At 40.3% G+C, this 60,948-nt stretch overlaps 3 protein-coding genes across 4 annotated transcripts in view; 2 read left to right on the top strand and 1 right to left on the bottom strand.

The window, feature by feature from the left end:
• The first annotated feature begins 404 nt into the window (after window positions 1-404).
• On the top strand, window positions 405-28,004 carry mbtps1 (membrane-bound transcription factor peptidase, site 1). Its single transcript, XM_006797409.3, has 23 exons — window positions 405-586; window positions 3,313-3,851; window positions 6,308-6,571; window positions 10,081-10,296; window positions 10,458-10,568; window positions 10,965-11,074; window positions 11,180-11,296; window positions 12,458-12,525; window positions 12,883-12,985; window positions 13,869-14,020; window positions 15,788-15,949; window positions 17,063-17,207; window positions 17,375-17,563; window positions 17,802-17,974; window positions 18,059-18,174; window positions 18,336-18,492; window positions 19,866-19,990; window positions 20,115-20,192; window positions 20,322-20,462; window positions 20,544-20,675; window positions 24,234-24,360; window positions 24,838-24,968; window positions 27,065-28,004. The coding sequence occupies exons 2-23, from the start codon at window positions 3,623-3,625 to the stop codon at window positions 27,274-27,276; spliced, it is 3,258 nt and encodes a 1,085-aa protein (XP_006797472.2). The 5' UTR covers window positions 405-586; window positions 3,313-3,622; the 3' UTR covers window positions 27,277-28,004.
• A 4,125-nt stretch (window positions 28,005-32,129) lies between these two features.
• slc38a8a (solute carrier family 38 member 8a) lies at window positions 32,130-51,417 on the top strand. Its single transcript, XM_087844525.1, has 10 exons — window positions 32,130-32,327; window positions 34,891-35,089; window positions 36,289-36,445; window positions 37,286-37,390; window positions 40,648-40,705; window positions 45,481-45,595; window positions 47,211-47,358; window positions 47,588-47,790; window positions 47,871-47,922; window positions 49,649-51,417. Exons 1-10 carry the CDS (start codon window positions 32,130-32,132, stop codon window positions 49,749-49,751), a joined length of 1,338 nt encoding a protein of 445 aa, XP_087700651.1. The 3' UTR covers window positions 49,752-51,417.
• A 1,781-nt stretch (window positions 51,418-53,198) lies between these two features.
• necab2 (N-terminal EF-hand calcium binding protein 2) overlaps window positions 53,199-60,948 on the bottom strand; it is a 136,412-nt gene continuing 128,662 nt past the window's right edge. For both annotated transcript variants that reach the window (XM_006797408.3, XM_006797407.3), the window contains 2 exons: window positions 60,604-60,695; window positions 53,199-58,638 (listed from right to left, as the gene is read on the bottom strand). In XM_006797408.3, coding sequence (XP_006797471.1) covers window positions 58,610-58,638; window positions 60,604-60,695 — 121 coding nt within the window. In that variant the 3' untranslated portion in view covers window positions 53,199-58,609. The remainder of the gene's footprint in view (window positions 58,639-60,603; window positions 60,696-60,948) is intronic.

Below are 60,948 nucleotides of genomic sequence, written 5' to 3'. Positions count from 1 at the left end.
AACATAGCCCACTAAATAAAATCCTAACTTAAGAATAAATACAACAGTTTATTCACAGAAAGGTGCGGGAAATAAGCGTATTAGAGCATGTACTGATACAGCACCATGCTGCTACCTTATCTTCCCTATTTACTGTTGTTTTTCGATGGTGAACAACTCCCACTGCTGGCAAAAACGCAGCATGACCGGGAAGAATGGACTAAAGCGAGGCCCTTTGGGTTGCCAGGTTTGATATTAAAAAGTGCCGCATATCATGATACAGGATGCAGGAAAGAATGCACTTTCGATGGCAGTATAATTATTTGAGTTCCATATCGACGCAAAATATGTGGCAGTACAGCGTTTTAGCCATCTTAAATGTATAAAAGGGCTAAATGTGACCGGAGGTTAAGCAGGATAAGAATAACAGTCTGGCATCCCGTGAAAGCCAGACGTCAGTGGTCTGCGGCTGTAGTGAGTTTGCAGCTAGCTTTTGTTCGAGGGGACGTAAAATTAGCAAGCGAGTAGACGTCGAGACATCAGCACAAGGACATCAAACAATACGGACCGCCAGATAAATGTGAAGCCTGGGATTTAACTGTGTTGTGTGAGTATATTTATCAGACAAGCTAGCAGCTGGCGCTGCATAATAACACCAAGCTAGCTAGCTAGCGATTTACATGTGATAGACCGCTTGGTCTGAAAAAAATCTATTAGCATGTTTTCTTGTTTACAGAAAACAGTTTCAGATAGCGGAATGTAGCTTTAGGAATGTTTACCCGTTCCTTTACGGTAAATTACTGCCCGTAAAATGATTGTCCTTCTTGGAGATATTCCGCCTACAGCATATGTCTGCTGATGCTTGCTGTATTTATTATGATACAGTCGTGGGATACAGCTTTACTTTGTTTATGGCCTAGTTAACAAAATTGCTTGTGTTTTAAGTTTTACTAATGTTACAGTAATGTATTAATGTAAATGTAGTGTCGCGATAGAAAAAATAGAGTAAAATGCTATTTAACGTAAGGTGGAGAAATTATAGCTTGATCCCGCAGACACTGCAGCTATTGTGTACTGTCTACTGTCTACTCTGGATTTTCGAGCGTGTGTGTTTGTAGTGTGCTTTGTAGAGTGTTTGGTTAGTTCATGGATCTCTACATATTGCAAAATGAATCTTTACCTCAACGTTGGGATCTCAAGGTATTTACATTCCTATCCAAACAACTGCTGCAGGTAACCTCCAAAACTCCCACAACTGTTTTCAGTATCTTGCCTGGTTTACACTAAATTTCACTAACTGATAACTCTGCTGTGTATCTCATATCTTTACACTAATTGGGGTGGGGGTGCGCTCTACCTACTAATCTGTGCCTGGAGGCTCGATGCCATTTTTTGTGGCTTGATGTCATGTTGACACAAGTGGTCCCAGCTTGGCTTTTACAGCCCAACCCTAACCAGTGGTGGGACTATTTTTACAGCCCTGCATCTAAACCAGTAGTCGTTTAGGGCAGTATTGTTGTCTCCTACATGTAGAGTTCCTGCCCTGAGCCGGAACTAGTGACTGGCCCTCCTCCTGTGAGAGTAGATCAGCCGCAGACTTTTATTTAGACCCCCAACACATGTGTACAACCATATCAGAAGTACTTGTATGGTTTTGTGTAACTGCACACAGATGATGAAAGTAAAGATAACAGTGGGATGCGTTTATCTCTTTTACAATATAAATCATAGGAAACTAAATGTGGGTTGACTGTAATTAGAATTTTGCATCCTCCTGGGATCACATAGGAATGTCTAGGTTAAAAATAACCATATTTATTGTATGCTTGAATGAGTATAACAGTTCACTCCTGCACTCCGATCATTGACCAACTTCATAGATATTATGAGCAAGATGGTACTTCAAGTGAACTTTAAAAAAAAAGTTGCAGGCTTCTTGTACAAGTTTGCATGTTGTCACACAGTGAACAAATTCCCTTATATCTTTAATGTCACTATAATCACAGCTTTATTTGTTGTTTTAAAATCATTCCTGAGCATTTTCTGAGGGTTTTAGGGAAACATTGTCCTATTTGGGGTGACAGCTGCTGCTGCTGAGCAGTGGATGTGTTTAGGTGGATTATTTGTCAAAATAACATTCATATGAATTCAAATTACAGCAGTGCATTGACAGTCTATGAGCTGTGTTCATTCACCAGTGAGACAGAGTAATGCTTAAAGTGGTCTTTATAGAGAAGTGTGTGTCGCCAGGAGAAGCAGATGGTTTAAGTTATGCTTAAGTGATTTGATACTTAAAGTTAAGGATAATTGGGTATCGCCACCACAAGTGCACCATGAATGTGAATATAATCCACACTTGTTTACACTACACACTCGTGCAAATCTACTTTTGTCAACTTTCTTTTTCTTAGAAAGTCCAACCAACTTGTGGTATGCAAGCTGACAGCTTCATAAATTTTTTAGAAATGTGGTTTGGAGGTTTTAACATGTCTTTCTCCTGTGATAGGAGTATTTAATATTAATTACAGTCTGACAATAGAATCATCCCTGATAGGCTCACCACATATTGTTCTCTGCATAGCTGCACATTTGCCTCAAACTCTTCACGAGTGGCTAAATAATGAACAAGCGTTTATGCCCCCATTGTAGTTACATAGAACACCTCCCTTCCTTCCCCTTTGCACACAGCAGGTTAAACACTCCTTTCTCTGAACACCGCATGATGTGTTTGTTTTATTAAACGCTGGTATTGTAGAAGTAGAAAAATAAATGATTAAAAAAAACACAGGATTTGCATTGAATATATAAATTTATACACAGAAAAAGACCAAGAGCAACTGAATAGATTCAGCACATGTAGCTATTGTCATATCTGCATTGCATATTTGTTGGCAGACATTGCTGCACTGCTTTAAACTTTTTTTCTGTTTAAAGGCTGTGTTTCCAGGTATAACTAACACATCACCACATGTAAATTAAGATAAGATAATTAGGTGACAATCTTAAATTCTAAGGTTTCTAGTGTTGTTGTTGTTAGTATGTTGGCAGTGTTCATGTGCACAGTTTTAAGTCTTGGATTTCTGCCATCAAATGCAGATTGTTAAACAGCCACAGCTGTGAAAGTAATAGGCATATGATTACATATGTCTGCAGGGCCACAAAATCAATTCACTATTAATCTCAGCAGCTGGTATTATTACTGCTGGTCTAATGGGAAGTTTTCAAGTTGTTCTGAGTACCTTCTAGTTGTTTTGTGTTGTAATTTTATTTAAATGTGACAATCTCTTGTCTGACCTACTGCTTGTTTTTTCCCCTCCTCCTTGTCTTACACAGAAAAACAAGAGATTGTAGAAGAAATCCAGCAGCACTTTCCGTTTCACTGCTCCAGCTCTCCTCCCAAACATCCACAGCTCTGGATAATTGTCCACTTCTCCCAGTTATCAACATGGCATCTTTGTTCCTACTCGGACAGTGCTGCTGAACCGCCACCCTGGACCGCCACCATGGAGAGAAAACGCAGAAAGAAATTAATCTAGCTGCTCAGGTCACTTGCATTATGGACTCATTTGTGGAACTGTGGACCTGAAATGCTCTGTTCCAACACCTGCTGACTCTTAACCAGCCGGTTGGCTCAGTCAAACTAATGGTTAACACTACTTCACAACTCAAAATGCTCCTCCTTTCTGCATGGGTGTCCATGCTTTTGGGGCTGATTGCAGGCTTCCTGCCTGTGGTGGGGATGGATGGGGAGGGAGGAGCCGAATCTACTTCAGACCACACCCCCAAAATGGATGCCCTGTCCTCACAGTCTGTCACAAACTGTTCCCAGTTAACCCTCAAACTGGAGTTCTCCACCAAAGTGGTGGAACATGGTAAGAAATTATTCTTGATGATGTGGTTTCAATGTAATTTTATCAGATGGGGAATACAGTGTTTAAAACAAGTATGGTGTGTGTTTCCAAAGCCTATTAAAATGACATCTCTAAGTCACTCCATTGCACTCAGTGACAAGTTTCTTCATTATTTTCATACATTTTGCTTTAAGGGATGTGAAAACAATAGCTATTATTAGTCTCTGCAGCTGTTCCTAGAAATAAGATAAGTGAATGTGCAGTGTTTTTCGTAATGAAGACGCATGTCAGTGAAATGATGTGGCTCAGTGATGGATGCGAAGAACTCTGTTTTAAGATGTGCTTGTTAGTTGGATGAAGTCTTTGATATATGTGGAAAATCACAGAACTGTCTCTTACACAGTAGAGTCAAGTGGAATAGTTTGTACTCATTAATGAAATGGGCTTTTTTACCCTTCTTCTTGAGTATTAGAGAGAAGATTTATATCTCCTGAAGTCTTCGTAGCGCAAGACTAGGGCTGTGAGATATGACCAAAATCTCATCCTGATAACGATATGTATCACAAATGGTGCATTTTCTGTAATTCAGTGAACTTCGGGCAACTCGACTTGTGTGAAGTGTTTTAAGCTGGGCGTCCGTGTACCTGGAGACGAGTGTTTTGAACGATGCATGAAACAATATATTTTTAGATATAAGCTGTAACGGCCGCCATTTTCTTTGCGAGTATTTATTGCATGGTGTGCTGCGGGGAAAAGCCCGTTGTAACGTTTGAGTCTAAGGCAGGGGTGGGCAATCTCAGTCCACGAGGGCTGGTGTCCTGCAGGTTTTAGATGTGTCCTCGAACCAACACAGCTGATTTAAATGGCTAAATTAGCTCCTCGACATGTCCTGAAGTTCTCCAGAGGCCTGGTAACGAACTAATCATGTGATTCAGGTGTGTTGACCCAAGGTGAGATCTAAAACCTGCACGGACACCGGCCCTCGTGGACTGAGATTGCCCACCCCTGGTCTAAGGTTTATTTTGAGCAGCTGACGGCTCTCCTTAGGAGTCACATCATATCTTCTTTCATCTGTAAACTCTCTTCATACACTTTCACCTGACTCTTGCATAGGTGGTAGAAGAGGTTTGTTGTGTTTAAGTCTGTGGTTGCGGCATAATTTGCATAGTACAGTTTTCTGGTCCGTGTCAGACTTTTCATAACCAAACCATATCCATGCTACAGAGGTCGCCCCTCGTTTAGGTCCTCGATTTGATTTGACTGGTCCTTTTGTTTGGAGCTACCTGGTTCTGCCTCATCTTCACTGGCCATGCTGGTATTCTCTGTGCTTGCATGGTGGCCATCCAGACACTGTTGCCTTAAACAGTGTATTTTGCATGGACAAACGATAGCTAAATGAAACAATAGTTGTTTTGATTTCGTCATCCGATATATTTTGTCATATTGCACAGCCCTACACAAGACTTCAGAAGACGTTATTCATTTGGCAAAGAAGGAGCAAAGCACAGCTGTGACTCCTGTAAAACAAAGATCTGCTGTCTTTAACATGCTGTATTTGTCCCATTTAATCAAACTACTTATAACAAATTTATTGGTGTGCTTTAGATTTACTTTTGGGTTGATTTCTTTACTTTTGGTGAAGCCAAACTAGCTACCCACTTCTGATAGTGTGGCTTCATATTTGGGATTGCAAGTGATATTATCTGTTTTTTGGGGAAAGTAATGAAGTGTAAAGTAATCTATACGGACAGAACTTTCATGCTTACTTTTAATTACTCACTTGAGTCCATCGGGAAGCTGGCTAGAGAAAACACTACAACTTTATTTTGCAGCCATTGCAAACATTTCAATCTAACCGTTTCAATTCAATTTCTTATTCAGTAGTGGACCAGCCCTTGTTTTTTGTAATAAGACTAATAATAGACTAGAGAAAACACAACAAGGGCGATATCGCACACCTTTTTCACAATAATTTCAAAAGTCAGTTTGTGGCATGTATGAGCATGAATTGCATCCATTCATGTCCTTCATTCCTTTGTTGCAACCTCATCCATTCAATTTTCCTAAAGCATAAATGGATCAGTAACTGTGTAGTTACATAATCCAGATATTGTATTTTGTGCCACTTGATATCCAGGCTTTGTTCTTCTAAAATTGTGGTCCACATAAACATAGAAATTTAAAACCATTTTTTGTCAGTCCAGCTTAGAAAGCAGAGAGTGCTTTTAATGTATTTCTTAATCAACTATTCATTTCTGACAAAATTATTCATACTAACTAACAAGATACATGTTTGCTTTGCCACTAATGTCTTAATGTAGCGTTTGGTCACAGTGGAAAGGTTGTATTTGTATTGGTTTTCACACCGCTCCATGGATAGGTGGTCTAAAAAGGTGTCTCTCTCCTGAATGTACGCTTCCTAGTTGTGGATCTCGTATTCTATCTGTTCTTTACAGTATTGTCTTCTCTCTCTACAGAGTACATAGTAGCATTTACAGGGTATTTCTCAGCTAAAGCTCGCAGCCTGTACATCAGCAGAGCCTTGCAAGGTGCTGGGGATGGCGCACTGGAGTGGCACATTGTTCCAAGAGAAAACCCAGCTTCGGACTTCCCGAGCGACTTTGAACTGCTCCACATCCGGCAAGCTTCCCCCAGGAGCCTGCTGACCTTGGAGGACCACCCTTACATCAAGAGGGTGACGCCGCAGCGAAAAGTATTCCGCACGCTCAAATACATTCCCTGTAAGTCTGCCAATATGGTGTTATTGTGTGGGAAAAGGGATCACAGTGTTTCTAAGGTTGGCACGTCTGTCCAAGAAATATAAAACTCTGTAATGATACAGAAAGCTGTTTAGCTGCTGAATTTCACAGAATGTCTCTTTGTTTGTTCAGTCATGGGATGCTTTTCTACCTCCACTGTTTTAGTGGTGCTAAACAGGATTTGATATCTTTATTTGAAGTGCAGGCCAATTTCAGGGTGTAGAAACTGGACTCTGTGTGTGTGTGTGTGTGTGCGTGCGTGTGCATGAGGTGTTGGGGGATGGGAGGAAGAACAGAGAAAGTCTGTTTGTTCACCATTTGAGGCAGTAGGTGAATCAGTGTGGTGAGGCTTGCCTGTACGGGGGGCACGCCCTGAGCCTGGCACTGGATGAAAGACTTGAGTGTGCCCCCAGGCTGCATAAACAGACGCTTCAGTATGGAGCCCACATGTAGTGCAACTTCTTATTATTGAAAATGGTCAACTAGTTGCGATTACAGTTTTAGATATCAAGGAAACTAGAAACTAGGGCAAGGCGATATGACCAAAAATATTTATCACGATATACATTTGAAAATTTGCGATAACGATAGAACTGACGATATAATTGACACTAGACAAAATACTTTACCACAACTTAATTAGTGCAAAAAAACCCGATCAATGTATTTATACTTGAACACGCAGCTTTTTAAAGTGCATTAAAGTTATATAAAAATTTAACAGTGCAAATGCAAATTCCTCGCTGACAGTTTAACCAAAAGGCATTTCCAGTGGAAATTGGCCGACATATCCTCAGCATAACCATGTATAATATCCACTGAAGTTAAAAAGAGGTTATACACACACACAATACGGTAATATTATGTTGAAGCACAGCACGTATCACTCCGCGAGGCTCCTGCCTACGATAGCCGTAATGCTCCGACAATCCATCAAGCGGTGCGGCTTTTCGAGATTTTCGAGCGCTGTGTACCACATAAAATCGTTTCGAAGTCAGTAAACACAACCAGAATTCATACATAAGGCACACGGGATTATAAGGGGCACTGTCGATTTTGAGAAAAATCAAAGGATTGATTTTAAGTGTGCCGTATTTTCCAAAAACCACGGTAATAACGACGGCCCGCTAGCATGCGCTACCAAAAATAGTGCTTTGTTGCGTATCTGACAGACGAAAGCTAAACCAGTTCCACACTGAAGTTGCAGCATTTTTACAAACCAATTCTGGTTCATCTGTTTCATTCTACGATCCACTTTCACCCTTCTCATTCTGCGTCGCCGCCATGCTTTTTCCGCCATGTGCATATGTAAACAAAGGCCCTGCACATGCGCGTTTTACCCATATTCTATTGCGATATTTCATTTTCTTATCGTTGCCCAACATTATATCGGTATTACCGTGAACGGTATGATGTGGCCCAGCACTAATAGAAACCCGAATTCAGTTATCTTTGCCATCTTTTTCAGTCATCTGTGAAGAACAAACATATGTGAAAGATGAAAGGTACTTTCAGCTACAAATAAAGTTTGATAAACTAAAAAGGCATGCAGCTGTTTGAGGAATATGTTAATCAAAATTAAAACTGAGTCATCTGGGAAGCAGTAAAGCGTCGTTATCACATGTTAAAACTGATCAGGAGCTTGATGGGACATGCAAAAAATTAACTAAATACAATCTATAACTGTATGCCATATGCAAGCCTCAAAATTCAAGACTGTTAAATGAGATAATTATTGGAAAGTATTTGCCTCAAATTAAAAAGAAAAACCAAAAAAGGTTTTGCAGTTGCTGGTGCATGTGAAGTTAACTGGTGATTCTAAATTGAATGAGACAAATAAAGTGCTTAAAATGTATAGAATACAGCTTCTGTGGTTAAATGTGGCTTGTAACTGAATGGGCTGTAGGAATTGATAAATCCTAATCTATTTTCATAATATCGATACAGTTTGATGACGTGAAACATAAAACATTTCTCGGTGTAATCGTGCTAAAGTTTGCAGCACCTCTCTCACTGTCTCTCCATATGTACTCCCTCGCTCTCACAGTGCTCCTGCACAATAGACTAAGGCAAAGTCATTGTTAAAAAATAAATAAATAAAAATTGATTGTGTCAAAAACACTGGACAAAGTTAAAGGCTGTTTGGATGTGGGTTGGTGGAGAGATCACTTCCTTGAAAGGAGATGAGAATTGTTGGACTACACTGTGTGATTTTTGCATTGTAATGTTAGTCTGTATTAAAAGCACCCGTTAAACCAGAAAAATGACATAGTAACACAAACTGCCTGAGGGGTATGCTTTCGTCTTCGACACAGCCAGGCTTTCCTTGCCTAAGCTCGTTCAACAAAACCTAAAACCCCAGTTGGAGTTGACGGGTATTGTTGGGTATGATTATCAACTTTCTGCAGAAAACCGCCTTGATCTTGATGCTGCTGTTAATTTATAAACTAACTATAAACTGGAAACATAGCCTAAGTTATTACTGTGATTTAGCCAAACCACCTTCAGGACACAGAAAAACTGTGACTATCAGGTCAGCATAGCTCACAAAGCCAATTATTTTGCTTCATGGTGCACCCCTCAGATCATCACTGGTTGTTTTTAGGTGGAGGATAACAGCTTTTAATATAATTACTGTCTGATAGCAGATAAAGATGTAAAAAACGTTCTAAATAAGGCATACACCAAAATCGATGTTGTTTTGTTGAAAATAACTCAAACCCAAATACAGCAGTACGCATCTTTAGCCTATGTGCTGTTTGGTGGGGTGCACGTCTTCTAGACGACACAATGACTATGTAGCAGTCTTTCTAGCCTTTTGGAAGTGGGACAGCCTTTAACAGCCCCACTTCCAAGAACTGATTGAGGCTACCCAGTAAAACTGTAATAATTTTAAACATTTATTTCAGAAAAGTGGTTTTGTGTAGTTTAATGAAAATTTAGCAGCTCCTGACTGAGACAACAACTCTTTAAAAAGAAAAAAAAAAGCCTGGTCTTATTAAATAAAAGTGCTTTTGACATCTTGGTTATTCCTTTTGCACATTACTCTCACAGTTTGAATCCGTGAAATCGACTGAAATAATTCATTAAAAAGAAAAGATAAGAAAAAAAAGTAATCAACTCTGTACTCTCCTACTTCACAGGGATAAAAAGCCCTGCAGGGCACTGGTCATGCATCCTGATGACCCACTGATAATTGGTTTTGTCCATGTGATTCACATTGCGAAAAGATTGGCTTAAATTAGGCTGCTGTGATCAGCCTCTCAGCTAATAGATGTAAGAAGAAAGGGGGATTGAAGCCAGATGTAAAGAAATTACTTCCAAAGAAGCATCAGAACATGATAAGCCTGACTGTGCTGTCTGCAGCGGGGGGGCTGAAGGCGATGGCACTGACGGGGTGTTTTAATGAAGGAAGGCCTCAATTCTTGTCCTAATGTGGCTTTACAGCAGAGTGAATGATAGTTTGTCTCAATTGTGTTCTGTCCCAACAGCACCTGAACCTGCTGCACCCTGCAATGCCACCCGTGGGACCCAAAAATGGCAGTCGTGGCAATCATCCCGCCCTTTCAGACGAACCAGCCTCTCACTCGGCTCGGGCTTCTGGCATGCTACCGGACGGCACTCCAGCAGACGTCTGCTGCGGGCCATTCCCCGCCACGTCGCCCAGATCCTGCAGGCAGATGTACTCTGGCAGATGGGACACACCGGTAAGAAAGGGACCACTGACTGAGTCTCTGCTTTTACACGCATCTGCTACAAAATACCATAAAATGAAGGATCTTTTAAGTATTGCTTTTAAACTTTATTTCAGAAATCATATAGGTCAACAAAGCAATTAAAGTTGTTTAAATCTCTTTTGTGTGTGCAGGTTCTGGTGTTAAGGTGGCAGTGTTTGATACAGGCCTGAGTGAGAAGCATCCACATTTTAAGAATGTTAAAGAAAGGACCAACTGGACTAATGAGAAGACACTGGATGATGGTGAGGATCAATAAATATTATGGTGAATTTCACATAACAGCGAAGCAAAGGTGGTTGTAAAAGTGTAATTTCCAGGGGGAAAAAAACAACCTTTTAGGCCTTTTTAATGGTGCGAAGTCAAAAATGTTGTACATAATTTTTAACAAGTCATTAAGTGCCTGGAGGTGTTTAAAGAATGCTGCCAGACTTGCTTCTAGAGTGGCTTTAGGAGAGCTTGGTGATTAATAATGGCAATGATTCATCCATCTGTGCTAATGGTTAATAGTAATGTCACTGCATTTACAATAACTAATGGACTGCATTTTATTTTTTCAAATAATGTAATATTAAAAGTCACAAGCTTTCTGTCTGTGGAAGAGACAAAGATTATTATAAACTGCTTATCCTGTTTTTCAGGTCTGGGCCATGGTACATTCGTAGCAGGAGTAATAGCTAGTATGAGGGAGTGTCAGGGTTTTGCTCCCGACTCAGAGCTGCACATTTTCAGAGTTTTTACCAACAACCAGGTACATACAATATACTACAATATACAATGCACTGCTGGTGTTGGAGTGCATAGCTGTAAAATTCATTTATACTGTAAAATGTATTTGTCCCTCCCCACGTCCTAGGTTTCGTACACCTCGTGGTTCCTTGATGCTTTTAACTACGCCATCCTAAAGAAGATCGATGTTCTGAACCTCAGCATTGGAGGACCTGACTTCATGGACCACCCCTTTGTTGATAAGGTGATGCACACTTCGGGATATAACTTAGAAACATAGTTGCTTAATTAAATAAGAATGCAAAGCACAGGAAAGTTATCTCTAAAATAACCAGGTTGATCAAAAATGCGACCACATGGTTTAAAATTTGTCTAAATATAAAAATAGTCCCTAGTCTTTCTTCCTTTATGTTACACCTGTTTGACAATGCTCTAATGAGCCAATGAGCGATAGCCAGGTCAACTGTAAGCTCAAACGGGTCAAACCAGACACATAAACGCATGCATGACAACATTCGGACTGCTCTTTCAAGTTTTCAGTGCTCACTGATTATTACAAAAACAATATGTCAACCTTCACAATAAGTGCTGAATAGACTAACATCTGTTTTGTTGTTACAAGATCAAACGCTCTTTCTTGATTAAAGGGCAAGATGTGAATTATGTACTGAATATAATGGGAAACAGCTCTGTCTCTGAAACCTTTTTAAACAATCAGTCATCCTCTACTGTGCATTCATGTTGACTAATTAAAGCCCCTTTTAGACATGCACCCCTGAACTTGTCAGCTTCATGTCTGAGTATGAACCCTGGTCACTGCTCTCTAAAAGTTGTTTTAGTAATCTGGGTAGCTCAGACTTAATAACAAATCACTTGCAACATGCCAAAAGTCTGAGTTTATGATGGCAAATTAACTTGCACGATTATGTGTTGTCCTGCATTTTGAGTTGCTTTGAAAAAGATGATTGTTTTTGAGAAGGTGCTAAACTCTTTTCCCATATTTCAGTAGCAACACTTGTCCAAAAAATTGCTCCTCAATTTCACATGTTTTACACTTAAATATCTTGACTTGATGGTAGGAACAGTCTGTGACAAGTCACAATAACAAGTTACTTACTATGCACATGGCACAACACGGTAATTTAATTAGTCATTCATAAGAATTTGCCCCGATGAGGAGATATGAATGATCAGCATGTAACTTTACTTCACAGGTTAGCTGCCACACACAATAAGAGTTTATAAGCTACAGTTTAATAGTGCACATAAATATGTTCCCATAAACACGTGTAGGATGAGGCTTCCCAAATTTTCAAAGCAGCTATCAAAATACAATCTGACCTTATACATTATGTGCTGTTAAACCTCACACACTCCATTTTTCTCTTTGCATGTTTGACTGCAGGTTTGGGAGCTGACTGCCAACAGAGTGATCATGGTTTCTGCCATTGGCAACGATGGACCTTTGTATGGGTATGCTAATATTGCTATAACAGCAGCACGCATGCTTACAGGGTTCATCGTGTGCATTAACAGGGATGAGCAGAAGAGTCTTAGTTTAGTTTCACTTCTACTCCAGTGTTGTGGTTAAAAGTGCACATGGTTCCACTGAAATCCAGCATTTTCCACATCATAGCACCATTAGTGTAAATAGATACTTGCCTCACGTTGGAGTATAGTCACTATAAAAGATTCCTTTGATTCTTTTGTCACCACATAAAAATCACTAAACAAGCAAAGCAAGTCTTAATATTCCATTTTGTAAACTGTCAGTTAAAGTTTTTTTTTTATTTTTTCTATTTTACACTAAATTAAACTGATCTTTCTCAGCACCCTGAATAACCCAGCAGACCAGATGGATGTGATCGGGGTTGGGGGGATTGACTTTGAGGACAACATTGCCAGGTTTTCTTCGAGAGGCATGACCACCTGGGTGAGTTGCTGCAAGAAAATATACCTAGAATACACACTCTGACACACACCGTCATCTTGGCAGACATCTACTTCTGAGAGATCTGCCCTCTGCTTTTTGAGCTAGAGTCTCTGTCTCTCTCTCTCTCACTCACTCACACACTCACTCACACACACATACAGCGTTTTATTTTATCAGCCATAGGCCAAAGCAGATATCTGCTTTAGGATCTGATTAAGACTTCATTCACCGATTCAGTGATGTTCTGTGCTCCTTCTATCAGCGCCAGCCGAGCATAAAGAGGCTCTCACTCCCACATGAATCAAAAAACACCCAAAATAACAGGCTTTCCCCCCCTACTTTCTGTCTCTGCTTCAGTGTTTGTTTTTTGCCGTTGTTTGACTTTCATAAAAGTAATTGCATGTAAAATCTAAGCGGACGCTCATATTTTAAACAGTAGTTGAGCTTTGAGAGATTGGCTTTAAATTGCCTTGCTGCTTCAACGAGTAGGCGTAATGACATAAACTGAAACACAAGTTTAAGCTCGTGAAAAACAGCCCTTTCAAATTTAGAATTACAGCTTTAGGCCTCGCTCTCTAGCAAACAGGTGGTGTGTGAGTGAGATGTATACAGTAAGTGAGCAGAGAAGAGCACTTCATATCTCTCTAAAGGCACAGTGGAAACTAGCTATGCTTAGGTTGCTGTCCTCAAAACTGTGTTGATACAGCATGAGCAGATTGTCTCAATATTTGTACCTTTTTGTACTCTCTGATACTGGCCTCTATTGTTAAGTGGAAAGATCAAAATATTTGAATTGGCTGACCATTGAGAATCTTTTCTTCTGTGTCTTTCCCCCTGCTTTTCATCCCACCATGTTCTGCATCTGTTTCCCATTTGTGTTCAGGAGCTGCCCGGGGGTTATGGCAGAGTGAAGCCTGATATCGTCACCTACGGTTCTGGTGTTAGGGGCTCAGGGATGAAGGAGGGATGCCGCTCTCTGTCTGGCACCAGTGTAGCTTCTCCTGTGGTGGCTGGTGCTGTCACACTCCTGGCCAGGTGAGTTTGATAAACTCATTATGTTATACTGTATGAACCCAAGGTATTTTACTGGCTTTCTTAATCTGACTGTCTTAGTTCTATTAGCCTTAATAACAGCCCCTAAGTTAAAGACAACATGTTAAAGATAACAGAGAAAACTTGCCCAAAACAACTTGTACTGGGATGAAGAGTGCTAAAAAAAAACTTTTACAATAAAATGATTCAGATTAAAGTTTTTTATAGTCTGGTTATTCCAGATGGCTACTCTTATTTTGCTAACTGCATTAGGGATCTATATCAGGCACAGTGTGCCAGCTGAACTAACCACCTGCATATCCATCTGTGCACAGAGTCTGCACAGTTAACATGATATATAGAGACATAATAGGCAGCATGCAGCACAGCAGGTTAAATTAAAACAAAATTGTCCGATAATATAAGCTTCACCTTCAATCTCAAAGGGTTGATTCTGTTCATCTGGACGTAGTGTAATAGAATCAACCTTTTGGTATTTACTTTCCTGGATGATTGAGCGTGCATCAAGACATTCACCTTCAATCTTGTAACTCTTTGAAGATCACTGTAAAGTACCTTTGGCTTGGTTTTTGAAAGCATTTCGAGGTCTTGTGGTTAATGCTAGTTGCTGCCATGCCATAAAAATGTAAGATTATGTGTATGAGACTGAAGTGCTGAATTATCAGCTAAGCTGGCAAGCTTGGTCACATTACATTCATAAACTGTATGGGAGTAATGCACAGATATGGTTACCTGTTAATTTGCGCTAGATAAGAGGCTAATAAATACTAGAATTAGACTCACCAGCACAGAAGCACTTCTGAGATGGGCCATCCCACATATTATATCAATTAAAATAGCACAAACATGGTGGCAAGGGTCACTTTGGAGGCCTAGGAGACAGGTCACTGTCAGTTATATCAGCCACTTTAACCCTCACTTGTAACTAAATGGATGATATTTAAAAACTTCCCCTTTTTTGTACTCAAGGTTTAAATGAGATTCTTATTAGCGTAGGATGACACCAGAAGTTACTAGTAGTGTAAGACTAAAGTTCAATGAGGTTTAATTACCTCCAGTGTCATAATGCCATATGAGCAGACAGTGGTATGTGTAATGAAAGTGTTTTGCAATAGCAAAAGTCAGCGTGCACAGAGCAGGTACAGATGCAGAGTATTCTCATCAAGAACAGATCAAGCTGGCTAGTTAATGAGGAGGCCATTCGGTTCTTTACAGTATGTGGAAAAAACAAAAAATATGGAGTAATGTTCTCAGGTAATCGAGTCATGAATGCATGCCTTCTGGTGCCAGGACAGTTATTAGACGCTGTGATTACTCTTAGATGATGTGTGGAGCTCTCTGAGGCTCTTCTGTTGTAGCTGAAGTGATGATACTGAGAAGCAAATGTGCCATTAGAGATGGTTGACATCAGAGGTTACAGGGACATAATACTGAAGTGAAATCTGGTTTAATAACCATGGCTTTGTAATCCTGCATGAGCCAGCAGTGAAATGTGTCCCCGTTTCACTGTGTCCTCGTGTTGTTGAGCTGTAACTAAACCCATTTGTGAGCTCATATTGCTGAAATCAAACATCATCCTCCCCTTGTTGACAGCAGTCATCCCTCCCTTTCTCCCAGACAAGACAGACGCACTGCCACACACACCAACCCATCCCTCATCTCTCCTCCAGCAGTGTCCTGAATTTGAAGCTTAGGAATGTGACACCAGCAGATTCACAGAAACACAGCCTGTCCTCTTCTGTCCTGCAGCACTGTCCTCAACCGGGAGTTGGTGAACCCAGCCTCCATGAAGCAGGCTTTGATTGCCTCAGCTCGTAGACTGCCTGGGGTCAACATGTTTGAACAAGGCCACGGGAAACTAGACCTGATCAGAGCCTACCAGATCCTCAACAGCTACAGACCTCAGGCCAGGTAAATGTAAAAATGAGCACAGACGAAGACGAGTTAATGGATTCACAGCCCGTTCACACACAACAACAAGGAGTCTGTTCAGCTTCATTTTAGTGTACATAAATATTTTCCCACGCTTGTAGGCGTATGAAAAACAATTACATAACACTAAAGGAGGCCAACCCAGTGTTGTCACAGCCTTCACTCTTGGGAGGAAAAGGACTGGCTCACACTGGCAGAATTTGAGTCGCTTTTTGAAGAACTGCATGACTGACATTCAGTCTACAGAGTATCAAATACTGGCAGGTGGCTTGCAGTGAGGCTCCTGAAAGTTTGGAGCTTGCTTGACAGAGGTAGACTTGGTCTGCTAGTTCAGTTTTCATAGTCAAAGGTGGGTCAATATTTGGCTGAGCCTTCCTTTAAAATCTGTCTCAAACTTCACTTCTGCAGACCGAAGTTGACCCCGTACATTGATCCGTTATTAAATATCAGACTGCGTCAGGTCCATTCCACTAATATGATCATTTGGGCTGCCGCCATCTGGGTTTTGAAATAGTAGAATTTCATTCAACAAAACCGGAGCAGAGATTTCTTGGATAGGCTCAACCACACAAAAAAACATATTAGTTCACTGTTGATGTGTTTTTAAAAAAATGTTCTATATTAAATGTATATTGAACTGTTTTTTTGGTTGGTTGGTTTTTTTTGTACCACTAATTTCATTGTTGAAGTTGTTCATTTTAACTTTAGAGTCTGTGGGGATTTATTCTCTTTTATAACTGAAGCATCTTTATTTATTTTTTTTTACATTGGCTTAATTTTTGAGCAGCAGAATTTCCAGCATGCCTCAAATTGATCTGAGATGCTTTATATATTATTTAGCTTTTACACCATGATTGGAACCCAATATCCAAATTAGTCTGCTGGAGTCGAGCTAACATGGCATGACCCCGGTACTTTCTCTAGAAAAGTACTGGGACACAGTGACATTAAACATACAGTCTTTGGGAATGTGCTTTTTAAATTTATTCTTTTATAATATTTTGTTTTAGTAACTAGTTCTTGTATACCCTTGTTTTTGCATCTCTACCTTCCTGTTGAGTGTCATTAGAATTTGTGCTTTTCTCCTCCCAGTCTTTCTCCCAGCTACATCGACTTGACAGAGTGCCCATACATGTGGCCTTATTGCTCTCAGCCCATCTACTATGGAGGAATGCCCACCATTGTCAATGTGACTATTCTCAACGGCATGGGTGTCACCGGCAGAGTTGTGGACAAAGTAAGCAAAGAATCCCCACACAGGCTTGCATTTCCTGTAAATAAATGGCACTGAAGTGCTTTAGAATAATAAGTGAAGGAAAGTTGTATGACAACTCACCGGGATTTGACATCACGATGATCTAATGGTTTTCTAAGCCGACTTAAAAGTTTCTCCCTTCTGTTTAGCCCATCTGGCAGCCTTACCTTCCTCAGAACGGCGACAACATCGATGTGGCAATCTCATATTCACCGGTATTGTGGCCGTGGGCCGGATACTTGGCTGTGTCCATCTCTGTGGCCAAGAAAGCAGCGTCATGGGAAGGGATTGCACAAGGTCATGTGATGGTCACAGTGGCATCGCCTGCAGAGAACGACGTGAGTCACTGTGCTGTCTTCTAAGTAGCTTTAGAGCAGCGGTTGCCAACCTCTGTCTGTTTTCTTAAACTAATATGAGCTCAGGTGTCTTTTACCAGATGTGTTAACTTCAAGTGATTATTTAGTAACTACATAGAGGTTATTTACATGATCTCAGATTAGTTTGTTTTTTCTATAACTAATCACTGCTCTACAGACATTACTCATCTGCCTTCCTGATCTTTTTCACTCTTTGCAGTCAGAGGTTGGAGGGGAATTGACCTCCACAGTCAAACTGCCCATCAAGGTAAAGATCGTGCCGACGCCTCCACGCAGTAAGAGGGTGCTTTGGGATCAGTACCACAACCTGCGCTACCCTCCTGGCTACTTTCCTCGCGACAACCTCCGCATGAAAAACGACCCATTAGACTGGTTCGTGTGTTCAAATAAAGCCTTTTCACTGAATCTTTTTAGCTTTCATTTTCTGTGCTTTTGATTAGTATTCTGTGTTTTCAGGAATGGGGACCACATCCACACTAACTTCAGGGACATGTACCAGCACCTCAGAAGTATGGGGTACTTTGTTGAGGTGCTGGGAGCTCCCATCACGTGCTTTGATGCCAGTCAGTATGGTACGAACACCGAGACTAAAAATCGCACTACAAAATGAGAATGTTTCTATGGAGCTCCTGGCAGTCGTTAGAGGCTTTTCTCCCCGAGTGTTCATTGTTTATGGTTTAGAAAAAGATGACTTTTGATGACTAAAGGATTATTTGCTCATGTGTCCCTTCAGGCACACTCTTGATGGTAGACAGCGAGGAGGAGTATTTTCCTGAGGAGATCACCAAACTGAGGAGAGACATCGACAACGGTCTGTCGCTCATTATCTTCAGCGACTGGTACAACACTTCTGTCATGAGGAAGGTCAAGTTCTACGACGAAAACACCAGGTATTAAACTCAGTGGTATGACAGTGATGATTGAGATAAGAGAATAAATACAGGCTTATGTTTTGTAAATCAATTTATGCGCGGCTTTTACTTTTGTTGCTCAGCTGTGGATTTAACAGAATCCCTGACACGTGAATTTTGTTGGATTTTTCTGGCAGTGAACACGATTTTGTACATGACAAAAATGATTGTTAGTCATTGCTGGTAGTTTTAAATTTCATTCTTTTGATGTAGTGTTTTGTTTTATGTCTTGTTCTGTGCAAAAACTGTGGGAGCTTTTGAATGCTGGAGAATATAGTTAATGTACTTCACCAGGATGGTGCCAGTTCACAGCAGCGAGGAAAAATCATCAGTTGTAGAAAGTGGTAGAGTCCTCTGTAAACATCAAATGTTTTAATACATTTGACATAAACTGCTGTCAACTTTTTGAAAACAATTAATGGAAAAACATTTGTAAGGGGATGCAGTGCATCAGTCTAGAGAAGCTCTACACCCTTAATAATTGCAGAAAAGGTTGATAATTGGTGCAGAGTGGTTTGGGTTAATTTTGCTCTTAATAGAATGACTTGTGCGGAAAAAATATTTTGCATCAGTCAGTTACACTCTGACTGATTTCTCTCATTTGAGAATCTCTATGCATGTTTTTTCTATTTCTGTTCCACCTGCACACTTCACTGATTAAACAGCTGCTTCATGTCATATAATGACTGCATGGTAAATTCTGTTGGGTACTGTAATGTATCACAGTTTCTTTTCATCTGCATCTATGCATCCTCAGTCTGTACATCATACGACCTCTTGAGTCGTCATGCAGAGATTACAATTACTCACCAGTGATTTCTACTTCCGTTATATCCTACCCAAGCTGTCACTCAGTATCCGCAGGATTAAACGTCTTTAACTCCGTTAAATATAGGCTTTGCGGCTTCCAAATATTATGTTGAGTAATTCAGTTTTAATTGAATGGCATTGGTTCATGTGAGAGCTTCATTCACAGCTGCCTTTTCTGGGCAAAACAACCCAGAAGACTGTACAGGGAACCTAAAAAGCAATTCTTGTTTTTATGAAATAATCTGCCAATGTAAAGTTTTGTCTGTATTGATATTTAAAGTGTTTTTTTAGCATTACTATTATTTTATGAAAGATATTCACAACTTGGAGAAGATTTTAGTTAAACTGTTTTTTGATTAATTGTTCTCAAAGTTGTTGTTTGTTTTTTTTCATGTGGCTTCTTATTTTCTTAGATTAGTCCTCTGCTTGTCAAGTTGAAAATATAGTTTGTTTAACCTTCTCATAACCATGGGGGATTTTTTTTTAATTTATTTTTTTTCTTGCCTTAATATAATGATTGTGGTGTGATTTTCTGCCTCTAGGCAGTGGTGGATGCCGGACACAGGGGGCGCTAACATACCAGCTCTGAACGACTTGATCTCAGTGTGGGGGATGGCTTTCAGTGACGGCCTGTACGAGGGGGACTTCACCTTAGCTGATCATGACAGTAAGACATAAAAGCATACTTTTAATTTTCACACATGTGTCTGTTTAAATTTAATTTTATTTCATGTATTTATTACATTTTTTATTGAAGATAAAGCTTCTTTTGTCTTTTTTCTTTCACTCAGTGTACTACGCCTCTGGCTGCAGTATTGCTCGTTTCCCAGAAGATGGAATAGTGATTGCCAAGAACCTAAAGGACCAAGGTGCCAGCACCCCTTTTTAAGAGTGTTTAACCTGGTTTAATGTTGGCCAGCAGCCATGCTAGCTGACAGGCCACTTTTTGATCTGTGTGTCTTTAGTTCAGATGTAACACTCTGTGTGTGTTTTCACAGGTCTGGAAGTGTTGAAGCAAGAGACTGCAGTGGTGGAGGGTGTTCCCATCCTCGGACTGTACCAAACGCCTTCTGATGGGGGAGGTCGTATCGCTCTGTACGGAGATTCAAACTGTATAGATGACAGTCACAGGCAGAAAGGTAGCTCCTCTGCGTGTTTTTGCACAGGTACAGAGAGAAAAATTTACTTACTTGCTAATTATTTAAATGTATATTTCACAGACTGCTTCTGGCTGCTAGATGCTCTGCTTCAGTATACTTCCTACAGTATGACCCCTCCAAGCCTCAGCCATTCACACAGCAGAGTGGCACCTCCCACAGGTGCCGAGCACCCACTGCCACAGAGACTGGAAGGTGAGGAGGGACAAGGCCTGCATACTATACTAAGATGGTTTCTACTCTGTTAAATTTTTCTTGTCTTGAGCATTAGCCATATGTGTTGTAGATTCTGGGTTTACCTCTACCATGGGCGTAGATTTGGCATGGACGGAGGGGACATGTCCCCACCAATATCCTGCGATTATTGAATTGTCCCCACCAATAATTTGATCTCTTCGAGTAAAGAAAAACAAACCCGATAGTAAGAAAAAAACGATCTGTCAGCGTCTCATTCAGCGAGCGGTGCAGAAAGAGTTAAATTACGTTCTCTACTGGAGTCCTACGTCATGTGACAAATATGGCCAATATGATTGGCTGTGCCTTTCAGGGAGCTCTGTTTAGTTTCAGCAGCGGCAAACCTGCACTGCGAGGAGGATGGCAGCAAAGAGGAAGAACCTGGATATAAGAAAGTATTTTTCAAAGAAACCTGTAAGTCACTTAAGGTCAAGTTCACTCACAAAATGTGTCCGTCACAATAACGTTACAGGCTATGCTAGGCCATACATGCCAACCCTCCCGATTTTTCCGGGGAATCCCGAATTTCAGTGCCCTTCCCAAAAATCTCCCGGGGCAACCATTCTCCCCAATTTCTCCCGATTTTCCACCCGGACAACAACGTCAAATAACTTAAACATGTTATTGTTTGGCCTTTTTTTGTGTTTTATTTGTTGGTGAGTAAATCGGTTTGGCTGAGATTAAAGTTATTAGATTAAATTAGAATAAATAAAACTTTATTAATCCCTCGGGAGGATTCCTCTGGGGTTCGGCCTGTTTCCGGTCGGACAATAATAACGGTGACATTTAACTTATTTTATCCGATAAATAAACACTGTAAGATTCAAGTTTTTTGTATATATATGTACATGTATACATGCCACAACCAAATCTACGCCCTTGACCTCTACATTGTCTTGACAGATAGCTACGTCACATAAGTAGAAGAACCATACAGTTTATTTTAATTACGTCACTTAAGCCATTTAAAATCACTTAATTTAGATTTCTAGTGCCTTAATACCGTACTGCATGTTAGATAATCCCATAACACTAAAAAAAATCCCCACCCATCTTACACGTGATTTATACTTCTGCTTCAGATCTTGGTCGTATCTTACGCCAGCGGTCCCCAAACTTTTTTGCGCCTCAGACCGTTTTTGAAAATATTTTCACGGACTGGCCATTAAGGTGTCATGGATAAATGCAACAAAATAATAATAATAATAAACGCAAATTCACTGTGTAATTGTGTAACTTTATTAGCAGCGTTCTCCTGAAATGCGCCAACAACATTGAGAGTAACATCTTCCTCTCTGCCCCTTAATGCTCTCTGGTCGCTATGGTAACACGTAAATATTTATTTAAAAATAAGACACACAACTACAACACAGGAAAAGACCCAGAGAACTGAGTTAATGATAACCCCCCTCCCCTGAAAACCATAAATTTCACACCCGAGCCTCAGCTCTCACAGCCTGGTACCAAGCGACTCACGGACTGGTCTGTGGCCCGGGGGTTGGGGACCGCTGACTTATGCCATGACCCAATTGTAACCCTACTCCGTAAAATATGTGCAATCCAACGTGCACCTCCCGATAAATGCATACAACAACACCTTGAATGGTGTGGAAGGATGCCGTATAGGGATGAAAGAACAGGATGCAGATTTCAAGCTTCAGTCGTGCTTTTCGAAGCCTCTTATTATAGAGTCACACCTGCTTTATGCTATGATTCACCACTGGCTGAAATTTACAAACATGAAAACTACTTGGATGTAAAATCAGTGATAGACAGATTAAAAACTGATCTTGTTTGAGTTGATATGTCAACAGTCTTACAATAGGACTCGTTGGGACACTTTCAAAGTTCAAGGTTTTTTGCTCCAGCTCTACAAGCAATGTTCCCTCTAAGCTGTGCATGTGCGCAATTGCTGCTGGCATGGTCTCTGCGCACAGAAAATCTGCGTTGCGCACAAAAATAAAATCTAACCTGAATTGAAATTAAAATTAATACTTTAACAATTCTGTTTTGCAGTGTAAGTGACTGGCTGCTCCCGTATGGGATTAGAACGATGCCACCTTATCCCATAGTCCAGCCAATAATGCATATATGCGCAGCCAATCAACGTGGTTGACAGGCTATGACAGCGTCCTTATGTGCTGACACCGTGCTGAGTTTTAGCTAGCAAAGCGGCGTGGCTGATGTGGAGTGAAGCCACGTTAATGACAACGTGTACAACCATTGGAGATGTGAGCAGGACAGACGGAACAATTGACGGAAAAAGTGTGGACTTCATACCAGTTTTTAAATTGTGTTGATAGGCCATGTAAAACCAGAGTTGTGATTTAAAAAAATATCTGCAATTTTTGGTTTCCTTCCTGAATACTATCGTTGTTTATATTTACTGCGGGAAGAAACGGTAAAAACTGCGTTTTATAAGAAAAAAGGCTCGAAAGCGCTCTCCGCATGTGAAAAAAACCAAACAAACAACCCCCTCTCTCTTTCCTATTTGTTCAAAAAAGTACCATGTCGACCAATCAAAAAATGATATGGCAACATGGCATCTAGTTGTTAAGAAACTGGGGGAAATTTTAGGAGTGACGGCGGTGTTTTGAAATGTGAGAGATTTGCAACGTTTAGTGCAAATCTTGTGTAGTTAGTGTGTAGTGTAGTCAATAGATTTGTTGTGTGTGTCAGAACAATGAGGCGACTGCTGAATGTTACAGGTGTTACAGCAGTGATACATCTCCTGTTGTCAGGCCTGCAGGTATCAGGCTGTTGTTCTCCTTTATCTCATAGTGGACAGAAATTATTTTTTGGAGTGACACAAATAATTTGTGTGGCATCAGATTTGATGCAGAACAGCTGATTGTTCTGTAAATAGTTTAAATGTTTATTTAAAAATGCATTGGCTGCATTTAAAAAAAAAAAAAAATAGCTGCAAAAAACTTTGTTTGCCAAACTGAGTTACTTTTTTGAGGAGTAACTATATAATTATTTGCCCAACATTGGTCATTATATACTATATTTTGCAGACAGGACTCTCTCCCAGACCACAGACTCATAATACAAGTCAGTTTTTTATAAAAAAAAAAAAAAAGAAAGTTGTGTTTTCGAAATTGGAGTTCAAGTCATTTTTACTTCCAATAGTGTTAACATACTACACAGGCCAATGGCTAGATTTTCTTTTTACATTTTCATTGTAAATGGACTAAAGCAGTTTAAAAGAAGTCTAACATAAATGTAAATGCTGTAATTTGATTATTTTAATAAACCATGTAACTTGGATGGATTAGATGCTGGCGTGACCACAGTGTACACGTCTGATGTCGCTCACAGTGGTCCACGGGATCGCTCAGGGAGTTTGTGTGTTTGCTCAGTCACATGAAAAATTAGAGGGAACATTGTCTAGCCTTGTCTAGCCAGCCTTGAGGTACAAGTGACCTCAAGGCTCTCGCACTACATCTGTAATATGAGTAGATGTTTTACTTGACATTTTTGGTACTCTGCTTTTTCTCTTTCTGCAACTGCCTTTAGGGAACCATCTCTACCGGTACTCCAAAGTTTTAGAGGCTCATCTCGGAGATCCGAAGCCCCGCCCACTACCGGCCTGTCCCCATCTGTCATGGGCAAAGCCTCAGCCAGTCAATGAGACAGCCCCCAGGTAGGTTCCTCAAGCAGCTAAATTCTCTGGTCAACGAAACTGCATGTCCCAGTGCTCACTTGTCACAAAGACTTTATTTTCTTTGTATTTTATTTCATTTTATTTTGACAGCTGCATTAGCTCATGCTAAATTCTTTCTTGTCATGTTTTTCAGATAGTCTAGAGAATATCACAGTCTAGTTTTCCTTCTGAGCATGTTGCTGTCAACATTTTCATCATTTTTCCTCCTCACATCACTGTATATAGAAAGAGCCCAGCGGGGGGTGGGGGGGGCAGATTTAACTGTCACAGTGATGCTTTGAAGCAGCTCAGTTGAACAGTCAAACATGGATTTGCTCTCTTTCCTGTCACCAAATAGAACAAGTGTAAATATGAACTTAAGAATGAGGGAGGCAAGCAACACAGACACGCGTTTGGATTCAGTTTCTCACACTCCTTTGGGTTTTTTTTTTCCTCCTCTTTTTTTTGTGCTCCCAGTAATCTATGGAAGCACCAGAAGCTTCTCTCTGTGGACCTGGACAAAGTGGCTCTGCCTAACGTGAGGGCATACCGTCCCCAGGTCAGGCCTCTGTCACCTGGAGAGAGCGGGGCCTGGGACATCCCTGGAGGTAAGACATGAGCAAAATTTTTAAAATGCAGCTTTTATCTTGAAAAGAATATTAATGAAATGCATAAGGATACATTTATTTCTTTTTAATTCATGAGACTTGTCCTAAAACACAGACAAAACACTTTCAGTTTTAAAAGTACAACTCTTACGACTAGTCACCCTATACGTGGTCACACTGACTGTCCTCAGTTTAAAAAAGAAAAAAGAAAAGAAAAGAAAAAATGAGAAAAAAGTACAATTTCCAAAGTCGGAGCTATTTGAACTGAACATCTCTTTGATGTTCAGCAGACCTAGCGTCACCTTTAGCACTAAAATACCTGTGAAAAGCATCAGTTAGGTCAAAACTTGATTTAGTGCATTGTGATTTGCATTTAGACTGGTGTGTCTGCATTGCTCTGACACTACTGCTGAAAGTTGCCTGATCCTGTTGGACTCCAGGCTAATAAATAATGAACAGTGGCTTCTATTATTAGGAAACAGGAAAGAAAGAAGACTTCAGACACGAGTCTAGTAAAATGTGATGAGAGCTTTGAAAAATGAGGAAACGTTAGAATCTACATTGGCAGAAGGAAGGCTTTTCTTGTAGCATTGTGGGCAGTGCTACAGCCTTTTTCTTGTTGTTTCACAAAGGTTTTATGCCGTGTCTGGCATGTAACTAGCACACATCACAGATTGCTACAATGTAAAGATAAATTTCTCAGAAGCTCCACTTCAGGGTACAACATGAATATGCAAGATTCGGTATAGTGCTCTAAATATTAAGCTTCACTCAAAAGGGGAAACAAAGCAAGTGTCCAGAGACCAGCAAATAAAGTTGGAGAATAACGTCTTTCTTCCAGCAGCTGGTAATGCTTTTCATTAATTCATTGGGACAAGCGATGTGACGTAATCAAGGGTGTTCACACAGAAGAAATCTATCCTAATGTCGAGACTAGAGAATGAGAAATTTCAGTGAAGGTTAGATGTTGGTAAGAATGACAGATGAAGTAACTGTTAATGATGCAAACTTCTCAACTGACGTGAACAAATGACATGGATACCAGTGGAAATAAAAAAAATAAAAATACTGTTGACTGACATATGACAGGGGTTAAATACATTACAGGGTTGCTTGCAGTGTCCAATAGTAACTTACAATGTGGATATGAAATGGTTTGGCTGGTGGAGGAAAAAGCAAAATAAATTACTGCCCTATTAGACCATCTACAGCAGAAGAACAGTACCTGAAAGTCATGTCCATAAGAAATTGATTATCTTGCCCTTTGGTGGATCCATCTGCTGCTTGCCGACGCCTCGTCAGAAATGGTCTCAATGGAAGGGTAGTTGTCAAAAAAACTTTTTAGGGATGGGGAAACAAGGAGAAAAGGCTGACATATACCCAATTGCACAAGAATTGTGCTGAAAATCAACAACAGATAATAATAGTATGCAAGTAGAAAGTCAGGAAAGACTACAGCCTTCTGTGAAACACGGTGGAGAGACATATTTTGGGGCTGCTTTTCAGGCAGTGTTATTGGGGAGCTTAAAACTAAGTTCTGCAAAAGTAACGTCAATTTGATCCACTTTGCAATCATTACTTAGCATGACAGTGGTCCCAAACACACTGCCAAATCAGTAAAAAAAACCATACCTAAATAGAAAAGACAATGGAGCACAATCAGTCATGGGTCGGCCTCCCCAGGGCCCGTGAGATCATCTTCACAGAGAGCTGAGGCAGCGAACATCTGAAAAAGAGTTTTAAATGTCCTTTAAGAAGCCTGGAGAACAATTCTTGAAGTCTACTTACAGAAATGGGAAAGGTTGTTTAAGAGAGTTCAGGATATGTTGAAGGATGAAGGTGGCTTGCTGGAATTGTACAAACTCTGTATTTCAGTACTAGTTTTACATTTGCATTTTTCAGTAGTTCTGTACCTATTTCCTTTTTTCAGTACTGTATACTAATGTGGTACTAAGATTTCTAATGTTTAAAATACTTTTAGTCAAAGAGCTTCCACAGACAACAATCATTCATCACTTCAACATCACCTAACATTTTATTTAAACAATAATGAGTGAGAATAAAGGTGGTGACCTCTGCCCTCTCATTCCTTTTAGGAATAATGCCTGGCCGCTACAACCAAGAAGTGGGCCAGACCATCCCCGTGTTTGCCTTCCTGGGAGCGATGGTCGTCCTCTCCTTTTTTGTGGTCCAGCTGACAAAGTCGAAGAGCAAACCCAAGCGCAGGAAACCCCGCATCAAACGGCCCACGTACCTCCAGCAGCAGCAGCAGCAGCAGCAGACGAGTGGGAAGAACCCCACAGTTTAGCTGCATTGTTGAACTGCAGCTGGATTGCTGGGTTTACCTGCAAAACTGAGACACTATTAAAAGGAAAACTTGTGTTGATGGAGATTTGGAATTACATGGAGTCTTAATGAACTGCTGAGGCAGACATATGGCTGTCTTTAGACTGAAGCCTTGCGGACGTGAACCTGCTCCAGGAATTTTTTGGAAGCAGAAACATTTTTTGTGCCTCCTGTCTGTTCGAAGCTGCTTGGGGTGTTTTTATGTATTTGTGGACCATTGAACAGTGTTACACACATGATATAAAACACACATGGTCCTAACAATGCCTGCAGACGTAGTGTCCACATTTCAGTTTCTCTTCTTTGACCCATTTCTTTATGAATGAAATGTGTTTGACTTTTATATTTATTGAATTTGCCAAGCCCAAACACATTTACTAAAATACAAGACACATGTACAAATACAAAGCTGTTAGTGGAGATCCAAACAGAAACGCACACACAGACACATGAAGTGATGCTGATACTTTCAGCATGAGAGCCACAGGGTGATTAAGTTTTCTGTCAATGGTTTTATAAGTCCTGCCCATATCTGTTAAAAAGAAGTCTTTTTATGTTTTGTTTTGGGTTTTATATGATGAATGAACTGTGGTTGGGCGTTCTGTTGATGACATCCTTCCTGATCTCATGGTCAGCACAGTAGCATTGACAGAATTGTATCTCATCAATTAAAAAGCATAATCAAAGTGACCCGATTCTTCCTTTTAACTTTAATAATTTTATTAGTAGCTGATTTTTTTTTTTTTCAATAATGCATATTTCATATTTTTTTTAGAGCAGTTTGATCTATGAAACTGCACACTTTCAATCAATGAAAAACATTTTTCATTCTTGTTAGAATTACCCACAATGCAGCTTGGCAGTTGACTGTTCAGTCACAGGTTATGTTTATGCTAGTACTGGCTAATATAGCACCGAGCCAGCAGACTATCTAAAAGAGGCCTGGAATAAGAGGATGAGGATTACAAGGTGGATCTGACGAAGAAACTGAGGACCCTGTGCAGTCATGGGCTAGCAATTTCGATTAGTGTTGGCCCACCCTAAAGCCTACCCGAGGTTATGACTCACATGGGTAGCATCATGTCCAAAATAAACATCATCTGTTGTATATTTAAAAAAAAGAAAAAAGGAACCTGTTTACCGGGTCGTAAATTAGGCAACTAGAACAGTCGCCCCCTGCTGGCCATTATAAGGAATGCAAGTTTAAGACTCTTCTGCATTGCTTTCTTTTTTCAGAGCTGGAATTGGTCTCTAAGATATGATCTACAGTGGAGCATCTACTAAGCCAACTCTTCTGAAATGCAAAACTTGCAGATTTTTTTTAAATGTAAAAATCTGTAGTTGTTAACCCCAACCACTCCAGGGAGTTCATCACACATGGCTGAGCACTCTGTAGTCAGGCTTCATATAAACTTGTCAGGCTTCATATAAACTTGTCATGCTCTCAGCAGCACTCCTGACACCTTAAAGAGAGTTCTTTGAGGTGAGGTGCAGATTTGCTCACCAATTACAACATTTTTAAGTCTTAAATTTATATTAGCAGAGGAACAAATGGAAAAATACATGCACATATCCATATTTAGATGTGATAAAGGCAAAGAATCAGCAGTGTGCAAACTGCTCTTTCTTTTCTTTGCTTCCATGAACAACCTTTTTGAACCTTTTTCGTGGTTCCATTAGTGGTTTTACTTATTTTATTTATTTTTATTTGCCTTTTTTATGTAATGTCCACTGCTGCCTGTTGGGACCAGTAGAAAGACTGGTACAATGGTTACAGCTGTGCGTCATGCATTTGCTTCTTTTTCTGTTTCCATCCTGTGGATGCAGTTGAACTGTATGCTCTATTCCAAAAATCAAGGATGGTTCAGTCACACACACACATCTCACAAAGCTACCTACGTGAAAAGTAATTTCTTAAAAGCAAAATACCTGGAGAAATGGCGCAAAATCAATAAAAGGTTCCAGAAGGTTTTTGTAGGGGGTATGTTTGATCATTCAACAATAAACATTTGGAGGTGGCAGACAGGGGTTTATTGATGTGCCAAAAGGTCACCATCCACAGGTAGATTGGGGGACTATATTGTTCCTGTCTTTACCCGCTCTGACCTTTAACTGCTAGACCACGTAGATGTCCTGGTGACTCGAATCCTAATTTGAATAAAAAATAAAACTGAGCTGCTTAATCAGCATTAATGCCATCATAGCTTTAGTCTTTGTATTACTTGCATTTTCTTGCACATTTTCTCTCCACTGTGCTGCAGGTATCACAAAGAACTGATGAAACCTACGTACCTAACATTTTGGCTCCAGTCACCACGAGCGCTAGAGAGTGATTAAAAAGTGGAGGTTAAACCTGTGACATGAGGCAGACTGCTGAGAAGAAATAATTGCATTCCTTTCCGAGGAGTAATCACAGATTGACTGGACTAATTCCACACCACTCATGGGTTTAGTATTGGTATTGGGCTGAATTCAGTGATGCAGGCTGATTTCATCAGAGGTGATGTATGCCGGTGTGCTGGGGGCTCTGAGCTTTGGCTCTTTATCCAAGCCTAATAGGCCAGATCAGCCTGTGAATCTGTCACCAGTCTTCTTGGATGATGGCTCCACTTAAGAACTAATCTCCCTCGGAACCTTGGGAAACTGGGAAATGACCCCGGAGCCAGCTTGCCGTGCTAACAAGATTTGGGAAAGCTGGTGGTGAGTGGAGGTCACATGCCCTTGTTTCCTCCAAGGTTCCCAGATGCCAGGACTTCCTGTTGGGTCAACCAGGTTGTAGGGTTATGTTCTGAACGAGCAGTTGAAACATTTACTGGAGTGGCTCTGAGTTGAATTCTCCAAATGATCCATTGGTTCTTCCCTTATCACATCCTACTAGCATCCAGCTCCTCCAGCTCTCCCAGCGTTTCAGCAGCCACTTTCTATATAAGCTTTCCTCCTGCGTGTTTAAGAAATATGCACCAAATCATCTGAATTACCCATCACATATACCTGGAAGCTATCAGAAAGCAGCCAGTGATGACGTCTAAAAATATGCTGCCAAACCTTTGGTTAAAAATTTGAATCAGACGATTTCTGATACTTTTATGTGCCCACTAGGATCCGTTACTAATTAATTTCCCATGTGTGTAGCTGGTGACTCAAATCAGGGCCATGATTCTTCCTCACATCTTATAGCTGCTTTGTAGCATTTTCCCTGTTTGTGCTGTGTCTTGCATCTGTAGCATTTCTCTGCTTGGAGCTTGTCCAGGCCTGTGATACCTAAGCTGTGAAAGGACCCATTAACACAGCTCTGCTCATTCATTATCTCCATGCCCAATCCTGGTGGCAGGCTCGTTCATTTTCAAAGGAATTTGTGAGATCAATTTCCTTTTCCTCAGTGTCTGAATCCCAAACACATGGGTTATGCATGCAAATCAACAAATTGCTTGTAGCTTCTGCCTCTCTCCTTTCTTCCCCCCAGAAAGCTGGCTTTAAACTCCGGGGTGCAATCTGTTACCCTGTGACTGCACCGCAGGAAATTGATTTGTGTTGCTTTTTCATTTTCATCCATGAAATTAAAAGTCAAGAAACTCAATTTCACAAGTGAAATAAAGTGACATATACATTTCGGAAGGGATGAGTTCAAACAAAGTGGGTTTGGCTTTTGTACCCCTGAATCAATCCTGTGCATGAAATTTACAAGTTGATGCTCCCATGTTATTTCTGCTGGACATATGTAGGCCATTCAGAACTGTCTTCATGTTTACTTCCCCTTCCAGACCAGACAACCTGCTGAATGAGGCACCGCGAACAAAAGCAGATAAAAGCATCAAAAAGAGGGAATGAGAGGGAAGACGGAAAAGGGGACACAATGGCGGCATGTATAGAGAAAAGAACGTGCAAGAAAGCTTTCAAAGAAAGACTGGCATCTTCCATTCATCCTCTGCTTCAAGCAGAAAACACTAATGGAGAGGCCAGATCCATAGGCTACGTTCACACTGCAGGTCTTAGTCTTCCTCATCCACTCTGTTTCCAGACTTTCACTGTCTTTACCAGTCAAGGACATTTAGCCCTCACAAAGACCCCAACCTCCAGGATTCATTCTAAGATGCTCCCTAGCATAGATATTCCAGCCTTTTCTTTAATTCTGTCCACGCACACATACTGGCTGTTTGTTGTTGTGTGTATATATTCAGGTTACTGAATTGAGAAGCTCAACTTGACTTTTTTTTCTACATAACCAGTTATGCAGACAGACTGGAACGCCACATTAGCCCTTATTATGAACATATTATTAAGGTTAGTTAGACATTTCACACTATTGCTGTTCAGTTAGAGCATATTTCATAGCGTACTACATTTTCTACTTTACTGCCAGGACCTTTAGAATAAGATATAGACTGAGAAAATATGTCATTTTTATTACACGACGTAAAAACAAAAAAACCCCATTTGTTTTCAAATAATTTGCCACATTGAACGCTTTCTAAATAAATCCTCTGGCAGATTAAATATTACTTATTTTTATTTAGATTTTTTTTCCTTTTTTTTTTTTAAACAAAATAAACCAAAACAAAGAGGAAAGTCTTGTGAAGATAACAACAACAACAATATGAAAGTGATCCATTGGATTACGTTAAAAGACTTTTTCTGAGCAGCACCTGAAGGCAGCAGCAGCAGATCCACCCCTCCCTCCACCAGCTCTCCAGCCGGCCCACCTTGCTCAGTGGGCCCCTATGAGAGGCAAGCCCAGCATCCAAGTGACCTGCTCCTGTTTGCAGTCTACGTGCGAGCACCGCAGTATCGCGCAGTGAGTCTCCTGGCGGTCGGAGCATGGAGGAATTGGCCAGAGAGAGCATCAGTCTTCTGGCTTCAGCCTCGGCCAAGCCGCCTCTGGACGTTGGGCCCCGGCTGGGCTCCGTGGGGGCCATTTTCATCATGCTTAAATCCGCTCTGGGTGCTGGGCTCCTCAACTTCCCCTGGGCCTTCGAGAGAGCCGGAGGAATCCACAGCGCAGTCACCGTGGAGCTGGTGGGTATTTATTCATTTTAGAAAGACATATTATACAAAGATTCACACTTTGAAATTTTTTCCCCCTGCATCACTGAGCCCTGTCTAATACAGAAAATTACCTTTTTAAAAAAGATTATTTATCAGCAATAACAGTTTTATATTGATTGATTCTGGGTGGTTTTTGAGTGGAAGTGATACATCTTATCTCCTTTAAACTGGGGCCCTCTGAGATTAATTAAAAACACTGTGATCTTCTCCACATGGCAGGAGAGGCCATGTTAGACTTGACCTCAGGACTTTAAAATTCACTTTATTCTTATCTCAATAAAAATGTTCTCCTCACTTGGCCTCTATAGTGATCCAAAAGTTTGTAAAGAAATCCCCACAAAGTCTTTTTCTTGTTAATGCGCAGATTCTAAAACTTGTTGTAATTTTGGCAATTAATTTAGCAAAGCAACTCCACAGAGCAAAGATTGTTCTCTGCACTCATAAAACTCAGTGAAGATTTTAAGCATATTTAAAGCTGCAGCCATTCATTCTTGGCCACTAGGGGGCAGAAAAAAGACAAATATACAGGTGCCACAATACTCACACTTAAAATTTAACTTTTTGCATGTAATTATATGTGACTAATAAAATTCCAATATTTGCTCTACTTTTAGCTCTAGTTTGGTCTTTAACTAATGGTAGATGAATGAATCCAGCCCACTGGACAGCTTTAGAAAATATAAAGAAGTGCATAGATTTCAAACTTTCACCTGTATTTTAGTTTAACAGATTTTCCACTTGATAAAGACTATCGACAGTCATTGCCATTCATGCTGCACCAAAGTAATGAGCTAACAGATAAACAATTAAATAACAGGAAAGTTCCTGTTTTTCTTTTATTAGTCAGTCCATTGTAAATGAACAAAAACGTCATATTTTGTAATTACAGGACAGTCTGAGCAATGAACTAACTTTTTCTGTAATTTTACACATTTATCATGTAGTCTCATTGGATCAAAGTGGGCTGTATATGGACCACGATGTGTATAGAGTTTGACATCCCTGCTGTGGATCATTTTTCCCTCATACATGGTAATGATGGTTGAACTGAACTGTTCAAATCAAATCCCCCATTTGGATACTGTTGAGGCTTAAAGTTAGGAGTGTGCACAGGCACAGTCACCTGCAGCTGGTAGCACTGCTTCGCGAAGTGTCTAAATTCTTTGTGGCATAAATTTAACAAGGTGCTGGAAACATACCTCACAGGTTTTGGTCCACATTTACATAATCGATCATGCAGTTGTTTTACACTTGTCATTTGCATCGGTATCGGGTGACTATGGAAGTCGTTAGACTACAGTGAATATTCTGTCATGTTCAAGAAACCAGTTTGGGTTCATCTGAGTTTTGTGATGTCGCGCGCTGTCCTGCTAGAAGCAGCCATCACAAGATGGGTACACAGCAGTTATAAAGGGATGGACATCAGGCAACAGTACTCAGGTAGGCTGTGGCATTTAAATTGATGGTCATCTGGTACTAAGAGGCCAAAAGTGTGGCAAGAAAATATCCCTCACACCATTACAGCACCACCACCAGCCTGGACAGCGCATGATGGAGCCATGCTTTGATGTTGTTTATGCCAAATTCTGACTCTACCTTTCAAATGTTGCAGCAGAAATCAAGACTCATCAGACCAGGCAATATTTTCTAAGTCCGCTGATGCCCAGTTTTGGTGAGCCCAGAACAAGAAATCTGTAGCCTCAGTTTCCTGTTCTTACCTGACAAGAATGAGACCTGGTCTGGTCTTCTGCTTCCAGGTTTAACATTTTATGAATTCAAAGACGCTCTCCTGCATAGAAGACAAGTGTTCATTTGAATTACTGTTTCCATCCTATCAACTTGAAACAGTCTGGTCATTCTGTTCTGACTTCTCTTGGTGCTTACTGGATATTTTTTCTTTTTCAGACTGTTCTCTATAAACTCTGGAGATGGTTGAGTGGAAAATTCCCAGTAGATCAGCATAATCCAGTATCCAAATACTAATCCAGCCTCTCTGGCACTAACAACCATGTATTTACAGCCACTTAAATCCCCTGATTTCTCAGTTTGACCATGAACAGGTCATCTTGACAATGTCACCATTACATGTCTAAGTGCATTATTGAGTTGCTGTGACACCCAGTACATTTATTAGTTTTCCATGGGGTCATTCATTAAATACATTTGTCACACTGCCAATAAATTAAATGCATCCACGCAGGCATTTAGTAATTGTATTAGCGTCACTTATGTTATCCATCAGCAGAGTATGCAATACATTTAAAATAGACATGAGGACCTGATCAGAAGTTAGTGAAACACTGATGCTTCCCAAACGTGCACGGGCAAAAAGAAAACTTTAATGTTTCGTGATGATCTTTTATTTACCAAGCACTTTTGGACTCAGGACCTAGAGCTGCATGTGGACATAGAGTATTCAGTGACTGAATTTAGGCTTTTGTCATTTAAATGTATTGAGCAGAACACAGTTAAAATAACACTTGAAAGTTGATTTAACATTGTCTTATTGTCTTGGTTTTCTTCACCTGCTCAGGTTTCCCTCGTGTTCCTGATTAGCGGCCTGATTATCCTGGGCTATTCCTCGTCCATTAGTGGCCAATGCACCTACCAGGCGGTGGTGAAGAAGATATGTGGGCATGTCATTGGCCAGCTGTGTGAGATCTGTTTTGTCTTCAACCTCTTCATGATCTCTGTGGCCTTTCTGGTCATAGTGGATGACCAGCTGGAAAAGTGTGAGTTAATGTTCACTTTTATTTTTCAATCTTTCATCATTTCCTAAATTTACGATTTTTTAAAAATCATTTTCCTGTTATCCAACATTGTTTGCCTGCAGGAGCGATTCAGAGTGTGTTGAATACTTAGTTTGAACTCTCAGTGTTGTGTTGTGTTTGAATGGATAAATGCAGACACAGTGGTACAGAAATGCATCTGTTGGCTGTGTGTTGCAGCAAAATGAAACCACCGCAGCTCGTTGCAGGTTTGATTCGACACATTTCTGGTGGATTTTAGAGATTTATAAATACGATTGAACTGTGTTGAGTGACAGATTTGTTTTATGTTGCTAATAAAAATGAAAAAAGGGGGATCAATTTGCTTTTGGAGGCAGCCTCAAGTGGCTGGAAGAGGAAGTGCAGACTTTTGCACTACATTGTTACATTAATTTTACAGCCCTGATCTTGCCTCTTGCATACAGTTCAGTTTGATACTTCAAAGAAGCGAGCATGCGCTAAACGTCAGTTAGAAGAGTGAAAACAATTGAGAGAGTGATGCAAATAGACAGTACATGCATAAATGTTCAACAGCGTATTTTAAAACCACAGAGCAACTGCAGTTTTGGCAGCCTTGCTCAGCTCGTGTCATCTCTAAGATGAAATGCAGATTTAAAGTGATTAAATATAGGATCCTACTGTATATAATCTTTCTGTCCAGATTACAGGCACTGAAATAGATTCATAATTCATATCCTCTAAAATACAGCTTTCTTGAAGGGCCAGTGGGAAAAATATATAAATCCGTACACTTGGTTTATAAAATCCATCCATCTGTAGTTTATGGAGCCACAGATTCATAGTTTGTAAATGGATTTCTAGACATATTTTACTTTTTTAGAAAAAAGGAAAGCGATTGAAGCACAAGAATGTGTTTTTGATTTAGGTTTTTGGGCACATTTACCACTGTGATCTGTTTTGAATTGGACTTTTCAGCACTTTCATTGTGCGACATCTTTTTTCAAGTTTATTTTTTTAAAACCAAACATTCAGACTGAGATAAGCAAGCAGGGAAATTGGTAGAAGCAGATTGCTGTTCATGAATTAGACAGCACAGTTTTATTTGCATTTTCTCTGTTTTTTTTTTTTTTTTTTTAAAATGCATTTAACTTTCACATCTGTGATATATGTGTGTTGCTACGTCGCTGTTTTGTGTCCGTCAGTGGGCGACTCCCTGCATGAGCTGGTAACTAATCTTCCGGAGTCAGAGATGCCAGAACACTTCTACATGGACCGGCGCTTCGCTTTGGTGCTGCTCTGTTTCTTCCTCATCCTGCCATTATCCATCTCCAAAGAGATCAGCATTCAGAAATACATCAGGTCAGGTGTTACATGTGGTGGCACTTATAGTAGTTATTATTATTTTTTAATAAGGTGATAATGGCAGCTAATGGACGGTTCAAATTTATCATTCATATTTCCTGCTGCACTCAGCTGTATGCAAAAGATTTTAGTCACTATGCCTGAACTACCCACCGAAAAATACTTGATTTCTTTATGATTATTTGTGTGAGACTTTTCATTCACAGTTTCTTTTTTGATTATTTCAAAAACTTCCCTGTGCTGCCACCCAAAGGCCAAACTGTCAAATTAGGAAAAATGATTACAATATAGGAAACCAGTAAGCAATGAGGAGATTAATGTTATCAAGATCGATGACCTTTTACCTGCTGGCAGCCTTCGTGACAACTTTAACATCTTGGCTCATTACTGCTTGGCTCAGCATACAGTTTCATATTTACTGTAATATTAATACAAAATCCTATTACTTCTAATATCACCATTCACAGCCCATAAGCTGTTGTGTAAGTTATAGTCAGTTGCAGACCTAATTTTGAGGTTTCCGTGTGGTGGGTGAAGTATAAAGGTTGTTTCTCAGGAGTAGCATAGCCTGCAAAACCGGTGTTCAGATTTGTTAAAGTGTTTTGGAGGTGTGCTTACTCAGCTTTACGGTGCCACAGCGTTTCTTTTCTTAAAGAAGAGGATTATGATCCTCATTTATTCAGAGCATACAGGTCAAGCATGTGTCTATATGGATAAATGAGTAGAGAACATGACCCTGGTCAGCCTCAAGTAAGCCTCTCATTCATATTATGTTGGGCTGAATGTTCCAGTCTGATTTCTGTCTGAAGCAGGCGTTTTGTCTCCATCCTCTCACAGTGTTCTGGGTACTTTGGCTGCGACCTACCTGACCACAGCCATCATCATCAAATACCATACCAGGCCTTCTGTTCTGGTTCACAACAGCCCTCTCCACACCAATGGGTACGTACGTTTGTGTGTGAGGGCTACAAATAATGGGTTCCAGGGCTCCAAACAATCTGCTTGTTTCACTGGTCACAACAGTAAGTGAAGTGAGGTTCAGACTGGTCTTCAGACAGACTGGCAGCATCGAGAGTGCAGTAAATTATCAATGCTGTGGTTGATTCGCTTGTTTTCAGTTCTCCAGCTCAATGCTTGTTTTTACTGCGCTGATTCACTCTTAGATAATATTTCGTGTAATCAATTTTAAATCCTTCACATATAATACAAATGCATTATTCACTACACCATGGAACCACTTTTGTTAAAAAAAGAAAGAAAAAAAAGTGAATACAAGAGAGCAATTTTTCATTTTCAATTATGTGGGTTTTTTTTCTTCTCCCCACCCCCCATTGTCAGAGTGGCTGTTTCCCCTCCTTTACTTGTTTTATATCTTGCTCAGCTAAACGAATTGTGGACTGTGTAAATTTTGGATACAAGTAGGGATGGGTATCGAAAACCGGTTCTTGTTGAGAACCGGTTCCCAGTGTTTCAATCCCTTGGAATTGTTTGCCATTTTTGCAAACGATTCCCTTATCGATTCCAGTCGCCCCGAATGACGTCACCACGTTGCGGAGCGTCATTTACCTGGCAGGAAACACGGCGCCTAAGCGGCTCAAACGCTCAAAAGTTTGGTTTTGCTTTACGAGAACGGATGACAACAGGGCAACTTGCAATACTTGAAAAGTAGATATTTCATTTAAGGGAGGAAACACTACGAATATACAAAAGCATTTGCTCACAAAACACACGATGACCTTAAATGAATGTCGTGATTTTAATTCCGCTCCGGACTCGTGAATCTCAACCCAGCAGCAGCGGTAACGTTTGCACGTCCTCTCCCGTTAATGCGGCAGGTAAATAATCAACTAACAGTGCATATTATGTTAGCGCGATCTGCCTTATTACAAAACCATTACTGTGCGTTTAGATGACCATGATGAGAGAGACAGACAGAGTCTGGCTCAGATGCTGCCAGTTCTCACTGCAGTCTACCGTTAGCGTCTCCTTTCAGGCCAGGATAGACGAATGTCACCGAGCAGTGACTAAGTTTGTGGTCAAAGGTTTGCACCCATTTGCCACAGCAGATGATTTTCGGTAAGTGAATGTGTTTAATTGTAGGCAGGGACATTACTGGATATTCTTGTGTAATTGCTACAGAATTATTTATGTTATACTTTGTTATTGCTACAGAAGAATATTTATTTTATTATTTTACATTTACAATTTTTTTTTTCCTGGGGACCCTGTGACACCCCATTGAAGAGCCGTAGGCTGTGGCTCTCTTAAGAGCTCACTGTTGGGTTTGTAAGGCCATGTTACTCCTAAATTTCTATCTTGTTCAAAGAGAAGATATAAAACAAAGTTCTAAGCTAATCGACCTTAGTGTTCTCCTTTTTTTTAAAAAAAGAATCTATAAGAGAATCGATAAAGAATCGAATCGTTAAACAGAATCGAAAATGGAATCGGAATCGTGAAAATCTTATCAATACCCATCCCTAGATACAAGTGTAACTAATGTCAGAGTGAGGCTTTGATATAGACATGGTTATAATAAAATTAAAGGAGAATGTTGGTTACAACAGCCTCAAAGCTCTATAAGGTGACATTTTTAATTGATCTGGTGGAAGGGAGCGACACGGTAGTGTTACGCCCCGCTCAAAAACAAAGTGTTGTCTGGGGTGGGGGGTAACACAATGTGAAAAAGAAAACAAACTACTGAAAAATAGGTGTCATTAAACGTGATTTATTACACAAAACTACTAAAGTAAAGATGAACACAGGGAAGCTTTTTCTTCACGGTCTCCAAGGCCAAAACAACAAACAAAACATCCCCTTTAACTAAGAAAACACACCAAGAACCCTCGAGCCAAAAACAAAATACAGTGGCTGAGCTCCCTGTCTAGCTAAAAACAGGAGAAAACAATTGAAACAAAAATGGCAGAGAACCCCTACCTGCTTCCACTGTGATTAACCATTAACACTGTAAAGGCACACCTTTACTCACAACAAAGAAAGTCAAAGTTACACAGAGTTTCAATTCACACACAGCTGCAGCCTGCTGCCCAAACCACTGTAGCTCACAGTTCTGGCAAATGGGGGAAGTGGAAGGGCGTGGCGGTTTGAGATGGCAGTCGTGGCTGACGAGCTGCAACACACCTCCGCTACGGCCCATGAGGCAGACCTGGAACACAGGAAAGGGAGAAAAAACCTCTCTCATAGAGGGCGAGCCACTAGAGGTGAGCGACAGGTAGGTAGGTAGCATGCTGGTTAACACTGCTGCCTCACAGCAAAAGGGTCCTGGGTTTTTCTGTGTGGAGTTTGCATGTGCTCTTTGGGTACTCTGGCCAAAGACATGCATTTAGTGAGGTTAGGTTAATTAAGTTGATCCTAAATTGGGCATAGGTGTGAATGGTGCAACTAAGTGACCTGTCCAGAGTGTAACCTTCCGGCTCCACCGGTAACCTTGTTAAGGATGGATTGATGAAGTTATATGACATATATATATATATATATATATATATATATATATATATATATATATATATATGCCTCAATGAACTGAAGCATTGTTTTAAAGAAGAGTGGGATAGAAATCCTCCACAACGATGTGAGACATGATTAAGTCATATGGAAAACAATCACTTCAAATTATTGCTGCCAATGGAGGTTCTTTTGAAAACGTTCCTCTTCACAGAACTCTATGCAGACACATTTTTGACACTGGCACCCAACACCAGGGGGTGCTGCAGAGAGGGGTTTCTTGACTGTTAGGTAAGCATCAGTAGTCCTGTCATCTAGTTCTAATAAACATATTCTAACTCTTCTCTTAAATGCTCTTTTCAGTCTTGATGATGAAGTTTTCATCTTTTAGTTATCATCTATGTGTCGTAAATATACTTCATCACCAGAGCTAGTCCACATATTGAGGTTGCATCCAGGAAATATGGCTCTTGCGAAGCTTCCTCATAAATCTGTTATGAATTGAGGCCACCAGGACAGACGCAGTTGTCCACTTGAAGCCCTGTGTTGCTCTGTCTGGATCACTGACTTAACTCGGCAGCTCTTATCACCCATTTGCCTGTGATTGACAGAGTAACTCTAGAGTGAAGAGTCTCTAAATGCCATGGCATTATCAGCGGTGCCCCAATAATAGACTAATTCTTCTTCCGGTGGCATTTGTGAATCCATGAAAATGACTCTTGTGTTTCCTCCTTAAGGATGAACTCCTGGGCCGCCATGTTCAGTGTCATCCCGACCATCTGCTTCGGTTTCCAAGTGAGTGCAGCAGTTTAAAATATTGATGTTTATGTTCATCTAAAACTTGGATAACATGTGTTTGCATCGTCGTGCTGCCTTAAGGCTGGAGGCCAGTGCAAGCACAGCTGTCTGTGGAGGAGTACGTAATGTATCAGCAGGAAAAACTGCTTGGAAGTGTATATATGTGGCTAAATATGCAAGTAATTTCTAAGCAGGTAATGAGGCACGTCTTCATAATGTTTCACCTGAACGTCTTTTAGTCATACTGCAGATATTTTGGACTTGAGTATTTATAAAGGCTTTAGATATGTGGCTCTGATGTTTCTGCCTCCAAAACCATTGAGATAAATGGTAAAAAGCACGACTCATTTGCCTCTGCAAAACGATTAGGACATTTAGAAAAATAATAAATAATAAGACAGGAAATTAAAAACAAAAGATAAAACAAACAAACACCAGGTTATTATCATGTGTTCTGTGTTAGTTTCTGTTTCAGCTTGTGGGGGTGGGGGGGTGTTAAGTACAGCATTTTGTTACTTTGCAGGAGAATTTGAATTGTTTGCCTGAGATAATAACAGCGGAGGAATTAATTTAATTTTTTTTAGCCAAATTTCTTGAGATGAGATAAGTTTGCTCTTAATTTGAGTGGAAAAAAACCTGAAGTACTGCTCTTACAATCAAAAAGCTTGATAAATGGCTCAGTGGTTTTAATTTAGCTGACATTTGTAGATGTATACAAACCAACGTAATGGGAGAGAATGCGTTTAGATGACATGTGATAATTTGCTGTAATTTAAAATACGGTGTTGGGTCTGTGTTTCCACAAGCCCCGCTAATTCTAGAGACTTATTCATCATGAAGAAAACAAGACAGTCGATCGATCGATCACTTGCGCAAGGGAGGCCTGTGTCCACCACGAAAATGACCCCGAATCTGACCTCCTCCTGCTGCCTTTTATTGAGAGACAGAAAACATCACAGCAAAGCCACGCCCACTTGGTTCTAAGACAAAGCATTGTATGTATATGTGTGAACTTCTGTAAGAATGTGTGTGTGTGTGTGTGTTATGTGAGAATGTGTGTGTGTTACCTCCTGCTGACCAAAGGGTCATAAAAGCAAGAGCAACATCACAAGAAACAGATCTTCCAGATAGGATGTATCTGCAATAAAACACTACAGCCCCCCACCCAGAGTCTCGAGAATCTGGGGGGAAGGACAGTGAAAATCCTTTCATCAGAGTTGGCAGGCATAAAAATGACAACATTTAACAATTCACTCTAACATATGGGTCTTATTTTTGTAAATGATACAGAAACAGCTGTCATGTCAGAAAATAACAAGAAAAGTGTTGTTTTGTTCTTGTGCTTTTAAGGCTGAGGACACTGAGACTGAGGCAGCCGGGGCTATTAAAGGGCATTAGGTCCATACGTTTTGAAGCAATAACAATTTTTGTAATTTTGACTCTTTATACCAACATAGTGGATCATAGTCTCCAATCAAGAAACATCAATATGAATGTAAATACAGAGGGTTTACAGCAAGATGCAAAGCGATTGTTTGCTGTAGAACAGGAAGGGCAGATTCGATTTTGCCAGAAAACATCTGAAACAGGTGGCACAGCTAAAAAACCCAGTTTGCCTTCTATTGGAACAATGGAAAGAAACAGCTTATGATCTGAACAATATAAGATTATCTATCAAACATGGTGGAAGGAATGTTACTGCATGGGTATGGATGGCTGCCAGTGGAACCAGGCCACTAGTGTTTTTAGAAGTTAGATGGAGTGTGAAGTGGAAAAAGACTATAAAGATTGCTCAGATCAGCCAAATGCTGCAACACAGATTCGATGGCTTTTCACAGAGCAAATGATTCAAAGCATATCTTAAGACTTTGATGACTTGGGTGGCAGATTTAAAGGATAGTGCAAAATCAACCCAAGTTTCTCAGGACAAAGAATTTAGACCAGAACATTTTGTTCAATTACTGAACAGAAAACTGAAGGCAGAGAGACACAAAATGAGCAGCAACTTAAGCTACGTTCACACTGCAGGCGAAAGCGCATCAAATCCGATTTTTTTTTGACCCTATGCGACGCATATCCGATCATGCTATGACAGTATGAACGGCGCAAATCCGATATTTTCAAATCCGATCTGGGTCACTTTCGTATGTGGTACTGAATCCGATACATATCCGATGTTTTAGAAAGCGACTGCTGTAAATGGTCAGGTCGCATTAAATCCGTCTTTTACGTCACCGACACAAGACAGACGCCAATTATCAGCACTGGAGAAGCGCCCGAGAAGACATCGCGAATGCTTCCTGGCCATCCCGTGTAGATGTCAGTGAAACTGTTGGGAAGACAACGTTGGAGAAACGTGAACATTTTATTTGTACTGCATAATCTGCAGATTCTGACAGAAATCTGCAACTATCCTTTGAAGCACCGCTCCTCTAAAACAGCAATAAGGATCATTATTAGGTTATTTACATTATTATGTAAATAACAAAATAACTTAAAGCAAAAATTGGGAAACGTGAAGTCCGAAGTCTTTATATTAACGGCCATCTGTCAAAAAATATTGTTTGCTCTGGGTCTAAACAGAGCGCGTTGTGTGTGACATCTTCTTTTGCGCATGCGGGCCGCTTTGAGCGTTCACACTAGAGCGCGTTTGCTGTCGCATTTTATTTGTAGTGTGAACACGCAGACAAAAAAAATCGGATTTGATCAAAAAATCGGAATTGAGCATTAAGACCTGCAGTGTGAACGTAGCCTAAGGGCAGCTGCATTAGAGGCCACCGAGAGTATCTCAAGAGAGGAAATACAGCATTTAATGATGTCCATGGGTTCTCGACTTCAGGCACACATTGACTGCAAAGGACTTTCAAGCATTAAAAACAATTCCTATTTGAAATTATGTGTCCAGTTACTTTTGTGCCTCTGAAGATGGGAGACTGTGTATAAAAATGACTGTAATTCCTAAATAGTTGAAAATATTTGTTAAACCCCTTGAATTAAAGCGGAAAGTTTGCAGCTCAGTTACACAGATTGTTTCATTTAAAATCAACTGTTTTGGTGAATGTAGGCAAAAAAATGTGCCATTGTCCAAAAACAGATGTGACTGTGTAAATGTTGAAGCAGTCATCCTGTAATTTCATCTTGTATGAAGCACCGTATTTGCAGTTGGATAAGAATAGAAATCTTCCATGTCTTGATTCTTTCTTCCATAAAGTCTCAGGAATGAAAATAGAGCTTTATCGTTAAAAAAATAATGCTAAACTATAGTTGGCATGGCCCTCACTCTTCCTGGACAGCCTCTCTGCATCACTGCTGCGGCCATCGGATAAAATGAAAATGCCAAAACAAGTCACATACTTTTACGTTCACACAGAAGCTGGCAAATCGGTTCATGACAGAGATTTGGGGAATCACAATGTTACAGAAATAAACCAAAGCAAATCCATCTATATTTACACCAAAGGTGCTTGGAAACTATAGGCGCCAAGGTCATGAGGTATGCAACCATTTAGCCACTGGGGCGTACTGCAAGCGAGAGGGCCAAGCTATCACAAAGTCTGAGATGCACAATGTTTGCTCAACACGTACCAAAAAGAAGCTTTAAAACTGCTGTCAGTGCTTTGTCAGGGCTCTTACTGCATCAGGCGGGCGGGCAGGTGGAGGGTGTTAAATATCTCGACGCAAGCAGAAGTGAGGATGTGAGGATGCACGTCTCAGCGTTATTGACTCAGTGCGTGCCAGATGTTTAGATTTTGGAATATAAAATGAAGCTACTGCGAGGGCTCCATTAGGTGGATCATCTGTGTATAAAGCTGATATTTCCCTCAGCAAATGTTTATGACTGATAATGTCTAGCTATATTTAGCATCAGCAAAACGTATAGATTATTTATTTATACACTCTCACATCGTATCATTCATCATTCATCAACACAGAAGTCGTTTTGTGTGTTTTTTTGCTCTTTGATGTAATATAGAACTTTCTATGTAGCATATAATGGCTCATATTGGAGAGTCTGTGTTCTCACTTAATCTTTAAGGCTTCTCAGGAGAGTGCGTTTAACTTCAGTGTAAAGGTCAGCAAGCTGCCGCTCACTGTGCTCCGTGGGAGCGCCGCAGAGTGAGCTTTTCATATTTAATAGCAGGGCAGAGTGCATGGAAAAAAGATCATTCTGTCAGTCTCAAGCAAGACAGACTGATGTGTAACTTCCCAAGTTGCCAAGGTAACCCCTGAAGGCTGGTGGCGGGATCTAATAAAAGGAGGCGAAAGTGTGAGAGGATTGATGCATGTCCTCTCAAACAAACACATAGACACGCTCCCTCAGGGTGAGTGATTGCAGGGCGAAGGGTTGAATGGAGGGCTGATGAGATCCTGAGAGGAAGGGAGGGCAAGGAAAAAGGAAGCGAGATTTAACACTGCCCGGTGGCAGCTGGGATCAAGTAGGGACAAGAGTCTTTATCCTGAAATCTATGAAGGTTTAATTCAGCCCTATTGTGCCACTGACACAGCCCGTGCACCTTCTTTTATTTCCTACCTCAGTTCATCACACTGGCAGTAACATCAGACATAATAAGACCAGCCTGAACTATGAGATCCAAAGAGAGGAGAATAATCCGACGCAGACTGTTACAGAGACGTCCAGTCTGACCAGCGACTATTCCCTGGTTGAAGCGTTTGGCTCAATGTGTCAGGGGATTGTCTGACTGTGGGCACTGTTACTGTTTCCTTCTATACTTAAAGTGTGATTGAATTTCACATCTTTGTGCTGGTTCCAGTGTCACGAGGCGTCCATCGCCATCTACAGCAGCCTGGAGAACCAGCGGCTCTCTCACTGGGTCTTCATCTCTGTGGTCTCCATGATCTTCTGCTTCGTCATTTACTCCCTCACAGGTCAGATGACTTCCTCTGCTTCCTCTCTCCACAACCCACCCAATTTATATTTCATATCTTATGTGTTATATACTCTTATACACGTTTTTTATTACTTGAATACTGATTTTATCTCACTAATGATGGACTTTATTTTAGTTTTGCAGTCACATACTATACAGCTATGCAGTTAATATACATTACATCCGATGAAATATGTAACTACTCATCAAATACTCCATTTTTGGTGTTTATGTATTGTACTAAACTCTTGTTGAGCCCAATGAAAAAAAGAACTGTTTTAAATTTCAGTTTTATTTATACCGCGCCAAATCACAACAACAGTCGCCTCAAGCCGCTTTATATTGTAAGGTAGACCCTACAATAATACATACAGAGAAAAACTCAACAATCATATTTCCCCCTATTAACAAGCACTTTGGCAACAGGGGGAAGGAAAAACTCCCTTTTAACAGGAAGAAACCTCCGGCAGAACCAGGCTCAGGGAGTTGCAGCCATCTGAGGTGCTTTGAAAGTGGCTCAGCTTGGCTGTAATTCTGGAAAGAAATTGTGATCACATACAAGTTTTAACCTCATACGCATACACGAAAAATATGAACTGGCAGTAATCCTCACTGTGCTCACAGAGGCCAACAGAGGGCAACTCTTTCGGTTGCAAAAAAGAAGTTGAGTTCTTTAGAAGACGATGGGAAAATGACCACAGTTGATTGGCCTTTGTAAACACTTTTTTAAAGGTTGATTATCTTATCTGCTAGTTGGAAGCTCTTTTGAACATTAAATTAATTTTGTAATTTGTAGTTCTATGTATAATAAGAAAGACGATAGAGTAAGGGTAGGGTAAATGGCCTGTATTTGTATAGCGCTTTACTAGTCCCGAAGGACCCCAAAGCGCTTTACACAACCAGTCATCCACCCATTCACACACATATTCACACACAGGTGATGGCAAGCTACATTGTAGCCACAGCCACCCTGGGGCGCACTGACAGAGGCGAGGCTGCCGGACACTGGCGCCACCGGGCCCTCTGACCACCACCAGTAGGCAACGGGTGAAGTGTCTTGCCCAAGGACACAACGACCAAGACTGTCCAAGCCGGGGCTCGAACCGACAACCTTCCGATTACAAGGCGAACTCCATAGGTTTTGACTACCTTTGTGACTGAATGGGGAGAGTTTTCAGTTTATTTTGGGACAAAGTCAGCCTGCTTTTTAAGCCTTTTTTACCTGTGACTCTGCAAAATCAATAAAATCTCAGTGACCACCAAGTTAATTTCAAAATAATCTTCAAAATAACTCTACAAATAGACCTGTTTAGGCATTTTAAGGTGACTTCAGAGTTGCTTCTACAGGACAACCTTTATATTTCATTCAGGTTCACTCATTGTGATGCTGGGTTTCATAAAAAAAAAAGCTGGTGATGCCCCAAAACACTCAAGTCAAGGATTAAAACCATTACCTCATAAAGCAATGAGTTACATCAAGGTGGCTTTACCCAAGTTTTATATCTATTTTTTTAAATAACTCATGAAATGATTATAAATCATTGTTTGTGTGGCTGCAGATAAGCTGCAGTTGTTGGTAACTGTAAACGTTCACACTTCTCCCTCTGTTGCAGGAGTTTATGGGTTCCTGACATTTGGAAAGGACGCGAGGCCTGACATTTTAATGTCGTACACTAGCAGCGATGTCCTGATGCTGATCGCGAGGCTGCTGTTTGGCATCTCTATCATCACCATCTATCCCATCACCCTGCTGCTCGGCAGGTCAGCGACTCTTCAGCTGAATCTTGTTAACTTGGCTCACTTTTCCATTTAAATGAAACAATCATCAGTTAAAGCAAAGTTTCACATTTAAAAACTTTTACGTGAAGTGAGGGCAAAGACACAAACTGTGACCACCTAAATCATCTTCACAGGGTGCAATGTTTCGATTGCAAAAGACAGTATGTGGCTACGTGAAGATTGTTTAAGCACATCTGTTTCTGCTCCTCAGATCAGTGATCCAGGACCTGCTGCTGAGCAGGCGACAGAGACGCATCGGCGTGGTGACGGTAGACTTTGAAAGCCGCAGCCGCTACATGCTAACGCTCCTATGGATAACTGCGACGCTGCTCATCGCTGTGTTTGTACCAGACATCAGCAAGGTCATCAGTGTGATCGGAGGGATCAGCGCATTTTTCATCTTTATCTTCCCAGGTAGCGCTCTTGGTTACTGATGCGTGTTATGACCAATGTTTCACGTGTCCTGTTGAAACTTTGTGTTTGTGTTTGAACAGGGCTCTGTTTGATGTTTGCCATGCAGTCAGAGCCGGTGTCCTGTAAGACCAGGTGAGGGAAAAACTTCATTTAAATGTTAATGCAATGCAAATATGCAGATGGAAGGTAATCCAAAGAAGAGACAAAGAATGAAGGAAGTTTGCATAATAAGCTGAAATGCCTGCGTGGATGTTTGACTGGATCTTCACGCTTGCACTATATCTCAAGTTGTTTTCGTGTGACAACCATATCATTATTATCATTATTGTTCTTTTTTCAGCATTTATTCTATTTCACTGTATGTGCCGCTCTCTGTACTCTCAACTGCCTCATGGGGATAAATAAAGTTATCTGAATCTGAAGCTAAAGGGATTAATTTAGCAAACATCTAGTCAGGAGCGATATAGACAACTCAGCTGACTAATTCATAAATCCATAATAATTTGGGATGACATCTGGTAAAATCAAGATGCAAATCAAGAGTTCTAACGCAGGACTGTCACAGTACCAGATTTTTATCATATGTAAAATGATAATATTGCTATATCCACTGAGAATTTGATGTAAAAAGTACAAATCACATGTAACTTTTTATAATTTATTAACTCCCTGTTGCCTTTTGTAAGGCAAATAGTTGCTAAATTGATGATAACATAGAGAAACTAAACTGCAGTGACTCAGTTGGGGCAACTATAGACACACTTGAGAGTCAAGGTGCAGGGCAAACCGAACCTGTGTATTCAACGAAGTCCTTTCATTAGTGGGATTGTTAGAAATCAGTCTTTATTAAGTATTATCACAGCACTGCTCTCATAGGTTACATCATTATGCATCAGAAATTTGTCTAAGGAAGGCCAAAACTAGGCGTTTTTCTCTGTGTCCCCTCATACTGTGTTTTAACACAGCTACATTTATGGTGGGATTGATGCTCTCCATATTTCTTTTTGTTTTCTGTTGTCAGACAACTTATGAAATAGTGACTTAATAGGAGCAACTAAACTTAACTTGATGACCTGGAGACATTGAAGCTGCCGTTTTGATAAAATATTCATAGTATGATTAACATCCTCTGACACAGTTGGTGTAGATGATGGTAATCGTGTTTCCAATTTCTACACAAAATGTGTTTTTCTTTTTTTTTCGTGCAGAAAGCTGAAACGAAGTGAGATAAATGCATGAATATAATCCTCTAAGCGTGTATGGCTGGAATGTAAAGTTTCAGTTAAACTTTTAATCTTGTGGTTCTAACCTTTTAAGGAATTCTTTAATAGTAGTCGCAGGTCTCAGGATGTGAACCTGTCTGTCAGCTGGTTTGCTCATTCAGAGATTCCTCCTCAGAATAAATCAAATCCACAAGCTGTGTCTGTGTCTAACTCAATTATGAACCCACCTATGCGTGGCTGGCACATGCATATTAAAAGGATGAAACTTTTAGAGAAACATTTTCAGATTTTTTTTTTGTTAATTTTAATGACCTCGCTCTGTTAATAATGGCGTGATAAGTTGGCAAAACTCTAAGGGCTACAGAACCATTAGTTGACTCCTAATTTTTCTCTCACTTGCACTGTAGCAGTAAGAAACAGTACAACCTACGGCACAGTCTGCAAATAAAGCAAGACAAAAAGGGTAAAATGAAACGTGATGATTGGTTTATTTAGTGCCGCGAGTAAAGGTCAGACTAAATTCAGTGCTACTGCAGCATCTGTTTCATTGAGTGAGTTAAGATTGGGTTGAAGGATGTTACTGAAAGTAAGTCCCATCATTTGTTGACCACTTGGTACCACTTGTTGTCCTCCAGAGTCATCTTCACGGTTTGGGGGGTGGTGACACTCATCTGTGGAGCCTTCATATTTGGCCAGAGCACCACCATCGCTGTTATGCAGCTCCTCGGAAAGATCTGACTTTTCCACGTCCCTTGATGGTCCGAGTGTTTTTAGAAACAGACAGTGGGGAATAAACCTGAAATAACCGATGGTGAGTTATGGCTCTTTAACAACACACGGAGATGACCCTGGATCAGTAAAGCAGCCTTTCAAAACTTGCAGCTTATGGTCTTTAAAGGACTGAAGCCAGCAATCATGCCTCCCTCCTCAAGTACAGGATGTTACTTTCACTTGGGATAATTATTCCTACTTGCTATATGATTATCTATGTCTGTACCTCTTGCCTTGCTGACATGAAATCCTCAGGTATTTTCTATAGTTTGTGCTTACAGTCTTATAACACACTGCCGCACTGCTACACTTAGCTTTATCTGTACAAAGCTTAGTGTAGAGCTTTATCTTAATATTGTAGAGTGTTATAAAATGACACACAGCACCTTTTCCACATTTTCTTGAATAGATTCTACTTTAATTAAAGTGAAAATATTCTCAATAGTGCAACATAAATAATCAAGAGCCGTTAAAACTTAAAAAATATTATCCTGCAGGCCAAATGGGATGTGTTAATGAGACATGACCTTTTTTTTAAATGATAAATCTTTTTCATCATTTCCTGCTTGCCTGTTAATGCTGATATGTGGGTAGGCCTTTAGTGGAGCCATAAAAGACTGTCACAACAGTAGCTTGAGGTTGCAACATGAATTCAGGAGAGAGGATAATTTTATGTTTCTGTACGTGAATATTTGGTTTTTGTGTGTAAATAGGTCATTTTTTTTAATGTCTTACATTTTGACATTTGTATTAATTGTCATGGTCCTGGGCCATTTTGACCAGTGTTTTGAATTTTCATGCATTTTTGATCAGTCTGTTATTTCCCCTCGTGTCTTTACCCCCTGCGTCTCCCTCTGTGTATCTGTGAGTTGTTGTGCCTTGTTTCCCCTCGTGTTTTTTATGTTTCCCCAGCCCGACACGTCTGTGCTCTCCCTCGTGTTCCCTCTGTCTCTCTCCCTCTCCAGTCTGCTTCTCTGTGCACTTCCTGTTTTACTTTGATAGTCTCCCATCAGTTTAAGTAGGGTCAGTGGTTCCCAAACGTAGGGCCCCCTTTGTTTTACAAGAAAAATATTTTGTTTTCAAACTCCATTGTGTTTTATTTCACACCTCAAACATTTAGTAAACAATTAAGCAAATACAAGTAAGCTGCAATAAATTACAAGTAACTACTAACTCTGTTACGCTACGTCCACACCTACACGGGTATTTTTGAAAACGCAGCTGTTTCGTCCACATGTAAACAACGTTTCGAATCACCAAAAACTGAGATTTTTTAAAACTCCTTTTTTTGCGTTTACGTGTGGACGAGGAATACAGAGTTCGTCATGCAATGTCAAAGGCATGTGCCTTTTTTCACGTCACGCTGTGCGCCACGTTATTGTTTACATGAGATTGCAGAATGGAAGATAGTAAGATTAACAGTATTTTGTCTCTATCTGCAGTTTTTACACGCTTACATAGACACACGCAGTTACTGTCCCTCCATTTAGAAAGGCAGAGGCGTCACGGTGTGATTATTTTACGTGTAGTCGTTTTTTTCCCCTGTGTAATAATATTCAACATTGCTATCAATACATTTTTTAAAATGGGTTCAAAAACAAACAACTGTGGGATATTGTTTGTCCGCGATTTGAACCGAACAAATCGGAACAAATCGTGGCAGGATCAGCCTGATATTATTTGTATCCCGCTGTAACTTTACTGTATAAAGAACTAACATCTCCAAAATGTCAGGAGTAGTTAGTTATTACGAGAAGTGTTTGTGAACTAAAAATCAAGAATGTGGGATACTGTTTGTCTGCGATTTGGAGAGCCCAGCGCGTGCTCCCGACACAGGGAAAACCAATTCTGCTGGGGAGACCTACCTCGGCGCTTGTGCAGGTGAAGCCAAAGGGAAGATATGCTTCACCATATTTTCTAGTCTTTGGTTTGGAAGGAAGTTGGTTTGGAAACATATTTGGCGATGCTTCATCTCCTGCTTTGCATTTGTGTGGACGCTCCATCAGAAACGTGTCCATTATGCTAGCAGTGTCCAAGAGTTCTTCTTCTTTTTTATTTTCATACCGCCCCCCCTAGGGGGTGGGCCCCACACTTTGGGAACCTCTGGTGTCGGTCATGTTGTGTTTTGTCCCGGCCTTTCTAGTTGTGATTATTCGTGCTAGCCACGCTTTGTGTGCTCTCTCGTCCCTCGTTATCTTTCTGTGTGTTTATGCCCACTCTCCCTCAGTCCTTTGTCGCATCCTCCCTCCTGGCTGTGTTTCCTTGTGTGCCTCTCCGTATGATTAGTTATGAATTTCCCAGTTTAGTTTTGTATCGCCTTTTTCCCATTCAGCGAATAAAGCTGTACTTTGAGTTAAAGTCCTGTTTGCGTCTGGGTCCTATTCCTGTCTGCACACAGCCAGTTCATGACATTAATTTTACTAGACAAAAGAAAAAGACGACTGAATAAAGCAAATTGTAAACTTATTTTGCTTATTTATTTTCTGTTTGAGTAGCAGCCTGCACTTTGAATCATTGGGGGTTACGCACAATATAAAAGCAATAACCTATCTACCAAAGCAATCACAAGGATGTTATGGGTTCAGCATCTAAAACTGTGAGCAATATAACCAAGGAAGAGTAAACCATCTCCTGCAGCCACTCACCAACTGGTAGAAGAATGCTCAGTTCCCCCCCCCCCAGTGATCTACTGGTCTGTAGTTTTATTTTACTAATTTAATGGCTTACCTCATGAATATTTAACTTTATAATTAACTTGCTCAACAGTACTGCTGAATAGCTCTACAAGGTTTTGCATCTGATGTCCTTTTGGGATTTAGTTCAATTTAATTTTATTTATATAGTGCCAAATCACAACAGCAGTACATCAAGGAGCTTTATACTGCAGGGTAAAGCCCCTACAATAATAGAGAGAAACCCCCCCCAAAAATCAGACGACCCCCTTTAAGCAAGCACTTGGCAACAGTGGGAAGGAAAAATTCCCTTTTAGCAGGAAGAAACCTTTCAGCAGGATCAGGATCAGGGAGGGACGGCCGTGACTGAGTGGGTTGGGGGGGGGGGGGGGGGGGGGGGTTAATGGGAGGAAGACAGTACAACAGGCACACTGTGGAAAAAAAAGAGATAATGACTTGTGATTAAATGGTGTATAAATACCACTTTGCACTGAGTTGAGAGTTGTACGTAGACATTGATGGACATTTTTGATGATTAGCTAATGTAGTGCTATGCAGGTGCTGTATGATTGATGTATAACACAGTGTTAAGTTTTTGTGTCCAACGCATTTCTGAGTAGAGCTATTCTGGAGCGCATGCTAGGGAAACATTTACCACATTATACGTTTCACACCAGATAAACCCATAATAATTTATTTTTTGTAGTGTGCATTTACACAGGAAGGAAAAGAAAAAGCACAATTTCCAATAACCAGCAGCATTTAATATCAAAGCCATACAGCACAGTTTTCAGTTTTATAGTTTTATTGAATTGCATCACTCTACATCATCTAGAATTTCAACAAGATATTCTTTAAAGACCAAATATAATACTTGCATCCCTGCAATAAGTCTCTACACTTAAGAAGAGAAAGCATTTTTTTTTTTACTGAAACATACATTAAGAATTAATATTTAATTAAACATTGCCATAAAAGTTATGTTCATTCTTGAATGCCATTTTTCTAGTCATATATTTTATATAATAGATTTAAGTCTCTGTCTCTTTCATAGGAATACTAGAAAACAAAGAAGGTAAGAAATGCACAAAACCCATTGAGTAGCATTGCCTAATACTACAGCAAAGAAGTTACTGGACATTCAGTTGACATGCACTCAGTTGAAGAATAGAAAAGAACACAGCCATAGAAAGGAAGAGTTATGGCCATGATGTCGGTCAGTTTGGCAAATTACTGATTGGCTTGTTCTCTTGGATAGACTCTAAATAAAAGATGGATGTAGCCTGCATGTCTTGAGTGACGGCAAAGGGAGCAGTCTTTATATAGAAATCTCAGATAATGAGACTCGGTTCTACCTTGCAAGGGAAGCCAAATATTGGGTTCATGCCAGCTGCACTCTGGTGTTCTTGGGAAGTTCTTTTTAAGGGGTTTGTTCAGTCACCATAGCAAAGGTTGCTAGTGGTTCAGAGTAGTTGGGGTATATATTGCAATGGCTAAGGAGGTCGTTTGTGTAGAGCTTAAAGTGCTTCTTTGGTTTGCAATACTTGTGATGGTAGGGTAGGTCATGATCACCCATGCAGATTGTATTTCCTACTCTGGGCCTTTAGGTCCAGGTTGAGTTGGTTTTACAAATGATCTAGATAGAGGAGCTCCAGGTTCGTGAAACACATTCTGTCTGATGTATCTGCAGAGCAGGGTGGAGACAAATGCTGCACTGCATATGCCTAAAACTTGTTGATGACCTTCAGGATATCATTTTTAAGAACCCATCTCAAAAACCGAAGACCAACATTGTGGTTAATGTCATTCTCTCATGACTTTAGTTTTCTGAATGTTTGCCTTGGGTGAAAAGACTGGCATTGGCTAGCTATTGTGTTTAAGGTGAACTAACTGAATTGAGCGATTCTGTGAATCAGGCCTGCATCCCATCATGCACTTGCAGGAGGAAGGAAAGGAGTCTGGCTGGCATCATAGAGCCACAGGCAAGAACCGATTGGTGACATCATGGTGGCTATGACCATCTTTTATATATAGTCTATGGTGTCACGTTTACGGTGTCTATGTTACGTTTCTTGAGGTAAACCAGGTGACTTGTTTCCTGTTTACCAGTATCCCAACAATTACATAAACTAATCCATGCCTACAGAAGCCCTGATCTCAACATATTGTAGCCTCTGCCGTTTAATCTTTTCACAATGTTACCAGGAAACGTTGTGCTCAGCCATGCTTCAGTACATTTCAGTGGCATAACTCTTTCATTGTATGACGAAGCACGGGTTGCACTGAGAAGTAGGAGGATAGAAAAAGAACAGGTTGCACAGTCTGAGGGACATTCAGGAATGTATCAACAGGAAACAGTACTGGTGTTTCTGACCATTCACTTACTATCGATCTCATATACACAACCCAGCCGAGCTGGGCACAATGTACACAAAGGGAGATCCCTTAATTAGAACATGTGGGTTGCACTCAGCCAGGCTTGAGTACTGTAAATCTATGGCTATCAGTATGGTAAATAGCTTACATGTAAACACTAATCCATGCAATATGGCTTTGTTTGTATTGAGAATACAGTAGCTCCTTCTTGAACGCAAATAGGATCGGAGTTTGAGATATATCTATATGTTGGGGTTTTTGTTCCAACAAGTGAGAGGTTAAATGTACCCTGTGGAGTTTTCTTGTCAACAAAGTATTGTGGTTTTAATATTAAGCAGGTGGTTATTGGGTAATCTTTCACCTCGTGGGGTTAATGTAGTAACTGCATACACTATACAGGCTGTATTAACAGATCAAGTCAAACCTGACCACCTCAAGGTACTTTAAGTGTTTAAGTGGCCTTCCTTTCAAGCTTTTAAGGCTACCTTAACTTGCATGACGGAGAACCGACAGACACATCTCATGATCATTAAGTCATGTCAATGTACTTTTTGTATCTTGCAACTTAGTCTCTACTTAGTCACTTAAGGTTTTGATACTTTAATTTCAGAAGTCAGATAATTGCAGAAGTCATTGCATTGCTGAATTCCTCTGAAAGACTTGGTTTTGAAACTTTATCAGGTCCAGATTAGCACCTAGATTTATTCTTAAGCCCTGCAAATTCCATTTTAGTTGGACCATTTCAAAACAACAAGTTAGATGATAAGTGGCACAGCAATAGCCCCTCTTACACTGCTTTCTTCCTTATAAAACAGATTTCTTTATAGCCCAAATCATACACTGTTTTTTTTAACATATTCATTGCTATATTTTTGAAATCTCTGCTCTTTAATGCTGTTAGTGGGCCAAACATCCACAGGGTACCTTTAAAAGAGACACTCACAGGTTGGTAAATACATTTTCACAGATAATGCAATACTGCTTTTGCATGCCTGTTCTACAAGCCTATTGTTATACATATTTCTGTTACCATATATGTAATAATGTTCAACGCTTCCATGTGTCACACAGTCATGCCCTGCTGAGCGCAGCCCGGAGTTCTAAAAGTAGGTAACAATCAACATTAGTGTCAGTGTAGCTGGATCCCCGCTCACTGCCACCACAGTGCCAGCAGATGACAGACTCGCTGTGTTCACAGGTGAAGAGAGAATAGACTCAACAGTGAGGTGGATGGCAAGATGGCACCTTTGAAAGAATAATGCTGTAACGGAGCAGTGATTCATTAACAAGTCTTTACCCAGTTAGACAGTAATATATCTCTACATACTCTCATCATACTCATTGACCTCTAATATACTCTACTATGCTTAAGTCACAATATTCACTCATTTTTACATTGTGCTTTTTTAAAATCTGATTGTTTGACAGTGTAGGGCTTACAGTGGCAACGAGGAGGTGCATGCGGGATTCTGATCTTCATACTGTGTTCATCCCGGGGTGTATGGGGTCAAATCTGTTGCTAAGAACATGGTAATAGCCCAGCACTGAAGCTGTAGCAAAAAGCAAAAACATTTCTAGACTGATTTTATGTCACTTTTCTCCAGTGTGTGTGTGGGCCGATGTGAAGTGAAGACTGAACTCAGCCAGTTTTCAGACTTTACCGAACAATATTGTTGATGTCACGTCCGAATAATAAGCTCATCTGGGTTTTAATGTAAAGGTCGAATATGTCCATCATCCATTTGACCCTGATGTCCTGGAATTTGCAAGAGCTGTAACTTTCCATAATATCCTCCTGTTCATTGACCTTTTTTGCACTTTAAGGTGGGTTCAGTAGTGGCAATACATGTGATCACGTGTTCGAGATATTAATGCTGAGGTGGTTCATCTAACTGCTACAGTATGCTAAGTGTTGTGAAGGTTTATTTCAAATTCAAGGTTATTCTTTCCGTGATGTTCAATAGCTGAATAGACCTATCATCGTGGTAATAATGTCATATATTAATGAAACACAATCTGATGTCTACACCGAAAGTGGGAAATTCTCTGCTTACAGGGAATTTAAAATGCATCAAAAAGAAGTTGTCTTTTAAAACCCTTTACCTGCTCAACCATGTGGTGATGTTTAAGGCTTTATATTCAGTGTTCTTCATATATCTGTTTCGGATGGTAGCTATTTGGATTCAAACAAACAGGTTAGAGAAGCTGCAGCACCTGTGAAGCTACTGCCACTTTCACTGAGGATACGATTTGTACCATAGCACTAAAAGATGTCAGTAAATGCAAATATAATCATAACAGAACAACATTTTCATATGTACAATCTCCACTAGACTTACACAGCTAATATAAGCAACCCATCACCAATTCAGACGAGGAATGCATGAACAGAAGGCAAAAATCAAACCGAGTTTATCTGCATGGAGAACAGTGAGGTGCTGCCTGTCTCTCTAAGCAGTCGCTTTCTCAAGGTAGCGGACGTGTCGCGTCAGAAACGACCCCTTAAATGGCCCTGATGTCAAAGCGCAGGGATTTGACTCTTTAACCCCAAAGTGTTTAGTTAAAATAAAACTACACCGAAAAACACCAGTGGGAATTTGTGTTAGCATCTACACGTGCAAATCCTTGAGAAGAACTGACCTCGGCTGGCCTTCTTCTACTGGTGCCAGGTTAAAACGACATCATTCTTCACAGGGATTAGCTGCTGTAACAGCCAGTAAACCATCAGAGACATTACCCTCAGAACAGCCATTGTATACAGAGTGAATGTAAAAGAGATTAAGAGAGTGAACAGAACAAACGAAGGCAACAAAATCGGAAAATTATGGAGGAGGTAAAATATATTTGGTCATTATAAGATTATTAACTCTAAAAGGTGGCCTTATGGGGTCATCTACTGATTGTTATGTGAGGATTTAAAGTTACTACTGGAACCACTGCTCTATGATAGCACATCTGTTTCTTTCCTATTCATGTACTGGTGAACAGCTGGAACTGTACAGTAAAATAACCGCATTATTCTACCCTTCAGTGGTTCTTCTCTCATATTAAAATCACTTGTTTATCCAGAGCCAATGTTCACTTTCCCAAATAAAGTTCTAGGCTAAATGTCATATTTAGATGGCTTTGGGTAAATAACACCAATAAGAGAGGACAGCTAGCTAAAGACTTCTCTGTTTTCCTGAGAACGCAAACTAATCTGTCAACTAGGTATTCCGAGTCTTCATTTTAATGTCATGGCTGATGCGAGGGTAATTTGGTCAGTTATGAAATAAATAAATAAACAAAGGTCTGCGATATATTCACAGATATAATAAGCAGCTACTATAAAGTGACAGCTACACAGATGAGCTATCTGTGGTGATCAGCTGCATTCCCAAACTGACTACTGAAAAGCTGCTACATGGAAAACTCAACCTTCGGGGTCCTTGCTACATGACAATCTCCACCTTACAGTGGCTCAAAGCTATTAGAAACATGTACATGAAGTAATCCACAATCTTGAAATCCAGCAAACTACCATGATGAGATGCAAACATGTTTTAGTAATCTCACGTTGTAAAATGCACTGTTTGTTCAATTTTTCACCGCAGTTGACACCATTCATTTGCACTATGTAAACATGTACTTACAAAAAGAGTTGAGGGAGTTTGGGGGTTGTGGGGATTGGGGTGGGTGAAACGTAGAGGAGAAATTAAGGTTTTAGGGCTGGAGGGGAAGGAGTTAAAGAAGTGAGGAGTGTCAGGAGTCTTGGCGTGTAGTCGAATATCTTCATGCTCAGTCCCTGTTCACGCTGCACCAGACGGCTGCAAATAGAAAGAGGGATGACGAGTGAGAAAAAGGTTAGAAAAGAAGGAGTTTTTAAAGAAAGCGTGCCTCAGAGTGAAAAAACAATGTGGAGAGTGAGCAAAAAAATAGATTGAATGGAAATGAGAAGAAAGCAGAACAGGCGTGGGGGAAAGAAGAGCGCCAAGAAGAGAAATGGACAAAAAAGTGATTACTAGACAATAAAACAGGCAGTCAGCCAAGTATCAGCTGGGTCACTGACAGTCTGCGACTCGGCGCAGGGATGCCTGCCAGCATCAGTTGTTTTGGATAAAGCAGATTCCAAAGCCAGGTTTCTGTAGATAATGCCAATAAATTTTACATGACACATCCAGGGTTGTTGGACAAACTAATCACTTTCTCAGCATTATATAGAACACTACTTTGCTCTGCAACTGTGCACTATTGCATCACACCTTTATAGTAATATTAGCACATATTGTGTTATCTCAGTATCACCTGCACTACTGATAATTCTACTACTAGGGTAAGTCAGCAACTGCTCAGGGACCCCAAGAAACAGATTTTGGATCCAAGTTGATCAGAAAGAATCTGATGTAAATGTTCATGAAAATTTAAAGGAGTAACTAGTTTGATGAAAATTGGCAGTGTATTTTTTTTTAAATGCACCACAACTAACAACCATGCAGAAATAACATTCTGTATATGAATTACATTAAACTGTATTTAGACATAACCTTCGACTATGACATGACCTTCTGTGAACTTAAATCAGTATATTTCTCTGATGTTCTAGACAAAATGTTCAAGACAAAATGAGGATTCATCAATAATCATAATGGCAGATTTAAATGTATTTATTAATCTTGTATTTAAAAATATTTTGATGTTCCCACTGTTCTCCGTTCTCTGTGGTAGGAAGGTTGTTCCTGAACTCACCGCAGTCTTTAGATTTCGACTGTGTCAGTGTTTTCTGTCTCTTTATGTAAACTGACTTTATACTGTTGAGGTCAGAGCTCAGTGGGGGGCCATACCATCTGCTCTAGTACTTTAATGTCTCTGCCTTTATGTTTGGAGTCATTATCATGCTGCAGAATTATTTTGAGACCAAGTGGAAGAATGTGAGGTTCCTAAAACTGCATATTTCTGTGTGCCCAATGTCGGCTGGCACATCAGACTGTGCACAGTCCATATACCGAGTTCACAGTTTGCATAGGTTTTTGTAACTTCAAAATAGGGAAGGTACATACTACAAGAAAAAAACTACTTGAATATGGAATTGAAGCAATGTCCAAACATAAAACAATTCAAAAAGAGTTATAAAGATCTTCTTGAACTATAAAGAAAGGGAAAATGTGTAATTTCATGAAACATTTCATGATGTGATATTATATAGTATATATTATATGAGAAATCTGTTTGCTATTTCTATTACAGATTATATCAGTAAGGAAGCTGACTAAATATTAACTGATAACTTATGGCGAAGGGGTGGGATTAAATAGGTGTGTACTTCTTCCCACTCCCTTTCGACATGTAACTGAATCAGAACAGAAGCAATATTGAAATGTATTAACTTTATTTTGTGTAGTATTTTTTATCTCTTATTTTCTTTGCTAAATGTACCTGTTTATTGTTTACATGATCGAAATAAATTGACAAACAAACATTACAGGCAACAAAGATTGACCTTTCTTACATGTAACTGTAATATTGTACAAGCAGGTTTGTAAGTATCTGAAAGGATTATTTATCACTGCAAAAGAGGAAAAACTTGGCAATTTTGCTTCAAATGTGTAAAAATCAGAGAAAAAGGAAACTTTGTCTTGTCTTCTTTGTGTTCTCGAGAAAATATCACAAAGTATTCCAAATCCAGATATCGTTCTGGACATTGGTCCCAATTAACAAATGGTTTGGAGGACATTTCAGCTGCAGTGTCACACTGCTTTTGTTTTATTCTCTAGTTGTACTGTTTTACCACTGACCTGGCACGGCTACAGAGGACACAGCCTCCGGCTGGCACAGTGTATCCACCTTCACATGCTGAAAGGCTTTGTTGGGAGCCGACTGGAGGTGCCTGGAATCAGAGGAGGGCATGAGACGGCGCACACACTAAATGACACACAGCATTTCTATATGCACACATCTGTCTTGACTTTGCACACAGCCTCTCAAAAGCACACATGGACTCTAATCGCTTTGCACGGCCCTTAGCCTTTACTGTAAGATTTGAAATATTAATGGTGGGGAGATGCTGTGAGCAGTGGAGCAGAAACTTGGATCAGCGGGCAACTACATCAGCAGCCTCTCCTTGTGCCCAGAATCATTAC

This window comes from Neolamprologus brichardi, chromosome 7 (assembly GCF_056152115.1).
Source record: "Neolamprologus brichardi isolate AB-2024 chromosome 7, ASM5615211v1, whole genome shotgun sequence".
Classification (NCBI taxonomy): domain Eukaryota; kingdom Metazoa; phylum Chordata; class Actinopteri; order Cichliformes; family Cichlidae; genus Neolamprologus; species Neolamprologus brichardi.
Note: the sequence above shows the minus strand (reverse complement) of the source record. Positions and strands in the feature narration are given on the sequence as shown.

Coding starts and splice junctions, on each gene's coding strand:
- slc38a8a (XM_087844525.1), top strand. CDS start 32,130: ATGGAGGAATTGGCCAGAGAGAGCATCAGTCTTCTGGCTTCAGCCTCG. Junction 47,791..47,870: donor TTTCATCTTTATCTTCCCAG/GTAGCGCTCTTG, acceptor GTGTTTGAACAG/GGCTCTGTTTGATGTTTGCC. Junction 47,923..49,648: donor CCGGTGTCCTGTAAGACCAG/GTGAGGGAAAAA, acceptor GTTGTCCTCCAG/AGTCATCTTCACGGTTTGGG.
- mbtps1 (XM_006797409.3), top strand. CDS start 3,623: ATGGTTAACACTACTTCACAACTCAAAATGCTCCTCCTTTCTGCATGG. Junction 11,075..11,179: donor GAGTTTTTACCAACAACCAG/GTACATACAATA, acceptor CCCACGTCCTAG/GTTTCGTACACCTCGTGGTT. Junction 12,526..12,882: donor AACGATGGACCTTTGTATGG/GTATGCTAATAT, acceptor GATCTTTCTCAG/CACCCTGAATAACCCAGCAG.